The following is a 72,089-nucleotide window of genomic DNA, read 5'->3' as shown; positions in this document are numbered from 1 at the left end:
ACACATTAAAAAAAAATCCTCTATATTTTAAGGCCTCACTCAATGTTCTGTAGAAAACAAAACCTAAATTAAACTTATATGGTATTATTTCATTGAGAAGTACAATCCCGCAGAAACAGAAATGGGAGAGAGATGGAAAACAAAGTGTGGCCAGAAAGGATGGAGACCACACAGAAAAGAGTGTATTAGGAAAACTGATTGTTCTTCATATCAAGCACAGCTGATCACTTGGCCTTCAATGATGTCTTCATTGAGGCATTATTAACTGCTGCTTTGTAGAACAGTTCGTGGAGAGGAGGAGAAAAAGGAAATTCATCATCTTGATTTTTCCTGTTATGCTAGACAGTTTCTTTAGTCAAAAGCATAGATTTTCTCCAAGTTCAGAAATAATAGGAAGAACCAATAACATGGCAGTTTAGTTTATCAGTCTGGTGCTTGTCTCTAAGTCTGTGGGTCTTGAACTGTTGTGCCTACGGGTTCTCAGAAGTCACATACAAATGGTCACCTATTACTTGTTGCATTAATTTATGAAATAGTGGCTACATGGTCCAGGACTCAGGAATTATTGTAGCAATACTGAAGACAGAAGTCTTAGGAGTAAGGAGGGAAGTAAAGCAGGTAGGGAAGATGGCAGCGCTGAGAGAATCAAGAGAAATACATAAGAGATGCCTAATACATGCAACTTAATTGTAGTTTGAGTCAGAACATTATGTATCTATTGCTGAATAACTATTAGCTTAGAGGATGCCAGCAAAAGTGGTAGAGTATGCAGCTTCAATGGCCCGTCACTCCACAGAAACTTCAAAAAAATCAAGCAAAAAGGATCAGAATCAACTTTATCAGAACTCTGAAAAACAAAGGATTACTGCCAACAAGTAAATGCTTAATAAACAAAAAGGCAACATAAAAATGATAAGAAAGCTATGTGGCACTTTTATTTTCCCTTGTTCTTCTTCTTGACAGCTTGATGATGGTGTTGAAGATGGCAGCCAATGTTCCCAGTGTAAACTCTGGTATCTGGTTTCAGAGAGAGGAGAGGAGACCTCAAGGACAAATAATTGTATTTATCTGTTCTAACCGGCCTGGTGCAAGCCAAAAATTACTTACTCAGGCATTTGTCTTTATTTCACCTAAAATGAAATTCACTCAGGGTGGAAAAGCAGCAGGTGTTCCTTTAAGACTTCTTAAGGCAAACAACCCTCAGATCAAGGAGGAAAAGGTTATGGTTGAGATATATAACAGACCTCCTCAAGCCTCATAGGAAAATCTGGGGAGAGAGTTTCTTTGGAAAATTAGAACATTAAAAATACTCTTTGTATTCTGGGAAACTTAGGAAGCCACATACACACCCAAGGCAAGAGGCGAGCTTAGAAAAAACTGAGAAGATCCCAAACTTTCAACTCTGTCTGATCTGTAAGACTTACTGTAAGACAAAGTGAAAGATAAGACATAGTTGAAAATGGCCTGGCTAAGTGTTGAAAAAGTGTGCAAACACCATGCCAATCTAGAAAGACAAGGATATATTTTTCTTTTACTTATTTATATTTTTAAATCATTCTCTTCTCTCTCTATCTCTTCCTCTGGCATTTAAGAAAATCCCGTCAAAATGTTGATAGATTATAGGATAAGGAGCAGAGACTCTAGGGACCATGAAAATAATACAATTTTTTAAAAAGTTTGGAAAATTCACTAAGCAAATAGCTACAGCCCACAACAGACAAATCAAAAAACAAGGCTGAAGAGAACAATCTGAATTTCAGAACCATATTAAAATATTCGACATCCAAGTTATAAACAAAATATATGAAGCATGCAAAGGAATAACAAAATATATCCCATTCAAAGAAGAAATTTAAAACACTGCCCCTGTGGAAGCACAGACATTGTTAGTACTACAGAGTTTAAAGAGCTGAAGGAAAGCAGGGACAAAGACCTCAAAGAGATAAAAGATACCAGGAGAACAATATGTGAGCAAATAAAATATATAAAGATAAACTATTAAAAGGAACCAACAGAAAGACCAGTCTTATTTCAATGAGAAGACTACGAAGGCTTGAAAAACCATATGTAAGGATTTATTTTAGAGGTGACTACCCAGTCAACACTTTTCTGAAGGATTAGAAATTAAGTCTCAGTAAATTTGAGGTTGCTTCCTCTTTCACCTAGGTTGTGGCTAAATTTCATGGATCCAAGCTATATGGTGGATTTGGCCCCTGATACGGTTGGGCTCTGTGTCCCCACCTAAATCTCTTATGTAATCCCCATATGTCTAGGGAGGGACCTGATGGGAGGAGACTGGATCATGGGGGTGGTTTCCTCCATGCTGTTCTTAAAATAGTGAGCTCTCACAAGATCTGATGGTTTAAAAGTGTTGCAATTACCCTCCTCCTGTCGCCACGTAAGATATGCTTATTTCCTGTTCCATCATGATTGTAAGTTTCCTACGACCTCCTAGCCATGCTTCCTGTTAAGCCTGGGAAACTGTGAGTCAATTAAACCTGTTTTCTTTATAAATTACCCAATTTCAGGTATTCCTTTGTAGTAATGTGAGAACAAACTAATAGAAACAATTGGTATTGAGAAAAGGGGGCATTGCTAGAAAGATACCTGAAAATGTGCAAGTGAATTTGGAACTGGGTAATAGGCAGAGGCTGAAACAGTTTGGAGGGCTCAAAAGAAGACAGGAAGATGAGAGAAAGTTTGGAATTTCCTAGAGACTTGTTGAATGGCTGTGACCAAAATGCTGATAGTGACATGAACAATGAAGTCCAGGCTTAGGTGGTCTCAGATGGAGGTAAGGAACTTTTTGGGAAGTGAAGCAAAGGTGACTGTAACTATGCTTTAGCAAAGAGAATGACAGCATTTAGCTCCTGTCCTAGAGATCCGTGGAACTTTGAACTTGAGAGAGATGATTATCTGGTGTAAGAAATTTCTAAGCAGCAAAGCATTCAAGATTAAATCTGTTTTTTTCTAAATGTGTACTTTTACATGCATGAAGAAAGAGATGGCCTGAAATTAGAACTTATGTTTAAAAGGGAAGAAGGGCATAAAGGTTTGGAAAATTTGCAGCCTGATCATGTGATAGAAAAGAAAAACCCGTCTTCTAGTGAGAAATTCAAGCCAGCTGCAGAAATTTGCATGAGTAACAAGGAGCTGAATGTTAATAAAAAAGACAATGGGGAAAATGTCTCCAGGGCATTTCAGAGATCTTTATGTCAGCTCCCCCCATCACAGACCCAGAGGCCTAGGAGAGAAAAATGGTTTAATGGGCTGTGCCCCGGCCCTGCTACTCCCTGCACACTAACAACATGGCACCCTGTGTCCCAGCCACTCTAGCCATTGCTAATAGGAGCCAAGGTATAGCTCAGGCTGTTGCTTCAGAGGGGGCAAGCCGCAGAAATTGGCAGCTTCTATGTGGTGTTTGGCCTGTGGGTACACTGAAGACAAGAGTTGAGGTTTGGGTACCTCCACCTAGTTTTCAAAGGATGTATGGAAACACCTGGATGTCCAGGCAGAAGTCTGTTGCAGGGGCAGAGCCTTCAAGAAGAACCTCTACTAGGGCAATGCAAAGGGGAAATGTGGGGTTGGAGCCACCACACAGAGTCCCCACTGGGGCACTGCCTAGTGGAGCTGTGAAAAGATGCCCACCATCCTCCAGACCCCAGAATGGTACACTCATTGACAGCTTGCACCATGCACCTGGAAAAGCTACAGGCACTAATGCCAGCCTGTGAAAGCAACTGTGGAAGCTGTACCCTGCAGAACCACAAGGGAGGAGGTGCCCTAGGCCTTGGGAGCCCACCCCTTGCATTTGTGTGCCTTGAATGTGAGACTTGGAGTCAAAAGATATTATTTTAGAGCTTTAACATTTAAAGACTTCCCTGTTGGGTTTCAGACTTGCACAGGGCCTGTAATCCCTTTGTTTTGGCTAATTTCTCCCACTTGGAATGGGTGTATTTACCCAATGCCTGTATCCCTATGGTATCTAGAAAGTAACTAATTTGCTTTTGATTTTACAGGCTTATAAGCAGAAAGGGCTTGTCTTTTCTCAGATGAGACTTTGTACTTGGATTTTTGAGTTAATGCTAAAATGTGTTAAGACTATGAGGGACTGTTGAGAAGGCATGATTATATTTGGAAATGTGAGAAGGACACGAGATTTGGGATGGGCCAGGGGCAAAATGATATGGTTTGGCTGTGTATTCCCACTCAAACTTCACCCTGAATTGTAATACCCATGTGTTGAGGGAGGGCTCTGGTCAGAGGTGATTGGACTGGGGACACAGTTTCCTCCATGCTGTTCTCATGATAGTGAGTTCTCATGGGATCCGATGGTTTAAAAGTGTGGCACTTCCACCCTCTCACTCTTTCTCCTGCCACTTGTAAGATGTGTTTGCTTCCTTTTCCTCTTCTGCCATGATTGTAAGTTTTCTGAGGCCTCCTTAGCCATGCTTTTTGTTAAGCCTGCAGAACTGTGAGTCAGTTATACAGCTTTTTTAAAAAATAAATAAATTACCCAGTCTCAGTTAGTTCTTTATAGAAGTGTGAGAATGGACTAATACAACCCTTTCCCTTCTTTGTTGATGCCTACTGGCCACTGCAGAAATAGACTTCAGGAACTCCACTTGGCTTCCTTAGGTGCTGCTCTACTCTTCTACTACTTATAGACTACCATTGTTCATTGCAATTGTTCTATTCTTATAAGCTACACTAGATTATGCAAAACATTCTGAGATTCCTTATGCTCCATCTGGATACAACATCTAGTTATAGTCTCTCAAAAATCGTACACCTTCCTAACTGCAAGGCATAGATGTCCTCTGCATTCAAATAATATGATTACTTGTCTTCTTCTTGAGGACTTGGTCCAAAAATGAGCAAGTATTCTCTCTATGGGGATAACCAATTCTACTTCCCCATCCTTTGCCTGGCAAGTTTCATCTTCCTTAAAAATACACTATCCACCACTAAGTCGGTGAGAGGAAATCTTTTTTAACTTATTTTTTTTCCAAATATTTTGACATGAGTCATTTTATACTCCTTAATGGATAAAGTCTTTTTTAAATTCTGAAGTCAAGATGATACCCTTTTTAAATATCTACTTTGTAAACATTTCATTTTTCACTGAATTGTTTGCCCCAATTATAAGACCAAGTTATTACTTAAGAAAGAAAAAAGAGGAGATTGTTTTAGTTGTATATGGTTGTGTAATAAATTATTACACAATTTAGTGCTTTATTAGACTAACTGTGAATGAGGAATCTGGGCCCAGTTTTGGCAGGTCTCCTAATTCAGTGTCTCTCATAAGGCTACAGGCAAGTCAATCTGAACATCTGACTGGGGAAGGACATTTCCATGGTTACTTATGTGGTTGCTGGTAGCATACTCTCTCAAGAACAATTTGACTCTAGGCTTCAGTTTCTTACTAGCTGTTGGTCAGAGGCACTCTCAGTTCCTTGTTACATGGGCCTACCCATCATGATCACATTTTCTATTACAGCCAGCAAAAGAGATAATTTGCTACCAAGATAAAAATTACAATTTCTGTAGTCTAATTATAAAGTTACACTTCATCACTTTGCCATATTCTACTTGTTAAAATATATTCAATAGGCTAGGCTATACTCAAATAAGGGAAATTTCACAAGAGTATGAATACCAGGATGTGGATATCATTGGGAGCCACCTGGAAGTCTGCTGCCACAGTAGTGAATAGGCTTCATTTAAAAAAAAGAAAGAAATCCACAAATATTTTTATAGGACCAACAATTTCATATGCCTGCTGCACAATAACAGAGACGGCAGGGTTTGTAGCAGAGAAAAAGTTTAGTGATAGTAGGGGGGCTGAGAGAGGAGATGGGAAGGACACTCTAATCCATCTCCCCAAGGAGTGCTGCAATGGGGTTTAGGGGAGATTTATATGGTTTGGCTACATCCCTACCCAAATCTCATCTTAAATTGTAGTTCTCATAATCTCAACGTGTTTGTGGGAGGGACCTGTTGGGAGGTAATAGAATCATGGGGGCAATTACTTCCATGCTGCTGTCTTATGATAGTGAGTGAGTTCTCACAAAATCTTATGATTCTATAAGGGGCTTTTTCCTCTTTGTTTGGCACTTCTTCTTTCCACCATGTGAAGAAGGACATCTTTGCTTCCCATTCTGCCATGATTGTAAGTTTGCTGAGGCCTCACCAGCCATGCTGAACTGTGAGTCACTTAAACCTCTTTCCTTTATAAATTACCCAGTTTGGGATATGCCTTTATTAGCAGCATGAGAACAGACTAATACACTAAATTGGCCCTGAGAGAGTGAGTTGCTGCTATAAGGATACCTACAAATGTGGAAACAACTTTGGATCTGGATAACAGGAAGAGGTTGGAACAGTTTGCAGGGCACAGAAGACAGAAAATGTTGGAAAGTTTGGAACTTCCTAGAAACTTGTTGAATGGCTTTGCAATGCTAATAGTCGAGGCTGAGGTGTTCTCAGATGGAGATGACAAACTTGTTGAAAACTGAAGTAACAGTCACTCTTGCTATGCTTTAGCAGATCTGTGGAACTTTGGACTTAGAAGATTTAGGGTATCTGGCAGAAGAAACTTCTAAGTGGCAAAGAGTTCAAGAAGAAACAGAGCATAAAAGTTTGGAAAATTAGCACCCTGATCAGTGCAATGGAAAAGAAATACCCATTTTCTGGGGATAAATTCAAGCCTGCTGCAGAAATTCACATAAGGAATGATGAATGGAATGTTAGTCACCAGACAATGGGGAAAATGTCTCCAGGGCATGTCAGATAACTTCATGGCAGCCTCTCCTATCAGAGATCTGGAGGCCTAGATGGGAAAAATGGTTTTCTGGGCTGGGCCCGGGGCCCTCCTGCTCTGTACAGCCTCAGGAAATGGTGCCTTGCATTTCAGCTGCTTCAGCTTTAGCCGTGACTAAAAGGGGCCAAGTTATGGCTCAAGACATTGCTTTGGAGGGTGCAAGTCCCAAGCCTTGCCAGCTTCCATGAGATGTTGAGCCTGTGGGTGCACAGACATCAAGAACTGAGGTTTGGAAACCTCCACCTAGATTTCAGAGAATGTATGGAAATGCTTGGATGTCCAGGCAAAAGTTTGCTGCAGGGGTGGAGCCCTCATGGAGAACCTCTGCTAGGGCAGTACGGAAGGCAAATGCTGAGTTGGAGCCCATACAGAGTACTCACTGGGGCACTGCCTAGTGGAGCTGTGAGAAGAGGTCCAACATCCTTCAGAACCCAAAATGGTAGATCCACCAACAGCTTGTATCACACACCTGGAAAAGCTGCAGGCACTCAACACTAGCCTGTGAAAGCAGCCAGGAGGGGGCTGTACACTGCAAAGCCACAGGGGCAGAGCTGCCCAAGGCCATGAGAGCCCACCTCTTACATCAGCATGACCTTGATGTGAGACATGGAACCAAAGGAGATAATTTGGAACTTTAAGGTTTAACTGCCCTATTGGATATCAGACAAGCATGAGGCCTGTAGCTCCTTTGTTTTGGCAAATTTGTCCCATTTGGAACAGATGTATTTACCCAAAGCCTGTACCTCCATTTTATTGAGGAAGTAACTAATTTGCTTTTGATTTTACAGGCTCATAGGTGGACTTTGGAGTTAATACTGAAATGAGATAAGACTTGGGGTTTTGAAATGTGAGTGCATGAGATTTGGGAGGGGCCAGGAGTGTACTGATATGTTTTGGCTATGTCTCCACCCAAATCTAATCTTGAATTGTAGTTCCCACAGTCCCCACATGTCATGGGAGGGATCCAGTGGGAGGTAATTGAATCACGGGGATGGTTACCCCCATGCTGTTCTCATGAGAGCGAGTGAGTTGTCATGAGATCTGTTGGTTTTATAATGGGCTTTTCCCACTTTGCTTGACACTTTTCTTTCCTTCTACCATGTTTGCTTCCCCATCCGCCATGATTGTGAATTTCCTGAGGTCTCCCAGCCCTGCAGAACTGAGTCAATGAAACCTCTTTCCTTTTTAAATTATCCAGTATCCAGTATGTTTTTATTAGCAGTGTGAGAACAGACTAATACAGGGATCATGGATGGAAAGAGTCTGGAAAATTGGGGTTCCTGACTGGTTGAGTTAAGGGGGATGAAATTATTAGGATGTGGAAACTGCATTTTTTAGTGAGTCAGCTTCTTATCAGGTCCTTCAGATCAGCAGATGTCAGTAGTTTAACTAAGAGGCAGGACCTCAAAGAATATCTGAAATGGAAAACTTAATGTTTCACAATGCTTAAGTCATTATGTATAGGGCAGTTAAAGAAAACTATAATCATGCAACAAGGCTGATATGATTCTGAAGCAATTGGAAGCAAATAACTATGAGGAAGCAGGTCAGAGAGCAAGCCAGCCTAATGAGTAATACTGAATGTGCTTCAAGCTTGGTTTATTTTTCTCTGCCTCCCTTCTTCGCTAATTAATTTTACAAAGTTTATAAGGACGATTTGAACATTTAAAAATTATTTTTCACAATGGATATGTTAAAGGTGTAAGGTTGTGGTGAGAAGAATAACAGCTGGTCAAATATTTCTACATCCTAATCCCTGAAACCTGTGAATATATCGCATGATAAGGGAGAATTTAGATTGCAGAAATAATTAAGGTGGTTAGGCCGGGTGCAGTGGCTCACTCCTGTAACCCCAGCACTTTGGGAGGCCAAGGTAGGCAGATCACAAAGTCAAGAGATCGAAACCATCCTGACCAACATGGTGAAACCCCATCTCTACTAAAAATACAAAACTTATCTGAGCGTGGTGGTGCATGCCTGTAGTCCCAGCTACTCAGGAGGCTGAGGCAGGAGAATCACTTGAACCTGGGAGGCAGAGGTTGCAGTGAGCTGAGATCGTGCCACTGTACTCCAGCCTGGCGACAGAGCAAGACTCTGTCTCAAAAAAAAAAAAAAATTATAGTGACTAATAAGATGAAGTTAAGATAGATTATCCTGGATAATCCAAATGAGCCCAATGTAATCAGAAGGATATTTAAAAGATGGTAGAAGCAGAAGAGTCAATGTCAGAGTGGCATAGTGTGAGAAAGACTTGCTCATCCATAAATGGCTTTGAAAATTGAATGGGGCCACAAGAAAAGAAAAGTGGGCAGTCTTTTGGAGCTGTAAAAGGTGAGAAAACATGTTTTTCCCCAAAAGCCTTTGGAAGAAACTCAGTTCTTCCACTACTTTGATTTTATCCCAGTGAAACTCATCCTAAACTCCTGACCTCCAGAAATGTAAGATAAAAAACTTGTGTTGTTTAAGCCTTAAGATTTAAGGCACCAAATGTATGGTAATTTGTTACATTGGCAAATGGGAAAAAGATACAGAGGTGATTTGCCAGTTTTCTAATAGGGAAAAAAAAAAATAAGAAAACGCTAAATGAGGCAATATAGACATAAATTTAAATATTTTGATTTATGATTAGATAAGAATATATATGTATATATGAGTGTGTGTATGCATGTGTGAATGATGAGTGATTAAGGTTAGATTAGACAAACACAAAGTTTGTGTAGATGTTATAATTTAATTTTTTTAAGCGGCAGGTTCTCACTCTGATGCCTAGGGTAGAAGTAGGGTGCATTGGCATGATCATAGTTCACTGTAGCCTTGAACTTCTGGGTCAAATGGGTCCTCCTACCTTAGACTCCTAAGTAGCTGGGACACCACGTGTGCACCACCATGTCTGGCTTCATAAAAAAAATTAAGCCACATTAAATAGGCCCAATATAAACACAGAGCCTAATTTTAAATCATTACAACTAATTAACATTTATTTTAGCATTTCTGAAATAAGTTTGAAATGGTAGAAATTATATTTATTAAATAAATAAAAATAATTGCCTTTAAAAATGTGATCAAAATTTGTTCTCATAACCTCATCTGTTTTTAATCACAGGTTTTTAATCATTGCTTCAGCCACTCAGGGAAATTTTCACTTCAACGAGGTTACTATGCTAAGTGACTTTGGCTTAGCACCAATTAACAAATGAGCCTACTTTCTAGTAGATTTCTAATTTTCTGAATTTTCCTGTATTTTAAAAATTTCTATTAACTCATTTATAATCATCATCCCCATTCAGCTTCAAAAAGTTGGAACTGTCATGACTCGATGTTAGAGAATAATATCCTACACTTGTTTTAAGAGGAAAACCACATGTTATTAATAGCGACTGGAAGCTGACAACATATATTATGCATTGGAGATTAGACTTGATTTACAAAGCTCAGGAACTCCAAAGAAAATGTGTGAATTTATAGCATTTGGGTATTGAGCTATATTTCTAAATTGTATGATATTCCAAGGGGACTTCCTTCTTTCTAATATAAAACATCTGTGAAATTTTTAAGAAAAGTTTTAGCATAGTCTATGAGCAACACTCCCTTGGGGTATGATAAAAATTAATTATAATGTACCATAGTTAAGAATACAATAAATTTATTGCAATTAAATTTACTGAAGAAAATTTACCTGTATGCTACTGTACAGATGACAAAAGGTCTTTCTACATATTATTTTTATGTCATAGAATCTAGAATTGTTAATTCATGATGAAGACACAAAGTTTTCTAAAACAATACTTGCGTTATTAGCCATACTCATGTGTTTATACTGCTTTTGATAAAGTAAATAACATTCAAAGTAAATAATATTCAATGGTACTTGTTAAAGCATGGTAAGGAAGATTTTCCTCAGAACCACTGAGATAGGTGGAGGAACAACTATAACAGAGTCTTGAAGTGTGGGAGAGAGATTGGGCCCAACTGCAAAACAGCATGGGCAAATGGAAATTTATAGCTAACTAGCATTGTGGAAATCAATAGATGGAAAATTACTAAGACCGAACAGAAGTAAGGGGGATTTTGCCTAAACTCACCTAACAGGATTCTTGCTGAAGCTAGGCCAGGGTGATCCGTCATCACCTGAGAAATGGTGGAGGATTAGAATCCCATTCAGACATTGAGGGTAATCAGGTATCAAAGGTAAAGAGTTCTTATCAAACTACCTTAGTAGCATTCTTTACCAAAACTGAATTTTCTAAGGAAGTACATAGATAGAGTTAGAAAAAGGTTCAGAAGCTTGACTAAACTATGGCCATGCAACGAATCCTTGTCACTTTGAGATCTGTAGGATATTTATGTACACAGGGAATTATAGAATGTCAGATTTAAAGAATCTTTAATGATCATGCAGGCCAATGTACTCATTTTCCAGTTAAGGAACCAAATCCTATGAAGATTATAAAAGGTACATAAATATACATAGTGAATTTTTAGTAGGCTGAATATGCAATCCAGCTACTAATCCCCAAGCTAAGTTCCTTTTCATTCTCTATACCATTTTTTAAAACCACTCACCTATCTCAAGACTTTAATGAGGATCCTGGCACACTGACATAAAAATCTATTAGAAACAAATACTTAAAAACTTTATTATTTGCAATGCAATCCCGTTACAGAAAAAAAATCACTGACATATTACATATTTTGTAAAGGAAACAAGTATGTTGTGCCCTGGTTTGCTTGCGGCAATTCTAATTTGCTCCTATGATTCCAGCCTAAATATTAGAGACTTTTATTTTCTCAGTCAAGCAGGATGTAAAGCCATCAGCTGAGTGTCAAAATAGCATTGTGAGGATGATAAAGGAGAAATGATAAAATAGTATTTATACATAGTAAGAAAATAAATTTTCTAAAGACACAGCATAAGATCAACAGGCAATTTCAAGCACTTATTCGAGGCATATTATTATTAATTTAAAGTTAAACCAGTGAGACTATTTGTGTTTTTGTTTTTCTCTCTAGCAAAATTCACCTGCTTGGTTAAAGCATATAGAAAATAGTTTGTTTTGCTTTTGATTGTGATCCACCAGTTAAGTGTGATGGTAGGAGAGAGGGGGGTTGTTGTTTGAAGACATCTGCAATAGTTTAACTATAAAGAACAATCCACAGAATCAAATGTGGGAGAAAGAGAAAATGTATAAGGTCAGTGCAGTGGATATTTAGATGCCAGAGTGATGACCGAGGAGTGTTGCAGAGGTGAAGGGAAGGAACGGGAGGCAGTCATCTGGGAGATTCATAAACAGTGAACTTACCTGTGATCACAGAAGCATGGCTATAGGAATTAATAAATATGAACCAGGAGCTTAAGTGAGGAGCATGTGTGACACTGAAGAAGTAGGAGGGGCTAAGAAGTCTACACCTGATAGCAGAGCAGAGAGGGTTTGAAAGCACTGTTGAGATAGAACACCAGGTCCACACCACACAGCCCCTTCCTTCTGGCTCTGAGGCTAAGTAACAGTAAAAACAGATTCCTCTGAGAATGCTATAGGCAGGAGATATCATGAGGAGCAGCTGTTAACAAAGGCTGGAAAGTGCAGAGAATATTCAGAGAAGAGGTTAACACAGTGTAGAGATCACTGCTAGCAGTTATGGGGTTCCCAATGGCAGAAAGGAAAGTAGGGGTTGGTTGGATTTCGAGGATTATAAAAATCATGATAATGATATGTAATAATTCTGCAACTATACAAATCTCAGTGAAATGGGATATTCCCACACAGAACACTGTATTTAGTTAGGCGAGAATGATAAAATTATGTCAAACACTAAACATCATATAGTTTATTTGTAGAATAGCACACCCCCTGCTGGCTCTCAAGAGTATCCAATTTACATTGATTTTTAGCTAAAATACAGATTAAAATCAGTAAATTGACAGAGGCAAAAGGCAGGAGTTTTTTGTTGTTGTTGTTTTTGTTTGTTTAAGGCAAAGACTGTAATAAAATAGCTGGCAAACAGAGAGTTCAGAAAAAAAGAAAGAACGAAGTCAGGAGGAAGGGAGGGAGAGAAGAACAAAAGGGAGGGAAAGAGAAGGGAAGGAGAAGACAAAGAACAGGAATAACAAACAAACAAAATATATTGCAAACTGCTATGCTAGTTAAAACTTCCTTCCTACACCTGTCCACAGTCCTTAAGGGTAGTGTGGCAGTATTCATATGGCTTTATATTACAACACTTTGGCTCTTCATAACACTCTAATAAACTTCAAGGTGCTATATTGATACAAAATTACTAGTAGACATCCAAATCACCGGGATCAGTCCTGTACAGAGCAGGTAAAACTCCCGAGCATGATAAAAATGCTCTATATTTTAACTGCGTTTCTAGTTGCACACATTAAACTATGTACTCTAAATTCACGAATACTTTGGTTTGTGATTTATCAATCAATTTAGTTGATGAAAAATATTAACACCTGGATACCAACCTGAAGTTTCTAATTTAAATTCTCCTGGGTGCTAGCTGGGCATCAGCTGTGTTGGAAGTCCCCAGGTGATTATTACAATTGAGAACCACTCCACTGAGAGATCTCTCCCCCAACAACCTGCCACAGGAATGCAAGTCTCAGGCTGTTTCTACTTGAAAGTACTGATCAGATGTAGCATTACCAGGCATGGACAACTTGATATTATGGGCTATATTACTCATCTAGGAATGCCATAACAAAACACCACAGACTGGGAGCCATAAACAACAGAAACTTATTTTCTCACAGTTCTGAAGGGGTGGAAGTCCAAGATCATGGTGTCAACAGGCTTGGTTTCTCCTGAGGCCTCACTCCTTGGCTTGCAGACAGCAGCCTTTTTATAGCATCCTCCTAGGGCCTTTCCTCTGTGCATGAGCACTCCTAGTGTCTGTCTCTCTCTCCTGTTGTAAGAACACCAATCTTATTGGATGCTATAGGCCTCCACCCTTATGACGTCATTAAACTTTAAATACCAGTTTAAAGGGCTTATATCTAAATACAGTTACATTGAGTTGTAATATAAGCTGCTGAAGGCTTTCTCCCTACTTTGAGTTCTTCCATAACCAATTGCAATCTAACAGTATGAAAAAAAAAGCTAATTTATAAGTGTAGTTTTGTAACAAATAACCGGGGTTTCAGCCAATCACAAACAGTTAAGCTTAACTAATCTAATCACAGCTAGCCAAGTGAACACACTATGTCCAAATAAGGCAGATGCCTGGCTGTAGTCAATCAGACGATTTCTCCATTTTGCATCCCTATTTGACCTCTACAAGCTCACTCTTCACATGGCTGGGTGGACGGCTCTGAACTTCTTCTGGTTCTGAGTGCTTCTAAACCAATCTTTGCTCAAATAAACTCTGCTAAATTTGTTTTGTCTTAAAGTTTCTTTTAATAGTGGGTTAGGGCTTTGACATATCTATTTTGGGAACATATAATTTAATCCACGATATGTAGCTCCTATATTAATAAGGCAGAATCACCTCTTAAGTATTCTTGCTAATAAATTGAACTTAGAGCTAATCAAAATTTTATGTCTAACTACCAGTTTACAGGAAACACAGAGACTAAACCTCTGTGACAAGGAACTACAAAGATGACTTTGGAAGAATGGGCAGGCTTCAAGATGTTAATAGAAAATTGAACTGGACAAGTTAAACAGGTAAAGAAGACCTTATACAAGACTACTGCAATAGGAAAGGGATGTTGAATTCAACTGTCCTGAAACAAAAGGCTGGAGAGCTTTAAGCACCTGGACATGCTAGTGGAACAGTACTGAAGAACTTTACAGGATAGGTTGGTAAATAGGATTAGACCATCTATGTTTCCTAATTGATACCTAATTGGCACCTCCCCTCTCACAGAGACTGAAAGACACAGGTGCTATCATTCTTGATGATTGCATTTCAATGGGATGACTCCCAGATCCTTGAGAAAGAGATTCCTAAGTTGTAAATTTGGCAAGAGGCTTCATGATTTGCATCTCAAAGAAGCAGATAAATGATTTAAAATTGCATACTTTATAAAGCAAATGCTATAAGAAAAGGTAGCTCAGAAACCTATGGGTAAAATGAAACTTGTCTAATGTTTACTCCAGCTGAAGGGGAAATTAACACCTTTTTGATCAAGGACAACTGATTCTGTTTCTTCAAGAGTTAATGAAATAAAAATGTTAGAGGAAACACCTAATTTAAAAAATACTTAAATACAACACAATGCAAGATATGGACATTTATTAGAGACTGAACTGAACAGACCAACTTTAAGACTTTTTTGGGGGGCATATCATAAATATTTTAAGTCATTTTTTTAATTGACAAGTATCTATGAAGGACAATGTAATGTAATAGATGTATAGATTGTGAAATAATAAAATCAAGATAATTTATATACCCATTACCTCACATATTAATTTTTTGTTGTAAGAACATCTGAAATATACTCCCTTAGCAATTTTGAAATATGTTATTATTAACTATACTCTGCTGTGCAATAAACCTCAAAAACATATTCCTCCTAACTGAAACTTGTACCCTTTAACCCACATGTCTACACTTAATGCCCCACCCCCAAACCAGCCTTTGGTAACCACCATTCTCCTCTCAACTTTTATGAGATCAACATTTTTAGATTCCACATACAAGCAAGCTCATGCAGTAACAGTCTTTTTGTGCCTACTTAATGTCACTTGGCATAATGCCCTCCAAGTTTATCCATGTTGTTGCACAAAACAGAATTCCATTCTATTTTTGTAAGACTGAATGGTATTCCATTGTACATATAATCACACTTTATTTATTCATTCATCCTTTGATGTACACTTAGGTCGATTCCACATCTTGGCTATTGTGAATAATGCTGCAATGAACATGGCAGTGCAGATATCTCTTCAAACTACTGATTTCAATTTCTTAGGATATATGCCCAGTGGTGGGATTGCTGAACCATACGGTAGTTCCATTTTTGGTTTTTAAAGGAACTTCCAGACTTTTCCATAATGTCTGTACTAAATTGCATTCTTGCCAACAGTGTACAAGGGTTTCTTTTTCTCTACATACTCACCACTTATGATCTTTCACCTTTCTGAATATAGTCATTCTAACATGTATGAGAAGATATTTTATTGTGGTTTTAACATGCATTTCTCTGATGACTGGTGATGTTAAGCATTTTTTTTCATATGCTGGTTGGCTATTACAAATAGCCAATTGATAAATGTCAATTCATGTACTTGCCTATTAACATTTATTTTAGGTTTGGGGTACATTTGCACGTTTGTTATCTAGGTAAAATGCATGACACAGGGATTTGGTGTACAGATTATTTTGTTGTCCAGGTAATGAGCATAGTACGCAATAGGTAGTTGCCTAATGTTCTGTCTCCTCCCAACCTCCATCATCAAGTAGGTCCCGAAGTCTGTTGTTTCTTCCTATCCATGTGCATAAAATGTTTTCCCATTTGTTGGTGTTATCTCTGATTTCTTTGAGCAGTGTTTTGTAATTATCATTGTAGAGCTCTTTCACCTCCCTGATTAGCCATATTTCTAGATATTTTATTCTTTTAATGTCTATTGTGAATGAGTTAGTGTTGTTGATTAGGTTCTCAGCCTGGATGTTGTCGGAGTATTAAAATACTATAGGTTTGTGTACATTGATTTTGGATCCTGAAACTTTGCCAAAGTTGTTTATCAGATCTGGGAGTTTTTGGACAAAAACTATGGGGTTATCAAGGTTTAGAATCATAAATCTGCAAACAGATATAGTTTGACCTCCTCTCTTCCTATTTGTATGCCTTTTATTTCTCTCTCTCGTCTGATTGCTCTGGCTACCACATCTATTACTATGTTGAATAGGAGTGGTGAGAGTGGGCATCCTCGTCTTGTTCCAGGACTCAAGAGGAATGCTTCCAGCTTTTGCCCATTCAGTATAATGTAGACTAGGGGTTTGTCATAGTTAACTCATTATTTCGAGGTATGTTCCTTCAATGTCTAGTTTGTTGAAGGTTTTTTACATGAAGCGATGTTGAATTTTATTGAAAGATTTTTCAGCATGTATTGAGATGATCATGTGGTTTTTGTTTTTAGTTCTGTTTATGTGGTGAATTACATTTATTGATTTGCATATGTTGAAACAGCTTTGCATCCTAGGGATAAAGCCTACTTGATTATGGTGGATTCGATTTTGGATGTGCTGCTAGATTAGGCTTGCTTGTATTTTGTTGAGGATTTTTGCATCAATTTTCATCAAAAATATTGGCCTGAAGTTTTCTTTTTTTGTTGTGTCTCTACCAGGTTTTAATATCCGGATGATGCTAGCTTCATCCAGTTAGTTAGGGAGGAATCCTTCCACCTCAATTTTTTGAAATAGTTTCAGTAGCAATAATATCAGCTCTTCTTTATACATTTTATAGAATTCATCTGTGGATCTGTCTGGTCCTGGGCTTTTTTCTAGCTGGTAGGCTTTTTGTGACTGATTCAATTGCAGAACTTGTTATTGATCTGTTCAGGGATTCAGATTCTTTCTAGTTCAATCTTGGGAGGTTGTATGTTTCCAGGAATTCATCTATTTCTTTTCAGTTTTGTAGTTGGTGTGCATAGAGGTGTTCATAGTAGTCTCAGAAGATTTTGTATTTCTGTGGCATCAGTGGTAAAGTCCCCTTTGTCATTTTTGATTGTGTTTATTTGGATCTTCATTTTTTCTTTATTTTTCTTGCTAGCAGTCTATCAATCTTATTTTTTCTTTCATTTTGACCTTGTAGAATCTGACAACTGTGTCTTAGGGATGGTCATCTTGTATAGTATCTCACAGAGGTTCTCTGCATTTCCTAGATTTGAATGTTGGCCTCTCTAGCGAGGTGGGAAAAATTTTTGTGGATGATATCCTCAAATATGTTTTCCAAGTTGCTTGCTTTCTCTCCTTCTCAGGAATCCCAATGAGTCATAGATTTGGTCTCTTTACACAGTTCCATATTACTTGAAGGCTTTATTCATTCTTTATTGTTTTTCTTTATTTTTGTCTGACTGAGTTATTTCAGAAAACTGGTATTTGAGCTCTGATATTCTTTCCTCAGTTTGGTCAGTTTTGCCGTTAATACTTGAGACTGTATTCTGAAATGCTTGAAGTGAGTTTTTCAGCTGTATTAATTCAGTTTGGTACTTTCTTAAAATGGCTATTTTCTCTTTAATCTCCTGTATCATTTTATTGTATTCTGTAAATTCCTTGGATTGGGTTTTGACTTTCTCCTGAATGTTGATGATCTTCATTCCTATCCATATTCCAAATTCTATTTCTGATATTTCTCACATTTCAGCCTGGTTAAAAACCAGCGCTTAGGAACTAGTGCAGTTCTTTGGAAGTAAGAAGATATTCTGGGTTTTTTAATTGCCAGAGTTCTTGTGCTGGTTCTTTCTCATCTGCGTGGGCTGATGTTCCTTAAATCTTTGAAGTTGCTGTCCTTTGCATTTTTGTATGCCCTTGGGAGTTTGATTGTGGTAAAAGGTAAGTTCAGTCAACTGGTTTTGACTGAACTAGTCTGTTCCTTGGTCTTGGAGAAGCCTGCTCTCATTATTGTCTCCATAAATGTGTTTCTCTTGTTGGGTGTTCTGGAAAGATCTTGGAAGTCTGGAGTCTTACAAATTAATTAAATCTGTTTCTTCAAAACCTTGGAGTAAAACTGATGCTACAGAAATACATACCACAGATATTCTCCTCTTGTGCATCATCCCTGCAGAGACTTAAGGTTGCGGCTACTCCAGTTACAGAAGCATGTAGTAGTGGAGTACTTAGAGTTAACAGGAAAAACAGAGAGCTTCCTGCCTGGACTCCCTAGAAGCCTGGGAACTGCCAGGACCCAGGGCAGTTAGGACCTAGGCCCACCCCTACCTACTTTGCCCATTTTTATTGTAAATTGAGTTATTTGTTTTCTTGTTATTGAGTTGTTTGATTCCTTATACATTTTGGATATTAATCCCTTATCAGTTTTACGATTTGCAAGTATTTTCTGTTACTCCATAAATTATCTCTTTACTCTGTTAATTGTTCCCTTTTCTGTGCAGAAACTTTTTAGTTTGATGCAATACTATTCATCTATTTTTGCTTTCATTCCCTGTGTTTTGGGGGTCATATCCAAAAACTCATTGCCCAGTCCAATGTTGTGGAGGTTTCCCCTTATGTTTTTGTTTAGTGGTTTTACAATTTCAGGTCTTACATTTAAGCCTTCAATCCATTTTGAGTTGATTTTTGTAGATGGTGTAAGATGAGGATCCAATCTCATTCTTCTGCACATGGATGTCCAATGTCATTTATATATATTTTTAAAAAACTGTCCTTTTCTCATTTTGTGTTTTTAGAACCTTTGTCAGAAAACTGACTGTAAATGCATAGGTTCATTTCTGGGTTCTCTATTCTTTTCTGTTGGTTGGTGTGTCTATTTTTTATGCCACTGCCATGCTCTTTTAAGGACTATAGCTTTGTAAAACATATTTCAAAATCAGATAGTTTGATGCCCCTAGCTTTGTTGAAATATACATTTTTCAGTCAATCAGTGGTACAGTAGTCACCCCTTATCTGTGTATTCACTTTCCACGGCTTCAGTTACCATCAGTCATCTGCATTTCAAAAATATTAAGTGAAAAATTCCAGAAATGAACAATTTATAAGTTTTAAAGTGTATGCTGTTCTGAATACATAATAAAATCTTGCACTTTCCCAACTCTATCCCACCTAGGGTATGAATAATCTGTTTTATGACAGTTATATTATTATAATTGTTCTAGTTCTTATCAGACATTGTTGCTAATATCTTGCTACCCCAAATTTGTACTTTAAACTTTATAATACAAATGTTTGTATAGGGAAAAACATAAAATATGTAAATTGGTACTATCCTTGATTTCCTGCATCCACTGGGGATCGTGGAATATATCCTCAGAGGATTAGAGGGAATTATTTTATTTTGTTATGAACTGGGTGCTATACAAAATCAATATATTATTTTAAATTTTGGTTAAAAATGCCATTATTTTTATTATGAAATTAGTCATATGTTCTTACCATTTGGAGATATATGCTGAAGTATATAGAGGGATGAAATCACCTGATATCTTCAATATGCTTTAGTATACATCCATAAATTGGAAACCCTCTTTTTCACTCTTGTTTTCCTACCTTCTTCCCTTCCTTCCAGACTTCTGTCCTCTGATTATACCTGGGGGCAATAATAAGGACACTTAGAACTCAGACCCTGATTTTTAAATACCTTAGAAAAATGTTCAATTCCAGGACAAAGGAAAAGAAAGAGTAATCTGACCCTGAAATAATTTTTATGTGTGAGAAAAGTAAACAATTTCTTGTAAAATTATACGGATATATTAAAAGAACACAGAAGCCAGCTTCAAGGAGCTTTTTCAATGAAATCTAAGGCAATTTGAGCATTAAAATCCTACTAATATTAGATTGTTCTAATTAAAGCAGAAATGTATGGATCAACGCAGATACTAATACAGAATAAATAGAAGTCAAATACCTTCCTTACCATAGAATACCAACTAGAAATGTAGAATAAAATATTAAATTAGAAAATCACATTCGACAACCATCATATTAATAATTCATTAATTTACCTGAGAAATGTCAATGGATGCTAAAACTAATGTGGAAAGAGGGATGAAAATTTGAGATTTACATGGTTTCGAAATATCTTGTCATAAACGACTCATTAATTGTAGTGGGAATGGGATGGGGAAACATCGCTTTATGATGGCAAAATCTGTCTGATACCATCTTGAGTAGCCCAATTTAACACTACAAGTAATGAATCCAGTAGACATTGGGTGTCACTTGATAGAATGCAATGAGATAGCAGTATTATTTCTGTGATAATTTAGCTAAACAATGCATCACCTGAATCTACTCATGCAGAAATATCCTATAAACACACGTGAAAAAATATTCTACAAAATTATTGCTTTGTAATAAAAATTTCATAGTCATATAAGCCAATAAAGACTGATAAATTATTTTGGATTGAAGGAAACTAGAAAGACATAAGAGAAAGTCAAACTATGTTAGTGCAATATATGATCCTAGTTTGGATTTTTTTGCTGTTAAAAAAAAATACACTATGAGATCAATTAGAGATTCTCTATATGATGGATGTATAGAGCTTTGTATTATTTTTGCAAGTTTTCATTGAGTATGTTGTTTGAGAATATGAATGCATTTAAACAATATAATGGGTATATAAATACAAGGAATTTCAATGATTTTGGAAAATAATCATTCTGAATTGCTATATTTTCTATATTCTTCATTTGAAATTTTGATCATTTAGGTAATGTAGAAAAAAATTAGAAAACATAAAATATGTTCCTATGTTAAAAATGTATATAATAAAAATCTCAAACACTTATAAAAGTAGGGAGAATTTAAATTAACTCACATTTTTCTACTCCTATCTTTTTAAAATTACAAAAAAATTAACAGGGCAACTTTGTTTAATTTTTTTTCAGAGCTACTGGCTCACTTATTTTAAATTTTGAAGCACTTTGAAACTTAGAGAAAATTACTACAGTGGGAAAAAGAGGGAGAATACTTGTTTTATGCTGAGTAAAATAAACAGGACACTCTCTTTAAGGACTAAGTTCCTCTGTGATAGTGTGCTAGAGATGATGATAACTCCCTTATATTACTAAGTTACTGTGTATGCTGTACTGCGCTAAATGAAATTTTACCAACCTGTGATAGTCTCTGTGTCTCTTTGCATAACTATACTGAGAATAACTTTGCCACATGGCGCCTTAACTTACATGAGCTCCTTCAAAAGCAAAATCTGAGACAGGCTTTTACAAGTCACTCCTAGACTTAACCTATTCTAAGTTCATTCCATGTGCCCCTGAAATTGAAATGGTAATTTTGTATTACTTTCTATGATGGTGTTCAATCTGACTATTACCTCAAAAAAGTCATACTTAAACTGTTTTGAAAATTAAGAGTCAAAAGCACATTCTCTTTTATTACAGCAATAATTATCACATAGTACTTATTAAGGGTCTAGTGTATACTGCATAATGTTGACACTGGTGTTCTTGTTTTTTCCCTATGGTAAAGTATTTGGAGTACAGGGCTGCTTTGTTGTAAATAAACATTTTCATATATATGGCTAACCAGATAATCTTTCAAAACCAAATGTTTTTCCTGAGCAATGATATAAAAGTAGTTAGAACCTGTAACACATCCAGATTACATAGTCCAATAATTAATACCCTGTTTATTGCATTTTTTTAAAAAATGCAGACCTATTGTTTGTTTTTACTAAACTATTTTTCATGGTTAGCATAACTTAATACTACTTATTCCAAACCAGAAATCTGCAAGCCTCTGAAAACTAATCTTCCTCCATTGCCCACCTGATTCAATTAATTGTTTCTCAATACTGCTGCTTCAATATCTCTGTAATAGGATTACATCATTATGCTTCATGAGACATTCAATGGTTTTCCATAATTCAGTAGATAAACATTAAATGTTTTTAAATGATGATGCAAGGCCTTTTATGATCTGCACTCACGACTTCTCTCGTTTGCACCCCTATCATGAACACTTGCTAATTCTTGTAGTTTTTACAATGGAGTCTTTCCTGTTGCCTCTCTTGGCATAATTTTTTTCATATGCCTGGACCTCAGGACTTTAAATAATTCCTTTCTCTTGGTATCTGCCCTTCATCCAATGAAGTGTCTCCACATCAATCAAAACAGAAGATTCTTAAGCATCTAGCCTTACTAACTGCTAGCCTTACCTATTGGACTCTTGAAATATGACCCTCTTTCCTTTGTATATGATTCTATTTATTGATTGTCCACAGTATTGAAATTTTATATGTGTTCATATGTTTTTCTCCTCCTACTACACCTCTAAGCTCCTTGAGGACAAAAATTATTTCCAATTTATCCTTTGTCTCTCCAGAAAAAAAAGAAATTACTTTACCCAGAATGTATATTCAGAAAATATTTGACTACATTAATTTAGAAAATGTTCATCAGAAAAATGACAAAGGGAAAGAAAAGGAATATTTGAAGCCCTGTTAAAACAGAATCTAGAAGAAAGGTAAACTCAGTTGGTTCTTTAGGTTTCTCTTAGTGTAATTTTAATGCTGATGCCAGGTTTTTTCATTTTATTCTCTTTTAAAGAAATTCAGAAAATTAAATTCACACCAGTGATAATTCAATACTGGAAAAAATTGATCATCAGGATAAGATCCTGCAGCTGACCATCAGTTCTATATGAGTATTATATAATAAAACATTTTTTCTTGAAGAGCATTGTAATATGATGAAAAAGACAAATTTTGAGCAATTAAAACTCCACTTAAACTTACTTACTTTTAAAACACTCACTGTAGTTTTTTCTTGTTCAAGAAAATGACAATATGAATAATTAAAATTTATTACACAATTGTAATAGCCCAACAGGTTCATCTTGCCCACTGACAAGATAGAACGAATATATCAAGATGGGGACTGTGATAGAGTTTAATAGATGAAGAGGCAATGACCTAGGAGACCAGAGTGCTATTATTTACTCAAATCAGCCTCCCTGAAAATTCAGAGACTAGAGTTTTTTTAAGGTGGTTTGGTGGGCAGGGGTCTAGGGAATGGAGAATGCTGATTGCTTAGGTCAGGGATGAAATCAGACAGTCAAAATTGTTCTCTTATGCTGAGTCAGTTCCTGGGAGGGGGCAACAAGACCAGATGAGCCACTTTACTGATTTGGGTGGTGCCAGCCGAATTTTCAGGATACGAAGTCTGAAAAATATCTTGAACACCCATGCTAGGTTTTATAATAGTAATGGTATCCATAGGAGCAATTGGGGAGATTAGGAATCTTGTGGCCTCTGGCTGGCTGCATGAACCCCAAATTTCTAATAATTTCTAATCTTCTGACTAATTTGTTAGTTTTACAAATGTAGTCTGGTCCCCAGGAAAGAAACAAGTTTGGTAAAGTTTGGAAAGAAAATAGTAATGGTATCCATAGGAGCAATTGGGGAGATTAGGAATCTTGTGGCCTCTGGCTGGCTGCATGAACCCCAAATTTCTAATAATTTCTAATCTTCTGACTAATTTGTTAGTTTTACAAATGTAGTCTGGTCACCAGGAAAGAAACAAGTTTGTTCCTGGGAGGGTGTGTTACCATCTTTGTTTCAAAATTAAACTGTAAAACATCCCTCCCAAAATTCAGCCTACACCCAGAAATGAACAAAGCCAGCTTAGATGATAAAGGCAAGATGGAGATGGGTACTTCAGATCTCTTTCACTGTCATTATTTTGTCACTGTTATGATATTTTGGCAAAAGAAATTTCACAATTGCTCTGTGCTAGGGTTATACCTTGTCTCAGTTAATTTAATCCTAAAAGTAGCCATATGGAATCAGTACTGTAATTATTCCCATTCAACATACAAGGAAACCGAGGAGTAGGGATGTGAAATATACTTCTCCAGGTCCCACAGCTGACAAGCAGTACTGTAGCATTTTAACCAGGCTAACTAACTCCAGAACACTTTTCTGCAAACATAAAAACTAGAATTTTGTCTAAGCATGCTTGTGGCTTAAGGAAAATATGTCTAAATCAAATATTAACTTCATTACATATTAGTTATTTAGCTCATGTATAGTAATTTCATTTTTTTAATATTGAAACTAAGTGGCCTAATAAGTTTGCCACATATTGCTAACTTTCCTTAAAATTTTTGGAATAGATTTACACACATCTTCATTTTAAGTCTGTGTGTGTGTGTGTATGTGCGTGTAATTTTTACTTGATGGATGAGGTAATATAACTTTGCAAAACTATATTTTTAAACGTTTACTGATCTATATAAAATAAAGGAAATTTCAGTCAACATATAGCATTTTATCTCATTTTTCTTTTCCTTTACTTTCTCTGGTTTTTAGCCTCTTTTATGCTTATACCTTTCCCTGTAACAAAACCTCAAGGAATTTGAGTGCATGAAAAATGAATAACTACAGTTTCTGATTTTACCTTGTTGATGAAAAGGCTTCCCAAATATTTGACTCAATCTAAGACTCGTGCACTGTAAACAAGATTTATGATTCACCTTGCTAGTTAATAGAGAGTGTCTAAAATGTGTCATTCTATTTTATGATTTTCCACATTTTAATAAGTTTCTCTCATGTAATAAATGGGTAAGCAAATGAAAGTGAAATGGTGATATTTGGTGTCAGTTATAAAGTGCTTTGGTCAACTCTGGCTTCTTTGTGGAAATGATTGAGATTGTTTATTACATATAGCTTTTACATCAGATTATCACTTCAAAAATAAGAGACTCTATGGAAGTTCTATACAATTTCCTCTCTCTCAAGTTTATTATTTGATTGATTTAATGTCATCGCCTTTATATTTTATACATCGATACTAGGTTCAAAAAATAGGTAAAGCAGTAAACAATATATATTCTTCCCTTACCAAAGTGCTGAAAAGTAGACTTCAGGGTACTATATCAGATTGTAATAACTCCAAAACATCAATATTGTCAAAACATTACATTCTACTCTTTTCTCACTCTATGCACATATCTATCATTGGAATCATTGGAACTGCTTCTTAAATGTGTCTACCTGAAAGTGCTACGTATCACTGCTACTCAGATTTCATTGGGCAGAGCACATCACTTGGCCATACATTATCAAGGCACCTGTTATGTTCCAATATGCCCGGAAATAGAGGAGAACAAGACATTGGCAAACAGTGGTGATATCTACCATAGGTACCAAGATGATAAGGAAAGACATCTGTCCTATGCTCAGGTGGTTGTTCCTATCAGGTTTTTTCTGCTATTTTTGGTATTTTCATGTTTTGTTCTAACATATTTTTGTTTTTTTCTTTCTGAAACAGGTATTATTGTTAATAACATGTTATTGCAATGTACTATTGCAGATCCCTTTCTTCTCTTTAATTTTTGAGCTGCTTAGTACTTATTGAAGACCTAGGAGAAACACAGAAGTGTTTTATATAGATAGATAGATAGATAGATAGATAGATAGATAGACAGATGGATCGAGGTTTGTAAAAGATAGATAATTTTATTTAATAATATTTTTAAAGGTTCTCTTGCTGTTCAATATGGATTAAAATGCATTTAATTAAAACAGTATTTTAATAAAAATTACTGGCTGGTAATGAGTCTTCGGAAGGAAGAGATGTTAAAGACCAGAAAATCAGCTTAAGAGTTCTAGCAATACAAAAATACTCATATTATAAGAACAATATAAGGGTTTCAACCTTGGGAAGAAGAAAATATGAGATTAAAGGATGATCAGAACAAGAGAATAAATTTCCTGCTATAGTCAAATTTTGAGATTAAAAAAGAAGAAAGAAAAATCCAAGAAGTGCCAAACAGTATCCAAAACATCTGAGTAAATGTGAGGAGGTACATTTGAGCATCATCTGCCTCTTACGCTATTCTCTCTGGAACTTGAGGCCCTGAGGCTTTTTTGCTTAGTACTACTCTCACATAAGCAAACATATGTAGAAATTATTAAATAATAAATTTTTATGTTAATATGCTTTACTGTTATTCAGATACAAGGACTGGAAACTAAATCCAATTATATAAAAGAATTTACACATTATTTCAATTAAATCAAGCCACTTCATTCCTACTTATAGTGAGGCCTGTGATAAGGCACTCTTTGCAAAATGTATAATTGACTTACCTGTGCAAACAATAACAAGGTTACTTGCCCAGCTGGAGCAGAGTCTTTGCAGAATGCTGAGTTGCTACAAACTAGAGGCTGAAACAAAAATAAAATAAAATAAACTTTCATTTCTGAGAAGATAGATATCAATGTCCCCATGAGGCTCTTAAACACACTCACCATTTCAAATGTGTTTTGCCTTATTCCCCATATAACATGAACATTATATTAATAGCTACAGGGTTGTAAATGTATCATGCAGGGCCAAGAATACAAATTTAAAAGAATAAAAATGCAGACATTAAAGAAAACAATACATTTAAATCCTTTTTAGTGCAATATTGCTTTGCTTAAGTTTATTAAGACTCAAGCCATGCTCCTTGAAGGCCAAATACAATATTATTTATTTAAATATGATAGTGTGTCATTTAAATAAAATTTTATTGAAAAACAATATAATTGTTTTACAAAAGTAAAGCATACATTTACCTGTTTAGAAGAAAGAAATTGCTTTTGAGCTATAGTGGTAGCACTATTAGATACAAAAGAAAGTGCTTAGCAAATTAAAATGCATTATAAGTTGCAGCATATTATTACTCAGGAGGTTGATTGTATGTGTACCCAGAATTAAGCCCATCAAATTTTGCTTTACAGTCCATGTATAGATCCCAAATATTAATGATAATTAGCAATATCGTCTATAACAAAAACATTGGATATTTCAGGAGTTTATCCCCCATGAAGATCCAAACACATCTTTTTTATTGAAATGTCTTAAGTGTCAAAGTAAGAATTTAATGTATTTAGGTAATAAGTTATTACTATTTATAAACAGCCACCAAATATTAAATACATGCAACAACTTAAATAAATATATTAGTTTTTCAATATTTGTATTTCCTGTGTAACTCTCTTCCCATTTCTGCTTCTTTCAAAGTGTATGAATACATATACTGACACTTTATTACAGAAAACATTCTTGAAGAGTTTAAATAACCAACTTGAAGTTTAGGAGTTCTTATAAATTGTCAAAAGTCACAATATCACATGGACATCCTAAGTAAATTATATTTACATATATGTAGGTTTTATTAATAAACAAAGGCATGAGTTTTAAAAACATAGTAACTATGATATTAATTTGGGGTTAAAATAAAACAAAGCAAAACCAAATCAATTCCCAACATAGCCCTTCTACCAAAATCTACCTAATTTTGTATGTTGAAAAAATAAAATCTCTTTTTTTGTAGTCTTTTTACCTGGATCTTGAGACGTTATTCAGTAAGAAATGGAACAGCCATCAGAATCTTTTGGGGGAACCCGCCCCCAATATTTCAATGTAGGTTCTTTCTATTTTCCCTAAGTGTCAGCTGGTCTGAGAAATAATAAGAAAGAGTACAAAAAGAGGAATTTTACAGCTGGTCTGCTGGGGGTGACATCACATATCTGTAGGTCCGTGATGCCCACCTGTGCTACAAAACCAGCAGGTTTTTATTAAGGACTTCAAAAGGGAAGGGGGTGTAAGAACAAGGAGTAGGTCACAAAGATCATATGATTCAAAGGGCAAAAAGGAGAACAAAGATCACATGCTTCTGAGGCCAATAAAAATCACAAGGCAAAGGGCAAAGCAAGATCACAAGGCAAAGGGCAAAATCAAAAACTTCTGATAAGAGTCTATGTTCAGCTTCACACATATTGTCTTGATAAACATGTTAAACAACAGAAAATGTGGTTCAAGAGCAGAGAACCGGTCTGACTTCAAATTTACCAGGGTGGAATTCCCAATCCTAGTAAGCCTGAGGGTACTGCAAGAGACCAGGGCATATTTCAGTCCTTATCTCAACCACATAAGACAGACACTCCCAGAGCAGCCGTTTATTGACCTCCCCCTAGGAATGCAATTCTTTTCCTAGGGTCTTAATATTCCTTGCTAGGAAAAGAATTTAGCAATATTTCTCCTACTTGCATGTCCGTCTATAGGCTCTCTGCAAGAAGAAAAATATGGCTTTTTTTGCCCAACCCCGCAGGCAGTCAGACCTTATGGTTGTCTTCCCTTGTTCCCTAAAATCGCTGTTATTCTGTTCATTTTCAAGGTGCACTTATTTCATATTGTTCAAACACACATGTTTTACAATCAATTTGTACAGTTAACGCAATCATCACAAGGTCCTGATGTGACTTAGTACATCCTCAGCTTATGAAGATAAAAGGATTAAGAAATTAAAGTAAGACAGGTGTAAGAAATTATAAGAGTATTATTAGGGAAGTGATAAATGTCCATGAAATCTTCATGATTTATGTTTCCTCTGCTGTGGCTCCAACTGATCCCTCCGTTCGGGGTCCCTGACTTCCCACAACAAAAATCTGAGATTAAAAAAAAATCTAAAGTATTAGTATGAAAGAAAATTGTGTTATGAGAGAAATACCACATTTGTGGAAACTAGAATAGAAATTAGACTGATTTTATTCAAAGGAGAGACATGATCTGGAAATTAACTTTAAAACATATACATTATTTTTTCTATTACAATATTAATACCATTTATTTACAATTCATTATAACTATGAATTGTAACTGTTTCCATATAACTATTTCCTTTTGTGCTCTCCAATTTGTTGCTACAAATTAGGCTCCAAACTCAGGGCTACTAAGGCCCAGGGTCATATCTTAAACACTACTGTATTGCTACTGCCAAGAACAATGGATGGCACAGTCAGGGCCTCCAATAGCATATATTGAATGGAGTAACCCCAAGTCCATTCACTTTTGTTCCTATCTATTCACTTTGGGACTTTTCCATTCTCTTACATTCTAGGTTATTTTTAGAGTCCTCAGGATATCACAGATGCTGAAGATTTCCTCCAGGCTCAAATGGAGCAACCCATTTGTACTTTGCTGGATGTTGTCTCTTCAATTCTAAACCATCATTTCGTCACCCACCCTGAAAGACATCACTTCCACCACTTTCCAAAGACCAGAATCTTCCACTAGTTACCTGATCACCAATAGATATTGCCACCAGTGATAGAACACTCTTACCTAGGAATACCAAAGCATGCAGAGGCTTAGATAAATTACAGCTTTCATTTCATTAACCAGATGTCCTTATTCTTCAGCTCTTTTCCTCCTCATAAAACCCATAACCCTTAATAAATACAGTTGACCCTTGAACAATGCAGGCATTGGAGTGCTGACCTCCTGCACAGTTGAAAATCCATGTACAATTTTTGACTCCCCAAATACTTAACTACTGATAGCCTACTGTTGACAAGAAGCCTTACTGACAGTGTGCACCATCAATTAACACATATTTTGTATATGTAGTATATACTGTATTCTTACAATAAAGTAAGCTAGAGAAAAATAAAATGGTATAAAGAAAATCATAAGGAAGAGAAACTATATTGACTATTCATTAAATAGAAGTGGATCCTCATAACAGTCTGCATCCTCATCATCTTCACGTTGAGTAGGCACAGAAAGAGGAGGAATAGGAGGGGTTGATCTTTCTACCTCGGGTGGTAGCAGAGGTGGAAGAAAATCCACATATAAGTGGGAGAGCATAGTTCAAATTTATGTTGTTCAAGGGTCAGTCATAAGATCACCAAGAATGGCAAGAGGAATAATCTTCTAACCACTTCCAAAACATGAAGGTGATTGATATTTGGCATTATTTTCTATTAATTTTATCTTTTTGTGGAAGTATAGCTTTATATGACATATAGTATTCATTAACTGAATTAGCTTAGAAAATATCTTCTGACAGTTTAGAAACAAGGTTGAAAATTAGATCAACATTTTCAAAACTGGTATTGATTTGATACATGATAATAACAGCCAGACTGAGGAGGACAGATCACCTGAGGTCTGGAGTTCAAGACCAGCCTGGCCAACATGGTAAAACCCTGTCTCTACTAAAAATATAAAACATAGCTGTGCATGGTGGTGCATGCCTGTAATCCCAGCTACTCTGGAGGCTGAGGCACGAGAATTGCTTTGAACCCAGAGGTGGAGACTGCAGTGAGTTGAGATCATGCCACTGCACTCCAGGCTGTGTAACAGAGCAAGACTCTGTCAAAAAAAATAAAAAAAATAGTTTTCAGGCATTCATTTCATATAAGGTAATATTTGCCATTAAAAAATACCTTGGTCAGGGACCTCCTCTTTCAGTTTTGGAACCCCCGTCCCTCTGTCTCTGTATGGGGAGCTTCTACCTTCTGTCTTCTCCCTTCTTTCTTGCCTATTAAACTCTCTACTCCTTAAAACCACTCCACGTGTGTCCATGTCATTTTATCTAAACCGGCATGAGGACCAAGAACCCTGGTGTTCCTCCACTCATTGGAGCCCTGTCATTCTGGTGCATCGGCTGGGAAAGGAAATTGAATCATCCTCTGGTGAGTATGGAGTGGATTTCAACTTTAAATCTGTCCTTTAACCTCAAGGTTCTCTTCCAGCTACCGTGTTGCCAAACTTTCTCTCCCTTTTTATCCGCAGTCTCTTACCCTCTCTGTGTGTGTCTAACGTACAGGAATCTTTACAGTTCAGGGAAACAGGTCTGTTAGAAAAGATCACGAATCGTGGCAGGCAGTAACTCAATAAATCTCTCTTTCTCTCTGTTTTCTCTGTCGAGCACATTGTATTTCTAAGCCACCTAGTAGAAATTAGGCTCTAGGCCTCTTCTGGGAATGCAAAGTTTCTGCCTATAGTAGTTAGGAGTAAGAGGTCTTCCATAGCTCAATTTTAGTCTCAATATTGTCTCACTGGCAGGTAAATGGCCATTCGATTCCTATGTTCTTTTAAGGCATCTATTCTGTCTCCTATTAAGATAGTACTTAATTAGTAAGGGGAGTTTAAGTCAGGAAGTGAACCGGAACCATTCTTCTATGGGTAAATGCTTTAGCATGGGCTATAATAGCAGGATATAGAGTTGAATCTAGCACACCCCCTCCCTTAAAGAGGCCTTGCCCAATTACGTAGTGTTTTTTTGAAATATATTTTTTGGAAGGCACACAGGCCACACAAGTCTAGGAGGTCAAAGGGAAAGAAAAGGCAGAGGACTGATTGCTTAGGGACAGTGTGACTAAGGCCTAAAAGTCAGTTCCTCTGGAGCAATGGCTTGGAGGGTCACACCTGCAGTCATGGGTGGCACATTTAAGCGGGTGCCGGGAATCCAGGAGCGATGGAGGGAAAATAGTTGGGGGGAAGCCCTCTATGTTTTCATCTCCATCCTGGATCACATACCAAAAGGAAGGACTAAAAGGATGCTTTCATTCTCACTTCTCTTTCTATATGGGTAACATAATCTTCAACATGCACTCCCGTGGAGTGTATTTTGAAGCGCTGGGACTCCTTCAACCTTGAAACTTTGAAGAAAAAGTGGCTTATCTTCTTTTGCAGCCATATCAGGCAGGCCCAGGGAAAATAGTTCCCCAAAATTAAAAAAGTGACTTTCAAGGAAGTCATCTCAGGGTCCTCCTTTTTTGGGGCCCCTTCAAGTTCCCTTCTCATTCTAGGACCTTAGGCAAGTAAAAGGAAACTGAGGCTGATTTTCTGACGGCCCTGATAGGTATATAGAAGCTTTCCAAAATTTAATTCAGATATTTGACTCACATGGAGGGATGTTATGTTGCTGCTAAGTCCAACCCTCACTGCAGCTAAAACAGGCAGCTCTGCAAGCAGAAGAAAATTTTGGAGATGAGCAATATGTCTCCTATAGTAGGCCAGAAGGGAAAAGAGAAAATAGGAAGGCAAAGAAATAGAGGAAACACCACTCTCAATAGGAAGAGAGGTATTATCTCTTAACAACCCTAATTGGAACTCCTTTCTATGGTGTTTTTTCTTCTTTTGTGGTTTAAAATGGCTTCTATCTCTTTTATAATGTTCTTCTAACCTGGGAAAAGTTAATTTTCCAAACCTTAAATTGCTTGGCGTAGAGTTGAGCTAGGGGAAAGGGAACCCAGAAGCCTGATATGCTGGCAAAGGGGTAAAAATTTCTTACCAGTTGTTTCATGTCCTTGGGAATATAATCTGTAACCACGTGGCAATACTTTGTTTTAGTCTCTGCCATTTTACAATGGTGGCTGTCTTCCTGTGTAAATCAGATAAGCCAGTCTGTCAATCTAGGTGGTGCCAGCTGATCCATCAAGGGCAGGGTTTACAAAATATCTTAAGCACTGATCATGAGAGCGGTTTAGGGAGGGTCAAAATCTTGTAGCCTCCAGCTGCATGGCTCCTGGGCCATGGTTTCTAATCGTGCAGCTAGTCTCTTGGTCTGGTCCCCAGACAAAAGGGAAGTATGTCTTGGGAAGCAGCTGGTATCATCTTTGTTTTAAACTATAAACTGTAAACCAGGCTCCTCCCAACGTTGGTTCAGTCTATGCCCAGGGATGGGCAAGGACAGCTTGGGGGCTGGAAACAAAATGACATTGTTTGGGTCCAGTCTCTTTCACTGTCTCAGTCACAATTTTGCAATGACAGTTTCAAAAGCTGCCTATCACTCCATTGAAAATTCCTTGTACACTCACCATTAAGTCATATCCTAATTAAGGCTTGTTGGTTTCACCTATGAGGCCACTTTTTGTAAAGTTTAAAAGCTGAAAATCTTAAGTGGTTGGCATGGCTAAAGTCAAATAACAAGGAATTTAAAACGATTTTCTTAAAGAGTGCTCAGCTTAATTAAGAGTGAATATTCAAGTTATAGATATATTTAAAAAGTCTTTATGTTTTTCTCTTCTTGGATCTTGTTTTCTGGAAAAAGGTTCTTTTCTTTTCAGTTGACTTAATTATTTCTCTCCAATTTTTTTTGTCCGAGTTTTGCTCTTGTTGCCCAGGCTGCAGTGCAATGGCGCAATCTCAGCTCACTGCAACGTCCGGCTCCTGGGTTCAAGCGTTTCTCCTGCCTCAGCCCCCAAGTAGCTGGAATTACAGGCATGTGCCACCACACCTGGCTAATTTTGTATTTTTAGTAGAGATGGAGTTTCTCCATGTTGGTCAGACTGGTCTTAAACTCCGGACCTCAGGTGATCCACCTGCTTTGGCCTCCCAAAGTGTTGGGATTACAGGCATCAGCCACCACGGCTGGCCAAGGGATGGGCTTATTCCAAAATAAGCCAATTGGCTTTGGGTTGGCTTGCAATGAAATGCATGGTAGAAGCACTACACTGTCTTCTCCCATAATATCTATATGGTCTTTTCATAAATTAAGCATTAAAATAAAAGCATAGCAAGGAGGTCTTAAGACACTAATCTGCCCTTTAGTAAAAGGGTTATAAAAGGTTTGTAGAAATTTCACCTCATGGTCAAGTTGGTTAGGATTAGACGGAATGATCTATAAGGTTCCATTTAAACAAATTAGGGTTAACATTAACAAACTAATACAAGGGTAAACTTTGGCTTTAAACAGGATTTTCATGTCATAATAAAGGCTAACAAATGGTTTTTGCCTTTTGAGTCGTCATTTTGGCAAAATAATTTATGGCAATCTGGGAATTATTCTTCCTAATGCCTGGCTTTTTGGATGCTTCAGAAGGCTCCTGAAACATTCAGAAAAGAGGCAAACAGGATCATTTGACATGTTTAGTCACATGAAATTGCCAAAATGATTTCCAATCTTCTTTAAGTTATATTTTGGTGAATAATACTAATATATGTTCCAAAATCGTATGGGATTTCTAAAATTCTAATGTCTAAGTATATGCTATCAATTATAATTAAGGGTAAAGTTATTGTAAACCATGGAGATAAACGAACTTCTTTGTCAGTCATATTTTTAACTGTAACTATCCTGGAAATGTTGCCATTCACAGACAATTGTTGTCTTGCTTTGTTCCTTCTCAAAAGATGGTTTATAGTCAAGCTATATTAAAGACTCTAACAGGTGTTCTCAAATTCAGATTTTTAATAGCTTTGAAGACTATAATATTGGAATAGAGAAAGAATGTACGGGACTCCTAAAGAACTGACATGTTCATAAATATCAAGCAAAACAAAAGTTAACTAGTGAACTGCACTCAGAAAGTTAAAGCAAACTTTTTAACTTGTGCTTGGAATATTGCTGATCCTTGTTTTGTTTTTCAGAGTCAGGGAAACTTATTTTAAACTATTTATGGCCTTTAATAATTAAGTAAGGTATACTACTGTGAACAAAATTTGGAGCATATTCATTTTTCTCTGCCTGGTTCATCTAAAATTTGGAGACTATCTGTGAGTACTCTTAACTTATGGCAATACAGTTGTTAGCATCAGTGCAATAAGAATCCATTTTTCTTTGTCAACAGAACACAATTGGAAAAACTGGTTATTTTATCAAGGCTTTGACTGAAAGAGTGTGTTTTTCTTTTAGGAATCAAGCTTGACATGTGGAGCCAAGAAAAGTCCCTTGAGGAGAACTGGCTTCATATCTTGTCTACATTTTCCCCCCACATGGTTCCTAACTGTGGTCAGTAAAGAATGTCACTTTCTAACAGGTCTGGAAGCTCTGAGTTTATCTTGGGACCTTAAGAGGAGAGGATCACCCAACTCACAGGTATTGAAGGATACAAACCCATGGCTGGGCTCAGCTTTAAAAGTCTTATCTGAAATTCCTTGTGGAAGAGAGATTTATCAAAGCCAATCCAAAAGGCCTATGTAAAAATAAACATTCTTGCTGCACTTTGTGCAAATAATCAATCTAAGTATAAGACTAAAGTTTATTCATAATTAGTTTTTGCCAAAAATGAGGACTGGAGAGAAAAATTTTGCTCCAAAGCTTATCATACATTTGTCATTAAATCCTAGTCTCATTAACTGTTTTTAAGCTTTTTGACTACATTTTAGACTAACCCTGCTTTTTCCTGTGAGTCAAGTGGTGATTTTCTACAGCTTGGAGAAAAAAAAAAAAAAAGGGATGGGTAATGTACAGATGTGAATCAATATGCTAGTTCTGGGCAATTATCTTGCAAATTCTGCCAGGTAATGAAAGTGAGTAAGGTGCCCATAACCCAGAGGTTTCTTTGTTTGGGAAAATAAAACCAAGGAACTTTATATACCTTCAGAGGAGACTTCTACATCTTGATAAGTAAAATTTTAGATGGAAATCACCTACCACCCCACATATGTGGAAACTGCTCTCCTCACTCTACTATTTGCAATAGGATTATACACAGTAGCACCTTCTAACTGAAATATTGAACAGAAAGTTTCTATCGCTGTCATATTTTGCTTAATTATTATCCTTATAGCAGGGCTAATAGTTATTAACAAAAAGGAAGCATGAAAGTTTTACTATCACTGAGTCCGCTAGGACTTTTTATTGGGTCTAGTGATGCACTTTTAAATGAAACATGCTGCTTTTGGATTAACACCTCTAGTATAGTAAAGGAAAATCTACAGGTACTTAAAGATCAAATCAAAATTATTGGCAGGCTCAGGGAAAATGCCAGCTTTAGCCCCAGGTGGCTACAATCCCTCTTTAATGAATTCCAGTTTTCTTTATAAAATTGGTTAGCCCCTTTATTAGCCTCTCTCTTGCTTATATGTCTTGTATTAACATTTGGACTCTGTATACTCAATGCTATAATTCAAACTGTCTCTTCTCGCCTAGAAGCAATCAAACTCCAAATGGTGCTGTAAATTGTACCACACATAGACACGCCATTCTTCTGAGGACCCTTAGATCAACCCCAGGAGGAACCCTAGCTGCTGTTCCCCATTCCACACCCCTTTTCAGCAGGAAGTAGCCAGAAAGAGTCATCACCCAAAACCCCCTAACAGCAGTTAGCATGGCATCTCCACAGCGGGGAATGTTATAGGAGTTACTAAGAAATTATTTTAGGCAGATGGAAAGGAAAAGGGGTTTTGGGAAGTCTTCATTTTTTAAAGCATCTCCAGAAAAGTTTCTTCTAAAGCCCTGGCTCTTAGACCCAGGCCGGCAACCTTTGATATGCAAATGCTAGCCATTAGAACCTGGATCCACCCAACATGGTGATTCCTGTGGCCTTCTTGGCATTTCCCCACATGTTCCTGGCAACATGGCCACCCCCACAAATCCTCACGTGTGTAGAACATCCATGGGCCCTGTATTTGCATATTAAAGGGCTAGGGTGGGCCGGGTGCAGTGGCTCATGCCTGTAATCCCAGCACTTTGGGAGGCCTAGGCGGGTGGATCACCTGAGGTCACGAGTTCAAGACCAGCCTGGCCAACATGGCAAAACCCTGCCTCTACTAAAAAATACAAAAATCAGCTGGGCGTGGTGGCAGGCACCTGTAATCCCAGCTACTCTGGAGGCTGAGACTAGAGAATCACTTAAACCTGGGAGGTGGATGTTGCAGTGAGCTGAGATGGCACCATTGCACTCCAGCCTGGGCAACGGAGAGAAACTCCATCTCAAAAAAAAAAAAAAAAAAAAAGGCTGGTGGGGAAGGCCAGCTTTTTTGCAGGCTACATGAATGACATAGCTAGTCAAACCAATCCCCTGAGCCCTATGCAAATCAAACACCGCCTCCTCCAGCCTCTGCATATATGCCTGGCTGTTTTCCTTGGCAGGCGGGTACGTTCTCTCTCAGCTTTGGAGCCCTCCTCCCTCTTTCTCTGTATGGGGAAGCTTCTTCCTTCTGTCTTCTCCCTTGCTTCTTGCCTATTAAACTCTCTGCTCCTTAAAACAAAACAAAACAAAAATACTTTGGTCAAATAAGTTTGTGAAACATTGTATTATTGTATATCTTGCTCTGGAAAATTTATAATGCATGGCAGCATATAATGGCTCAAAGATTCCCTACAGTAAAAACATCTATCAACTTTTACCTCAGCATTTCCCAAGCATATTTGAATATGGAAAATGCTTGTGAGTTGTTGCATGAAACAGGTATTTGGAAATTTTTAACTTAGAATGATATAGGTACTCACCAATGGATAATGGCAATGCATGATATAAAATGCTAATTACACAATTTTGACACATAACACAGGGAAAGATGAATATCCTCATGATAATACTTTTCAGCATTTACAAATATAACATGAAGACTCTTCACAAAATAGATAATTATAAAAGTCGAAGTATATATTGTAGAAAAAAATAATATAAATATAAATAAAACTCAAAGCAACTTTAATACAGATCTTTGCCCTTTAATTTGGGTGATTAAAACACACATATTTCATCTGAAAAATCTTTCCTAGAGATGAATACAAGATACAGAAACAAAGGAGGTAATTAACAGCCTTATCATTTATGGGAGGATAAGAAAAATAAATATATATACTTTTATTAGCTTTTTATAAGAATTTTTGGTTTTTTGGAGCAACACTGAAGATGAATTGAAAACTATGAACAAAAACTAAAGGCCAGGATTACACAAATTATATGGCCTTCGTCAAAAGGATACAACATAAAATGGAATTAGCAGTAGATAACTGGAGAGTTAGTGAAGCTTAGATCATGTAAGGTCTTATCTACCATCCAAGGGTATCTGTTCTTCATCCACAAGGCCACAGGGAAAAACTCAGAGGATTAGTAGAAGGCCATGAATGGATTGACTTGTAAAAGGAGCACACTAAAAGCATCAGGTACTGTAGAGCAACAAGGTAACTGTTGAGACAGGAATTGGAGTTTGTGTGTCTATTGAAATAGTGAATCCGAGTTTGGGGGCCTGAGGGAAAGGGAAAAGTTCTAGATCTCTGAGTTAGGTGACTGGATGGAACTCAGTACAATTGTTGAAGTTAGGATGTGGAACAGATTTAAAGTGAGGGGAATAAAGTGAGGGGATATCTAGTTAGATTAAGTTCAACCTTTAGTATGTTATGAGAAATGCAGATTTACTTACCATCAGAGAGAAGTATCTTGAGAGCAAGATGAGAAACTGGGATGAATACGTTAACGGTGGAAGAGATCAGAGTTATCCTGAGTTACCGATGGCCTATCCTTACAGGTTCGTAGCAACTTCAGTCCATGCCTCCTCAGAAGAAAGAATTCAACTGAGGGGCCTAAAGGAGAAAAAGTGACCCATAGGTTGCATACAAATTTCAGAGCAGGAGTAGAAGTTTATTTTAAAAGGCCTTAGAACAGGAAAGAAAGGAAGGTGCACTTGGAAAAGACCTAATCAGGTACATGAGAGTTAAAGAGAGAAGGTCAAATGCCTGGTTTAACCCTAATTCTAGGATTTGTATAAGCTTGACTCTTTCCCGTGATTCATCCCTTAGGGTGGTCTGCCCGCATGCGCCGAGCCCTCCTGATCCTTTGAAAGTAGGTACACCGGTGTGTTCAGGGAGCTATAGGCATGCCCAGCTGAGGCTTTCTTCTTGTTTCCGGTGGAGTGTACCCTGAAGATTATACTCCACCAATTTTGTATTTTAATATGCATTCCCAGAAAGTTGCTTCTCCCTGGGGCCTGCATTCAATTAACAATTTGATGGTAACAGATGTGGACCATCGGGAAATTCTTCTCCCTGGCACTGCCGAATTATCACTTTTAGAGAGGCAATGCGATAATTGCCGAACCATCACCAGATATTTCTAGTGGGTTGAGGGAGAGCCCTCTTCTGCCCCACTCATGCCTAACTACCTGTAATAGATAACATAAGAATTACCAATACATAAATTATAACTGCATAGGTAAAATGTTAGCAGAACTGGATGGTGATATTGAAAATGGCACATCACAAAGACAGGAGGATGAGAGTGAAAAACTATCAACAATGGAGAAGTATTATGTGTTGTGAAGCCATCGCAAAAAAGGGGGTCAAGTATACTAGGTTTCAGAAAGAGTTAGCTGAATTTGGCAATTAGATACATTGCTATATTCCATAAAGAGCTTTGATTTTAAAGTAAAGATGTGTCTAAATAAATTTAAATGTTAACCTTTCAGATTAATGTACTTTTCACAGAAAATTTTCTTTGATAAACTTTCTATAGCATTAAATATTTATTTATAGGATTGCAAAATCTTCTGACAAGAGAAAAGATCTGAAGATAATTTTTTTTATCCCCTGGCTGTTATTTTCACGAACAAAACTGAAAGCTATTTTGAAAATTAGTAAAAGGAATACGGATTTAGAAGAAAATTACCATAGAAAACTCCATTTTCAAGCTTTTGTTTTATAGATGAGAAAACCCATGGCTGGTAATATGGAGAAAATGGAAAAAACAAACAACTGTTCTTAAGTTGCCTTATTAGCTCTTATTAACTAATACATTTAACATATTGTGAAACAGACTAAAATTTAATATCAAAACATAAGAAATCTATGTTTTAATTATACTCACTGACACATATAGATTTGCCTCAATTCTGTAATAAAAGTTGGGTTTAATCATGACAATTTGTTTATATTTACTAAGATGCCTGCTTTCAAATAGGTAAATGAAATTACTATTTTTATGCTTTAATGTTATGATGACATAGCCTCAGTTGCACAATAAGTAATACAAATTAGAGGTTGCAGTTATTTTTCTGAATCTTTGTTTTTCCCAACTAAATTATATAAAAAACTAAAATAAAAAAGAAAAAAAATCACTATTCCTGACTTGTAATAAATCTGGGTTCTACTTTTTTATCACTTTCTACATGGAGTGATTTTTCCTTAGTGGAAACAAGAAGTGAAAAAAAAAAAAAAAAAAAAAAAGAATAGATAGTCTTTCCCTGGAGTAGCCAAAAAGTGCAATTCACTAGTGGCCACTGTAAATTGCTTTAGTACAATAAAGGATGTTGATTCATTGGCACTGCACAAAGACTGAGGACTCACAGCAGTAAAATGCCAGGAAATGTAGGGTGATATGATGTAAAGGGAATAAGTTCAGTAGCAAAATGGAAAGAGAGAAAGTACTAATATAATATTCTGTGGTGTAAAACTTCAGACCTGATGCAATATTTAAAAAGTAGCATGATACAAAAACATGCACTGTAGATGCATAGGGCAGAATAGTAAGCCACATACAAAGAGATACAAAGCATCCAAAATCAGCAGACCAAACCTACAAGAGGATTACAGTTATGGGAATTAAGAATGGAGAAAGAAGCTGAACAAGACTGACAGGCAAAGGATGAGAGGTGAAAAAGTCAAGGTGCAGTGAAGAGGGAAAGTAACAGCTAACAGGACAGAAGGGAGAAAACTCATTGTAGATTAATCAAAGAGTAGCAGCTGTATGATGACAGGGAAAACTGACAGTAACTCATATAAAAGACCAAGAGGGAGGAACCATCGATAGAAGACACTGGTTGGTCTAGGAGGAGAGGAAATGTTGGATTTATTTAGAACAGACTTACTTTTCCTCTAGCAGTAGAGCAGAAAACATTACCGCATATTCCTTAAGCGTTTGCTGCATTTATATAATAAACATGATATCAACTAAAATGCACACTCAGGAAATCTACTTATGAGCATATTTTGCTTTTTGGTGCATGTACAAGATTTTAATGTGGGTATTACTAACCTCTACTTAGGAAGTCATGAGTTTCAAAATGGTGTAATAGGGGATTTGAAATTTGTAAGCATGTAGAAATGATTAAGTTCAGTAAAGAAGGCACACTTAATCAGGTACATTTTCCTCAAATAAAATAGTTTCTACAGAGGTACCAAATTATATCTGAACCCAGAAGGTCAATTCAATTTGATTTGTCTGCTTCTGGTTCAGACTGGGGGTGAGAGGAAGCTGCCATTCATATTTTCAGACCTTAAATAATTCCAATTCATTTGATGGAGTTGACTACTTTCTCCTCGTGAAAATTCTTTTTTCACTGCTTGTATGAAACTGTTTTGTTTTGTTGTTGTTGTTCTTATTTTTCTTTTAGTACAATTTTACTTTCATCTTCTCTCTGTCTCTAAATACACATATAATAGGTATACTGTGTATATATATATGTGTGTGTTTGTGTGTGTGTGTATGTGCATTTTTAAAGCAATAACCTATTATCTTTCTGTTTTTTTCCTTCAAGCCCATCCACTTTCAGAAATGCAACACTTAAGGCAAATACCTCCAAAATCTTTATCACTAGCTCTGAACTTATTCTAGATTTTCCCAGACTGGTGGAAAATTTTACTTTTCTAATTTGCAGTCTTGTTGACTACAATATACGTAATTCTGAATTTTTTTTTTAATTATTCCACTTTCTATGTTTATTCTCTCTGTTTTTTTGTTTTGTTTTGTTGTTGTTGTTGTTATTGTTAATGACACCAGTGTCATCTCAGCTGTTCAGACTTGAAACCTTGGAAAACTTTACTCTTTACCACATACCTCACAAGTCATTGGTTACAAACCCTTTCAATAATCGCCAGTAATGTTCCATATGATTCAGTAATGCATTCAATCAACAAAATTCTAAATTTGATACTAACAAAATATCTAAATTAGATATCTATATACTATTTATTTACTATTTTCCAGGCACTATTGCAACAGCTGAGATATGGCAACAAATCTACCAACCACATCTTTTCCCTCATGGATTTTCTAGTTATGGGAGATAAAGAATAACATGTAGTGGTTGAAGTAGTATATACTTCTCTTTAACACAATCTGAACATAAAACACATTTCCTTCATCTCAAAAAAAGAGGCACTCATTTCAAAACTTTGTTTATAGAAGTCCCACTTAAAAACAAGTTTTACCTAGACTTGCAGTCCATTAAAGTTTCTGAATGTACTAATTGACATCGTTTTAATATTATTCAATCAATCATCAAGTATCTCTGAGCACTTAGAGTGCATCCTTTACGAAAAGCTTTGTATGGCAGGGCTGAGGGGTTGGTGCAAATTTGGAGGTGGATTTTACACTACAGCAATGTCTAAAATGAGATTTTTACAGCACCCTTTAAAAATGATTTTGTGTGACACAGTACTTATAGTCAATTGTGCTTTCTTAAATGTCACTTACTGTATTTTATTTTACTTTCTCTTCAGTAAAAATAAAAAAAAATAATAAAAGAAAAATAAAGCAGTCTTGCAATCTCAATACTCAGGGAGACACTTTGAGTCCTAAATGAGTCATGTTTTTTAGATTAAACAATCTATAACTCCTCTACTGTGTGAGCAGCATTTTTAAAACTCTACATTTGTCTTCCTAACTCCCAACTTTCAACTTGCAAGTCTTTCCACTCATAAGTTTTGTGTATGTTGTAAAGGGATACAGAATTCTAATAGAGTTCTGCCCTTCTTTTCTCTGTGTAAATAAACCTGGAATTTATGCATTAACAGGGTCATAGCTAGCTGGAAATTATAACCTAAGTTATTAATGAATTGGGTATAAGAGGAAAATGATCCATAATTGAAATGGCTTTCTCTGTGGGAGTAATGTTTCCTCCTGCACTGACCAGGCATCCTGCACTCAGAGCCAAAACTTGTCCTGGAGTGAAAGACAAACAACACATCTTTTTTTTTTTTTTTTTTTTTTCATAGTCACAAGTTACCTCTGTAGATCTTAGACTTCTTCAGTGAAACCATGCACTTTTGAATTATTAGTAAGTTAGGGTAGTTGGCGTTATTCATCACTGCAAACATTTATTATTTCTTTGTAGTCAGAACATTTAAATTCTGTATTGTAGCTATTTTGAAATACACAATATATTATTATCTATAGTCACGCTACTGTGCAATAGAACACTATAAGTTATTCTTCCTATCTAATTGTATCTTTGTACCTATTGACCGGTATCTCCCCATTCTTCTCTCCCCCAACCCTCCTAGGATCTGGTAACCACTATACAATTACTACTGAGTTGAGTTCTTTATATATTATTGACATTAACTCCTTGTGAGATATATAGCTTGCAAATATTTTCTGTCATTTATTTACAATAGCGGTGTCAGAGCATAAACAACTGCTGGTAGTATTTTGTGTAATAGTAGAAAATACCACAGAAATTATGCAAATTAAGTACCTTTGACCAACAGAGCAGTATTTAAAAGATTTGAATCAAAAAGCCCTGAGGAGGTTCTGTCTCACTTCCTCTTTCCACAGTTCTAAACATCCCATATTGTCTTAAGCATGGCTGTTTCCCACTTACACGTTAACATTTGGACTCTGAAGCCATATCCTTTTGAAATACTTTTGAAAAAATGTCTGTAAAAAAATGTAATCCACTTCAAGTTGATTTTTGTATATGTGAAAGATAGGGGTCCAGTTTCATTCTTCTACATGTAGATATCCAATTTTGGAGTATCCACTTCAAAAGCACCAGTTTTGAAGAGACTGTTCTTTTTTCCCAATGTGTGTTCTTGGTATATTTGTTAAAAATCTGTAGCCTATAGATGCATGAATTTATTTCTGAGTTTGTCATTGAGAATTAAATATAAGATGCAAAACTATGAAAGTACCTGAAGAAAACCTAAGGGAAATACTTCATGACATTGTACTGAGCAAGAATATTTTGCATATGACTGTAACAGCACAGGCAATAAAATAAAAAATAGGCAAATGTAATCACATCAAAGTACAAAGCTTCTGCATAGCAAAAGAAACAACAGAGTGAAGACATTGTGCAGAATGACAGAAAATATTTGCAAGCTACATATCTGACAAGGAGTTAATATCAATAATACATAAGGAACTCAACTCAGTAGCAATTGTACAGTGGTTACCAGAGCCTAGGAGGGTTGGGGGAGACAAGAATGGGGAGATATTGGTCAATAGGTACAAAGATACAATTAGATAGGAAGAATAACTTACGGTGTTCTATTGCACAGTAGCGTGACTATAGATAATAATATATTGTATATTTCAAAATAGCTACAAGATAATTTAAATGTTCTGACTACAAAGAAATAATAAGTGTTTGCAATGGTGAATAATGCCAGTTACCCTAATTTGATCGTTGCACAATGTATACATACATAGAAATATCACAATGTAAATATGTACAATTGTTATGTGTCAATTTAAAAAAATAACAATAAAATAATTTAAAACTCTCTTGCAAAGTTTTTTCTTCCACTTGTATTTAGAATATTAATCTATCTCTTTTTTGTGTTAAAAAGAACATCTTCTCATTTCACTCTTCCTCTAGGCCTAAAAGCTTACTCAAGCTCACTTATTATAAAATAGCCATTCCTTAAAGTTGAAGGTAAAATAAACAGCTAAGAGCAAAGGGATAGACAGTAAAGACAACTAATTAATGTTTATGATTAGGATCTAAGTCTTTCTGAAATGTTTAATGGATATCCAATATACACTACTTAAGAAAGCAGACTGCTTCTATTTAAAATAGTAAAACAAAATGAATTCTTAGCAATTTAAGACACAATTAAGAAAATATATTTATATTTTTATACACATAAAAGTTTATATAAACATAAAATTTTAGTATTTGGAAAGAACATTAATGGTTATTTAGGCCAATTTTTTTTTCAGTAGCAAAGAAATCAGGGCCCGTAATGGGAAAACAAATTGTCCAATGTTACAAGCTAAGCGGTAGCAGAGCTAATAGTATAAGTTATGTCTTCTTCTCAAAGATTAATAAGTTTTTAGTGAATACTTATTATGTTGCAGGCAATAGGCAACATAATCAAATGCACACAAAAAGGCCAGCCTAATGTTTCCTTTCCTTCTGTTGAAATAGTTGTTCAGTACTAAATACTGAAACAAACTTTGTTTCGTTACTCTCTTTGTATTTCCTACTGTTCCTAGTCTCATTTTTTAGGTTGATACTGTTTTATTATTGGCCTCCCTTCCTAATATTTTATATAATAATGCCCACTTCCAAAAAGAAATTGATCCATGGATACACATAGATTAATATAACAATAGAATGACAGCATTTGCCTCATAAAAGTCAGAATTTTAAAAAAGTTTGCTTTTACAAAAAAAAAGATTAAGCATATTGTGCCTCCTTAGTTTGTAAAAACTATATTTTGGTATGAATGCACAATAGGTAAGATCCCTAATTGTTAATAGCTTAAGTCTGTAAAGAGCGTATTGAATAGAATTACAACTCATTTAAACATCTTACTGTAAATCTGCATAGATTCGTATTTTTAAAATATATAGAAAGAACATCCTTCTGTCCAGGGTGTTTTCTCACTTTTTACATGTTTAAAATTAAATGCAGAAAAAAATTGTAGCTCTCTTTTTAATTGAAATTACTAAAACTTATAACCAATTAACTTTTATTAATGTTACATTTTTCAATAAATCTATATATATTACCAATAAGATGAACTGATATTGTGACAGCATTCTCAAAAGGATCAAAAAGAAGAGTTTTTCACTAGACCATCTACAGGATAAAATCTTGGAATCCTTCCCTATAGCATCGGCCTCCTCTGGTTAATTTAGTTGGCTTGTAGTAAAAGACTTGAAGGCTGACCTAATCTCTAATATTGCTCTGTGAAATGTTCTGTATTTTGTGTCTTCTATTTACTTTTGTGGAGTCAATATTTTTCTACTCAACTGCAAACCTAGTTTTGTATTCCCTTGTTACTTTCCTTAGCAGAGCAAACACTATATTATATTTTTAAAACTGTAATAGTTGACTGCTGCCCTACAGCTCCTAACCACCTCAATTCCCCTTGGTTTTCAAAGGAAAAGATTGGAAACGCACATAACTGCAACTTTCACAAATTCATTGAACCTGAAAAGCTAAGAAAACCTCATTAAATGTTAGAGCGTGCACAAGACAATCTCTAAAGCAGTTCAGGAATAAAACACAAAATTAATGACCTCTCTGAATGAAGAAGAGGATTCAAAGTTGAAAAACCGAAAAGGTACCCAAAATAAAGTGAGAGGAGGATAATACATGTATTTTATGAATTAAAATATAGTTGTAATCTTTCTAGTTTCAAAATACATACTTACACACACATAAGTGAGAATGCTTAGTTTTCTGTTTTGTAAATTACTCTTAGCTATGGAGGGTGATAGACTAGGCTTTACTTTTTCATAATGTTTCTATCATGATTTCAGAAATAATATTTTTCCAAATAGTTTATTACTTTGTCATGCTTTAAAAAAAAATTCATAGGTAGATGGGATTTCAGAAACTGCTTGAATAAGAAAGTAAAACAGCTTAGTGATTTTTTTCAAAGAAGAAATATTTCAAACTTAGAAGACTGAGAAATGAAGTGTGAGGTGACTCCTGAGTGAAGAATAAACATTTGAAGTTGGTTTATGGGCAAAAATATACTTTATTTAAAATTCTAATTATGATATACACAGTTACTAGGTTTCACATTTTATTTGATATTCAGCATCTTAACTCTTAACCCTAATCTCACTGAAGAAAGGATTAATCCTTGGTTTCTCTTTCTGTCTTCTGTACCATTTAGCATGGTGCTATATTAAGTGTTACTATGGGGCATGGAATGAGGAAAGAAAGAAAGATAAGAAAGGAGGCAGGGAGGAAGAAAATCATGTTGATCAGAGAATCATATGAAATTACAGTGAAAGAGAAGGTTAGAACCGATAAATGAATCAGGAAAGGAACTATAGAAATGTTTGTGAGGGTCAGGAGAACAATTTCAGGCAAATATCTTATTTCTAAAGTGGCATATTTCTAGTATGTTTTATTGAGACATAGGAAACACAGATTCTGTTGCTTCACAAACCTATTTAGCAAACAAGAACAATTGATGATATATCAAACCCTTTAAAAGTCTTGCTAAACTATGAGCCAGACTCAATTCTAGGTGGCAGTTTACATGTTAAACACTGCATATGATGGCCAGGATATTCAAATTCCAAGTGACAAATGAAAATTGTTAGGTTTTCCTTCAATTTTATTGGGAATTACAATTAGTAACAAAAAATAAGTTATCCTGCAATTTTATAATATACATTTAATGAGTGTGGAAATAACAAGGATAACACACTGTGTTTATAATTAAAAATAAGCCAGAATCATTTTTGAATTCTTAAAAGTATTAACTACTCAAGGAAAAGCAGCTTAAATTGTTGTTTTCACTTTGAAAATTATGTGTGTGTGCATGTGTACGTGTGTGTGTGCTGTCCTTTCCAAAGAGGATATATATGTTGTTTCCAACATTTTATAGAATTACAGTCAGATATTTGTAATGTAGAGGAGAAAATAAATTTTAAAATTGGACAATCATATATTAACACAACAGCAATATAGCTATATTTCCTTTATAAAAGTGAAGACTTTATAAAGAGTCATGCTATGTACATAATATTTATGATTTTAATGATTTAAGTATGTATTGTGCTGTGTTGAACATTATTATACATGTATTAAGCCGATGTTCAGCTAAGTTAAACTTATTTGAGCCTTCCACTTCATAGATGTGTATTTTGAAACATTTATAATTAAAAGTTACTTGTGTCTGTTTTGTCTAAAGTTTTCTGTCTATTATTTTTAACATTATATAAGAATAGAGACTCTACGTTATTATTTTATTTATAATTACTAAGGGTTTAAAACTAATAATCTTTTATTCATACTAGCTTTTTCAGTAAACCTATATATGTGAATATTATGACATAATGCTAGGAAGCTATTCTCAAAAGATACAGAAGAGTGGTTTATTACTACATCATCCACCTACAGCATAACATCTTGAGTCCTTCACTGCAAAAAAATTATTAATACAAACCAAGCAATTCTCAAATGCCAAAGGTTAAGGATTATAGAGTCATTAATTCAAAAGATCATCCGTTCTTCATGAAATTACCTGTGCTCCCTTGTCAAAGATCCATTGACAATATTTCCATGGGTCTATTTCTGAGCTCGTTATTCTGTTCCATGAAGAATGTTGTCTATTCCTTCGTCAATGCCATACTGTCATTACTACTGGCACGTCATAGTCAGTCTTGCAAAATTAGGCAGCTTAAAAGGAATTTTAACCAGTAAAGATAAATTCAAAACATGACCTCATATGTATTTTTTTACTAAATGGAAAAGTATGAAAGAAAAAAGCCCATGCTTTGAAATTTAGGTTACCCATTAGTTAAATTTAGTGGCTGAAACATTGTTATTGTACCTTAATAACCCATGAACATTTTTCTTTTGAGAAATTCACTTGCCTATTAATTCTCCTAATCTCTTTTTCTTCTGATTGTTTTAGGAGCTTTTATTTGGCTTGATTTTTAAATGTCTTATTGGTATATCTTTTTCATGAGAAGGAAAAGCAGTGGCTATATATAACAAAGCAATCTGATGTGTGTGTGTGTGTGTGCGCGTGCAGGTGTGTATGTGTGTGCGTGTGTGTGTGTGCAGTTTTGCATTTACTCCTAAGAGAAACTAGTCTTTGAGTTTGCATGTGTAAGGCAGTGGAGATGCACACACACACACATATATGTATTTCCCCAGATCAAAGTGGAGATATGAAAGAGGAAATACGTAATGAAAGGAATCAGTTGTCACTGTTTCAAGGAGATCTCAGTGATTCAATAGAAATGTGATGAAGAAAAGTGTCTCATAAATCTTGAACTACCTATCTTCTTGAACAAAATTACAGGCTGCACAACAAGGCAAAGAAAAGCATTAATAGGTGATTTGGGTGCTTATAATTATGAGGGCTTTATGTTTTAAGTAGAGAGATGGTTTATTATAAAAGATTGTATGCAAAAGAAGAGATAAGTGAAGAAAGTATATATTTAAAAAACAAAACAATCAAAATAATCGCCCATGGATGTGTTAACAACAGTGAAAAGTCAGAGTTAAAGGCTTTTGCCCAATGGCTAGATCACTAATCAGACTCTCCCCTGCTCAATCTCACACAGTCATGCTTTATACATGTCATGGCATGATGAAAAAAAAGTTCAAAAGTCTCAAAACAGATACGAAAGTCTCAAAACATATTTGCTATTCTCATTATTAGAACATGCATGATTAAATTGGAAAATACAATATGTCAAATGACTAGTTTGCTGAAAACCTGTGACCAGTTTTTTTGTTTGTTTGCTTTTTTTTTTTTGAGATGAAGTCTTGCTCTGTCACCCAGGCTGGAGTGCAGTGGTGCGATCTTGCCTCACTGCAACCTCCACCTCCCTGGTTCAAGCAATTCTTCTGCCTCAGCCTCCCAAATAGATTTGACTACAAGCATGTGCCACCACACTGGGCTAATTTTGTTTTTTTTTTTTTTTTGTATTTTCAGTAGAGACGGGGTTTCAGCATGTTGGCCAGGCTGGTCTCGATCTCCTGACCTCGTGATCCGCCCCCCTCGGCCTCCCAAAGTTCTGGGATTACAGGCGTGAGCCACTGTGCCTGGCCCAGTGACCAGTTTTTTATAAAACTGCATAATGTCAGATCAAATATTAGAGATAAAATATATATAACGTTACTCAGCCCTTTTCATTGTCTAAAAGTTATGCGTGAAAAATTTCCTTATTTTGAAAAAGTTAGTAGCTAATTATTACTGACAGTATTCTGCTAGTGGTCCACAGTCTTCATTTTCATTACAGTAATACCAACATAACTTCATAATCAATGGGAACTATATAATAATTTTATATATTTTATATCTTCCTGAAGAATAAAATATATATATTCACACAAAATAATTTGCTGAAGAAAAGCCATTATATTTGATTCATGAGGAAAGTTTTTCAATCATGTTTAAGTACTTTTAATTTTAATATTTTAATAGACATATGTCATTTTTTAATAAACTAGGTAAACCTAACTTTTTGTGACTAGCTATGTTACTTCACTTTTTGGGATAACAGAATTGAATGAATCAAATAACACAGAAGTGCCTGTCTCTGATATGAATAGAAAGCACAAAGAGTTTTACAAACTTTCATAACTCCTTCAACACATGAGAAGAGAAAGATATGAATAAAACAGACTGCAGACATTAAGTCCTAGGATATCATGTAGGATAGTACACTGTTATGGTAGGAAAAGGGTGTCTACCTCCTGACACCTCTAGGAAATATTACATGATCTTGGGAAAGGCATTTCACTCTTAAATCCTCAATTCCTTTCTCTGTGAAATTAATCTCGATAAAAACTACATAAAACTACCCTAGATAATTATGCCTATTAGAGTCTCCTAAAAATCTTCCAACCGGCTGGGAGTGGTGGCTCACGCCTCTAATCCCAGCGCTTTGGAAGGCCAAGGTGGGTGGATTGCCTCAGGTCAGGAGTTCAAGACCATCCTGGACAACCCAGTGAAACCCTGTCTCTACTAAAATACAAGAAGTTAGCTGGGCATAGTGACGGGCACCTGTAATCTCAGCTACTAGGGAGGCTGAGGCAGGAGAATCGCTTGAACCCGGGAGGTGGAGGTTGCAGTGAGTTGAGCTCTCACCATTGCACTCCAGCCTGGGCAACAAGAGCAAAACTCTGTCTCAGAAAAAAAAAAAAAAAAAAAAAAACTTCCAACCATCAGGATTGCAAACTTATGGCAAAAACATGTATTTATGTGTTTCATTCTGAGATAAAATAAGCTAGCATTAAAAATATATATTTCTTTTTCAAGGAGCACATTGAGGAGCAGACATTTTATAGATGAAGTCAGTTAATGTTAATTTTATACTCTGAAAATAAGTCAAATATCAGTGTCCCATTACTGAATGGTGACCTCCAACGTCCTGTATTTATAATGGTAAGGACATCCTGGGTGTCCTTCAGGTGCAGTGACTTTTACTGATAGAAACAAAGTAACAATTATGTTTACAAAGTTATGAACAAAGCCAAGTTTATTCCTCTTTTTCTTTTACTTCATTGGATTTTATGGAACTTTAATTCACAAAAGATAATCAAACCCCCAGGGAATTAGAAGCATTCAGTTGCCTATTAATTCTCCTAATACCTTTGTGCTCTGATTGTTTAGTAGCTTTTATTTGGTCTCATTTTTAAAGGTCTTACTTGTATAGCCTTATTTTACCAAGGAGAAGGAAAAGCAACAGCTAGATGTAACAAAACCATCTGTAATTAGTTTGATCTGTGATAGTTAAAACTATTTACTAAATAATTGGATAAAATTTAAATATTATTATGAATTAATTTACCATGAGCATCACTAGTTCAGAATATATATTATTTTTCTTTGGTAATTTTTAAAATAAAGTTTTGAAGATTTTAAGAATGCAGCAATAATGATACAATTCATTATATTTGTACTCACCTGGTTTTGGCCCCAGAAAAATATGTAAATAAATAAATTTTATTTTTTAATTAATTTATTTTTGAAGACAAGGTCTCACTCCCTGATTTGATCCTTATACATTGTATGTATGTATTAGTATATCACATATAACTCATAAGTTATTACACATAAAAATGAAATAAATGCAATGTAGTACCTTGGACTGGCAACTAGGGCACAAAGAACATGAATGGAAATACTGGTGAAAGTTGAGTAGTCTTGTATTTTTTCAATGGTAATATACCAACATCAGTTTCTTGGTTTTGACAAATGTACTACTGTAACATAATGTAATAATTTTAGGGTTAACTGAAACTGGAAGAAGCTGGAGTAGTGCTCTTATGTCATTGTAACCTCAATGTTCTGGGCTCCAGTGATCCACTCACCTTAACCTCTTTTATAGCTGAGACTATAGGCACACGCCACCACACTCCACTGATCTTTTTATTTGATTTTTTTTTTTTTTTTCTACAGAGACTGAGTCTCGCTGTATTGCCCAGACCGGTCTCAAACTGCTGGCCTCAAGTGAGTCTCCAACCTCAGCCTCCCAAAGCATTGGGATTACAGATGTGAGTCGTCTCCCCTTATCAATACATAATTTAATCTGTTAGCAATATTACATTAAGTAGCTCTTAAAATTATATTTTTTCTATTTTAGCAAGATTTTGCAGTCTGTTATACAATTCAAGCAAACACAGCAAACACCCGCTCTGTTTTTCATGCTTGCCCATCCAAAATCCATGGGATATTTTTGTCCTCTGTGAATATTAGCTTGTTCTATAAAAGACAGATTGTAACCTAACAGATAAACAACAGGGTTATACATAATCTTATAAGGTTGCACTAAATAACAAATCCTTCTGAATAGCTAAAATGCCTCAGGTTTTAAATAAGGCAACATTGGGAATTGTATTTGAGTTGTCAGGATTTATGGGTAGTCGCATACCCATGGATTTCAAAAGGGCTTAAATTGCATCTTGTGAGTAGTCAGGCTGCACAGAAAATTTTATTAACCATTTTCAAGAGACACATATGGCTTTATTAATGTTTCCAAACTGTGTATCTTTTAAGGAGATTTTATTTAAAAACATAAACATCTTTGTTTTAATTCTGAAGAAATGATAATACAGAAGCTAAAGTCATGTGAGTATATATGAAATATATTTTAGAATAGACAATCTTATATTTTAGCATTTTATATTGCCAAAAATGATAACAACTTTCTCTTTATTTGTTATAAGAATCAAAAATAAAAGAAGATATTAAAATAGAATTTAATAATTAACTGGACATACAGAAGTTTATTGTACCTAAGTCTGTGTTCTTTATTTAAAAATATAATGATTCAGGCTGGGCGTGGTGGCTCACGCCTGTAATCCCAGCACTTTGGGAGGCTGAGGCGGGCAGATCACCTGATGTCAGGAGTTCGAGACCAGCCTGGCCAACACAGTGAAACCCTGTCTCTACTAAAAATACAAATATTAGCCAGGCGTGGTGGCAGGCGCCTGTAAACCCAGCTACTCAGGAGGCTGAGGCAGGACAATTGCTTGAACCCGAGAGGCGGAGGTTGCAGTGAGCCGAGACGACACCATTGCACTCCAGCCTGGGGGACAAGAGCGAGACTTCCTCTAAAAAAAAAAAAATAAATAAAAAATATAATGATTCAATTTCTGTGGTAAGCCAAAAATAAAAGAATAAGTGATATGTGTTTACAAAAACAGGGAAACCATTTTTCAGTTTTTGCTGTTTCCAATGACACTTTATGTATTTTTCATGACAATTGTAGATTATTTGGAAGCTTAACTCAGAATTTTTGCACATGTTTTTCTTGCTACAGCCTTCGCAACCCTAGAGAGCTGAGTAATTATATATCCCTGACTTCATTCATTCAGTCTCTGGTCAAATGAAACCACATATATTTCTTGATATCATTTATACTACAATATTTCTCACCATATTATAATCTATTGCTTTGCTCTGCTTTATATTTTTAATAAACTTCTTATTTTGAATTAATTACATAATGATTGCAAAAGTAGTACTGCAAGTTGCAAGACCCCTCTTCCAGTTTCAGTTCTCGTTAATGTCATTACAATGTACTATACAGTGGTATATTTGTCAAAACTAAGAAACCAGCATTGATGTATTACAGTTGACAAAATCCAAGACTACTCAAATTTCATCAGTTTTTCCATGGTTTTTGTGCTTTAGTTACCAATCCAGGGTACTACATTGCATTTGTTATATTTTTATTTCTAGTTATACTAAAATATGGGGTACATGTGATATTTTGATGCATGTATACAATGTTTAATGACCAAATCACAATAATTGGGATATCCATCACTTGGAGTATTTATCATTTCTTTGTGTTAGGAACATTACAGTTCTGCTCTTTAAGTTGTTTTGAAATATACAATAAATTATTGTTAACTATAGTTGTCCCACTGTGCTGCTGAACAGTAGGTCTTATTCCTTCTATCTAGCTGTATATTTGTACCCACCAACCATTTCTCCTTTATCCCTCCCTCCCCATTATTCTTCCCAGATTCTGTTAACCATCACTCTGTTCTCTATTTCCATGAGATCAAGACTTTTTTAGCTCCCACATATGAGTGAAAATATGCAATATTTTTCTTTGTCTACCTGGCTTATTTCACTTAAAATAATGTTCCTCAGTTCCATCCATGTTGTTGCCCATAACAGAATTTCATTCTTTTTGAGGGCTGAATGATATTCCATTTTGTATATATACCACATTTTCTTTATTTATTCATCTGTTGATGAACATTTACATAGATTCCATACCTTGGCTAGTGTGAATAGTGCTGCAGTGAACATGGGAGTGCAGATTTAAAGTACTGATTTCATTAGCAGTGGAATCACTGGATCATATGGTAATTCTATTTTTAATTTTTTGAGGGACCTCCATATCGTTCTCTATAGTAGCAATACTGTTAGATTTCTATCAATAGTGTACAAATGCCTCTCTTTCTTTATATCTTGTCAGCATCTGTTATTGACTCTTTGGGATACAAGCCATTTTAACTGGGGTAAAAAGATAGCTCATTACAATTGGATAGACATTTCTCAAAAGAAGATATACAAATGGCCAATAGGTATGGAAGAAATACTCAACATCATTAATCATCAAAGAAATGTAAATCAAACCTACTAAAAACTACATTGTATTAAGTTGTCATGTTTCCTTAGACTCTTCTTGTCTGCGAAAAGGATTTCAGTGTTTCCTTATTTTTCATAATCTTGGCAGTTTCAGGGATAACTGGTTAGGTATTTTGTTTCTTGGATTTATTTAAGATGTTCCTCATAATTAGAGTGTAGATATTATTGTTATTATCATTTTGAAAAAAATTATATATGTAAAATGACCATCTTGTCATATCATATAAAGGTTATGTGATATCCACATTACAACACTGATGATAAACCTGGTCACTTGGTTAAGACGGTATTTGATAGGTTTCTCTACTGCGTACGTACTGTTTTTTCTTTTCCATACTCTATTATTTGGAAGCGAGTTCCACACACAAGGATGAGCTGGGGATTAAATATGCTCCTCCTCCTAAAGATATGCATATATTCATAGATTATGTGAAATTATTCTCTAGCAGATTTTCATCTTCTCCATTTATTTAAGCAATCACTGACTTTTATCAGTATGGATTTTGTATAATTTTTCAACTTCTTGTTAAAATATAATACTGTACTTTTTATTTTATTTCTCAAATCTTTCAGCTTTGGCATTGGAAGCTCTTTCATTCCCCTTGTGTACCTGTGACATGCCTCAAGCCCCATTTTTTTCTTTTTTTTTTTTTAATATTATGCTTCTGTAATTTGGGGTTCTACAAGATGCTGTATGATCATCTTGAAATGTCCTTATCTCAACTTCATAATCAGCCACTTCTCCAAGGAATATTGGAGTTTCTTTTATTGGACAATGATATTAGAAACAAAAATCTTGGCACTGTGTGAATTTATAGGACATCTCAGCTGAGAGAGCTGGGTAATATATTCTGTATATGAACACATGTATCCACAGATATCAGTCAATGGTTCTGTATTTACACATCTGTGTTCAACTAAGAATGATTTCATACTGATGTCTCTGGCTATAATCTACTTCTATGTGATTCTATCTAGCTTTGCCTTTTGGGTTACTGTTTTTGGTTATCCCTTTCCAAATGCGGGAAACATGGCTTCCACCATCCAGCATCCATTTACTGATTCATTCCCAGTATACATATAAAGCAGTTTTAGAATGTTTAGTATGCACCCCTTGAGAAGCAAATTTACCAACTAAAATGCAGTGCTTGTGTACAGTTCCTTTTTTCTTAGCTTTAATTTCTTTTTTAGTCAAAACACTATTTTCCAACTTAGATCAACTCCTATTTTTCTCCCACTTCTAACCTTTTTAATAGAGCAAGATTCATTTCTCACAGTCTATTTTTGGGTCTCCTAGGCTTTATATTTTAAATTTCTGAAAGTCATTATAATACACACATTATTATACACACACACAGACGCACACACACATACATACGCACGCACTATATACCTTTACCTTTGAGGAAGAAAATTATCTTGATTTCTCTGTCTCTCTTTCTCTACCCCTTTCTCCTCATCTCCATCTCTGTCTCTTTTCATCTGCTTTTCTTTTTATTTATTTATGTTTTTCGTATCTATGCATTATCTGGTTTTTTTCCATTCATGTAATCAATCCAACATGTTTTTAAGGATTCTGTTTTTCAGGTTTGCTGCATCCTTCTAGGAATACAACAGTGAACAAAATAATATCATAATGATATGACCTTCTGAGAGTTGAATTCAAGAAGAGGACATATTCTTTTAGTAAATAAGCAGGCAAATGGAATATATTCAAAAGGTGGTAAGGATTACTGAGAAAAAGTAAAAGCAACGTAAGAGAAGAGAGAGTTTTAGGGTGGTTGAAATGATAATTTAAATACAATAGTCAGTGAAGAATTTCTAAAATATTTTTATTTTCAGTGGAAAACAATGAATTTGGGGAGTGGTATAAGATATGAGGAAATCTAGGCAAAAGCAGGAGTATTTTTAGTTGATCTTAAATGAAGAAATGTTTTTGTTTGAAGACCATCAAAAAAGATAGTGTGGTTGAACCAGAGTGATAGGATGCGTGGTCAGAGTTCAGATCAGAAACTGAACTCTAGTGGGATCAGGTTAGTTCCCATAGGCTATTTTATGCACTTCTATTATGAATGAGATGGGTTGCTGTTGGAAGGTTTAGATTTACTATTTTACTTATATTTAAAAAGAACACTTTAACTACAATATGGAAAATAGGATTGGGTGGGTAGATAGATGGCAAGAGAGAAAAGAAACAAAAATTAGAGCAGTCCTACAGTAATCCAGCTGAGAGACAGCAGTGGGTTGTACAAGTGAATTAGTGGTAGAAAAAAGAAGGGATCAGATTCCTGATAAAATTTGACATTAGATCCAACCAGATATATTAATGGAATAATGATAGAGAGGAATCAAAGATGCTTTGTAAGCTTTGGGTCTGAACAAAGGTAAAAATTACCTTGCTTTTATTGAGAAGGGGGAAGATTTCAGAAGAGAGAGAGAGAAGAGTAAAAATGTATGTTAGAACTTTTTATTTAGAACATTTTCAGATTGTGATATTTAATAAATATCAACTGAAGTTGTCATTTAGGTAGTTGGTGATGATGAGTTAGAGTTCACCCAAGTGGTTCTTTCTGAAGACCTAACATCAAGATCCATTAAAACACAGATAAAATTTAAAGCATACATTCTCAATAGGGGTGTTACAGCCCTCAAAGATGTAAAAATTGGTTCTTAACTAGTGGAAAAATGTTTGATATTACAATGATCCGTGGTTCTCCATAGTGCAAACCTATCTGACAAACCCTTATTTCTTAGTGTTTAATTTCTCTCACTAGTGAGAATGTAAGCTTCAGTTTTCTCTTGAGGGAAATAATCTTTAATAAGACTTTAGGAACACTAATTTAAATTTACAACACTGGATGTGATTATCTAAAACATAAGTTTAAAGAATAGAAAACTCTGATATCTTGGGACTCATAAATTATAAAAGTTGGAAAAATAAGGAAGAACAAATAAATGAAATAGAGCAAGATTTGCTAGGGAGGTAGGGAGATAATAGAATACTGTCTTATATTTCAGGTCAAGTGTTTTTCAAGAAAGAAGAAATAATGTTATTTGTCAAGTGCTGTAGAATTTAAGTTAAAAAAATTATAGACAAACTTTTTGCCTATTTTATAAGAAAAGAAAGGAGGGAAGGCACGCTAAATGAAGGATATTGTTTTTAACAAATAATGAGCTATTACTGTATGTTTGTATGCTAATGGCAATGATCTAGTAGAGAAGGCAGTCTCCTATGGACAGCACGAAAACACTATCTGGATCAATATCTTGGAGTAAATAAGTAACTGTGGGTTCTAGTGAGTTAGAAGATTTAGCAATAAATCTTCTAAATGCAGTCACAATCTCGTTAATTGCAGGAGACAGAACAATACAACCACAGAGGAAGATATATTGATATGTGGCAGTGAAAGCACTCAGAACACTTTTTCTTTATTATTATTATTATTATTATTATTATTATACTTTAGGTTTTATGGTTTCATTGCTTATATGTTCTTCACAAAATAGAAACAAATTTATTCAGTGACAGTGAAGAGCACAGAGTGTGTTGGAGTTTTAAAGAGAAAGGAGAGGCATGAAATAACCTTTGAGGAGAATAGGAAAATCAACTAGAAAAACATGGTCTGATACCAGGGAGTTTGGGGAGCCATTCTGAGATCAAAAATGATGAATCTACAGGGAGCTTAATTGCTATGGTTTTATGTTTTCTTCTAGCTACATTCAGTCACTTAAGTGGAGGTTTGGAGTATATAGAATGTTGTATTTTTGTAATTATAGTATTTTCATAGAAAGAGGAAAGTGAGTTTAGGGTGTTTGCAGGAAATTGATTATAGTGAGGACAATGGAATCTAAGATGTATAAAGAGGAATTTTTAAAAACATAAGGGAACAGAGTTGAGCAAAGCTGGGAAGATCAATGGATGGCATATCCTGGAGGAATTGAAGGCAATTGTGACGTTGACATAGAAAAATAGAAGGCAACGCTTAGAGATTAGGATATTTGTAATTCAGTTATAAAAAGGTGTCAACTATTGATCATTTCAAAGTCTAGGATGTTACCATGTATATCAGGAGCTGAAGTAAGACGAAAAACAGATTTATAGTAGGAAGTATGTTCCAGGTACTAAGTAGCATAGGTATTGAAAAATTATGGACAGTATATGGTTATTAAAACACCAAGAACTATGAAAACAGTAGTGATATTTATAGTAAAATCTTAAAAAAAGAGGCCGTGCACAGCGACTCACACCTGTAATCTCAGCACTTTGGGAGGCCGAGGTGGGTGGATCGCTTGAGGTCAGGAGTTGAGACCAACCTGGCCAACATGGTGAAACCCCGTCTCTACTAAAAACACAAAAATCAGCCGGGTGTAGTGGTGGGCGCCTGTAATCCTAGCTACTGGGGACGCTGAGGGAGGAGAATCACCTGAACCCGGGAGGCGGAGTTTGCAGTGAGTTGAGATCACACCACTGCACTCCAGCCTGGGCAACGGAGCGGGACCCTGTCTCAAAAAAATAAAAATAAAAATGAAATGAAATGAAATAAAAGAATAAGGAGAATTTGAATAAAAGTCTGTAGATTACTGGAGAAAAGAGTACTCTTGAATGACATCAAATGAAATAATAGCATGAAACTTAACACTAGGGACCTTTAGGGAGAAGAGCCTAAAAATGATAAAGTGGTCTTTTTTATTCTCAGCTAAGTTTCTTGCAACTAGCATAGTTCCTAAATTTTAGTAAGAGCTCTTCAACCATTTGCTAAATGAAAGAAACTGAATGCATAAATAAATATGTAAAATGAAAAGACCTGGTAGTACTTTTAAGATTTCCATTTCTAAAATTTCAACATATATAAATATGAATATTATTCAATATGCCCTACAGTTTGGGTTGGTTATAAGGAAAATGATGCTTAACGATTTGTATCATAGCTAGCTTCACCTCACCCTAGTCCAATTATTACTTTAATTAAGTTCTATGCCATTGTCTCTACTATAATAGGTCTTGGTCTCAGCAGAAAGTCATTTGCATTGCTGTATTTGTTTTTAGACTGCTCTAAAGCTATGATGGGTAGATTTTAAAGTGATTGAACATCAGTCTTTGAGGAAGAGTTCCTAATATCTCTTACTGGCCTTAGATGCCTGATTATTCTATATTTTACTAAATTAGAATCTTACTGATGGCTTACCACATCTCTCCCCAGTGCACATTCATAATTTCATAGTTTACCTCAAAACGATCTAAACGTAAGTCCCTATAGTCTGCACACTTTTACTTTTAACTAATATTGATCTATGTATATTAATTTTTTAAAAAATTTTGTAACCATATCTTGGCTTCTCGATCTCCAGATTCAAAGCTTAGCTTGCATTTCTATCACTATATAAAACTCAGACTTCATTCCTATTTCAGTCTACCTTACCTGTTTGTATGTGCCTTATGACTGCTTCGATGCTGATCATGATAAGTGCAATGATCTCTTTAGGGGATATTTGTGTGGGACACAGAAAGAAAATGTAGAATGTGTTTCAATTCACAAATAAATTTACAATCCGTTAACATGCAACATATCAACAGTAGGTGGTGGTATATATAAGCAGCACAAAAAAACAATCTAGGTTTCAAAATTCATCAGGATACGTCAGGATGAGAAACGTATACTCACTCTTTTCCCCACCATATAAGGTAGTAGAGGAAGATCACCAAGACACAGAAATTTCAAACTGTAAAAGAAGGAAGTATTTAGTTTAGTAAACTGGTTTACTAGTCAAAGAATTGAAGGCTAGAGTAGCAAAATAGCATTTTTACAGGAAAAAGACTCTTTCCCCACTCATGATGATTCCTTCATTGTGGAGGGAGGCATATCAGCATTTCAATCATCTCTCTCCTGAGGGTTTAGAAAAATTCAACTGGGCATGATGATTTCAGACCCTTTGTCTCTCTCCTCATTCTGAACCTGTTTCTCAACTGGGAGCATATTTTCTGTTCTGTGTGAAATTTTTACAATGTCTTTTAATTGTTAAATTGAAAAATCCCATTTAGAATATTTAAAAAATATTTTTGTCGGAGTTGTAACTTTTTGCTAGGCACTTTCTTAAATTTTCTTTTCTTAAAGCTTTCTCCTTTTCTTCTTTTCTTTTTTTTGGTATAAATTATGCAGATTATATGGGGTTTATATTCTCCTTGTTTTCCCTCAAATATCCATGTTTCCTAAAAAGTCACTATATTGTAGTGGTTAAGAATAGTTTCAACATCCATGAGCTGTGGGAAATTGAGCCTATTACTAATTTTTGTTTCATTTTTACATCTGTAAAGTGAGCCTAACACATGCAAAAGTAACATAGTACAATTTATTGGTCATCACTCTGTTTTAAATAGGTAATGGCTCCCACTGTAGCCTCTGGAACACTAGCAAATGAAACTTCTGAGGATCTTTCTAATATTTTTCCTGCCCTAAGGATACAGATATATTTTTTACACTATCCTGGGGAATTAAACCATATGAAAAACCTCACTGGCATATTAAAAACTACCATTCAGAAACATTTTTAGAGTTAATAATGTGTAAGAGGTATTTTTTAAAATTGCTTTATCCATTAATAAGGGTAGTATTCATACTAATACTGCAGCAATGTTTCTTTATTTTCCCCCAATCTGTTCACTCACTTGCCACATACATAACAGCTGGGAAGCATTAATCTAAGACAATATGCTAAATTGCATTTACTGGCATACCGTACTCCAGAAAATGATGTAACCCCATGATACATATGTAGCTTTTAGAATGAGTAAACAAGAGCTTTGGCCTGACCACAGTGTGTCCTCACCATTCTTTAACCATTCCATACAGAAACACTAATGCTCAGGCATTGTGTTTCCCTCTCAGGAACCAAAAGGAAATAAAAAGATGACTTTTCTTTGTTAATAATGTTGCTATGGAGAGAACTACATGGCTGTGTAGAAAACAAAAATTTTGTATCAAAATTGATAAATCATACTTTTTTTTTTTTACTATATTCTTTTGGTCCTTTTTGATCATTAACCAGAGTTATGAATCTTATTTTGAACACAGTTAAATCAGTTTTACTATTCTTCATAACAATGAAGAATAAAATACATTTAACAGATACCTTATGTTCTTTCTTTAAGGATAATTTGCAGGATACATTTTAGAAATGTATGTATATAAAAATGACTTTCCAGCTATTACTTTAAGTACTGAGAAATGACATCAGTATAGATATAATTATATTTAGTGCTCAAAATACAATTTAGAGATTACATTCTTTCTAGCATTTGCTTTCTGAAAATAAAATTCTTAATATCTACCCAAAATAATTAGAGCCATCTAATAACGATGCCAAGCTATGTGCTGTAATCGATCAGCAGCTTGGCATTAGTGGTGTTTGAAGGAAATATATCAAACTAATGAACAGCTAAGAGACAAGAGAATAACTTAGTGCTTCAGTTCTATACTTTCAATAGCCGTCTGAAATACTTCAAAGACTAAGAGGATTAGTGTTTATAATAAGTCCTTGAAATAAATTTCTTGACTATTTTTCACATATAAATATATAAATAAAATTGAGCATAGCAATTATAATATATACTTTTCAAATCTGTTATAATCTTTAAAGTATCTGCAAATCTATTATAATCTTTAAAGTATCTGCGTAGGAGCACACGCGTGATATGCACATTGTTCCCTAAATCTATTTGGTAAAATTTACTCTTGTTGTTTTTCTTTTTTTCCTTAGTAATAATGCTATATTCAGGGTTTAGGTAGACAGTTTGTACTAGAAAAGCCCTTGGCTTGGTCAATGGGAAGTATTGTCATTATTCTCGTTTAACATATATGGTAGCTATAGAATAATGAAAATAATTATAGTGAACAGTTTTTTGGAATGATTGCTACATTGCAAGTAGTATTATACATTTTTTAAGCTTAAATAGTCATATAAGCCAATGAAATACAATAGAATGCCCAGAAATAAGCCTATGCTTATGTGGCCTGCTGATCCATGAGAAGGGTGCCACCAACACAACGGGGAAAACATAGTCTCTTGAATATTTGGAGAAAACAGTGTTGGGGAAACAGAATATTCACAACCAAAATAATGATATTGGACCTTTATGATACACTATACACAAAAAACAACTCAAAATGAATCAAAGACTTAAATACAAGACCTGAAACTAAAATAAATTCTACAAAAAACACAGAATGTTTCTTGATGTTTTCTTTGACAATGATTTATTGGATATAACACCAAAAGCACAGATAACAAAAGCAAAAGTAAACAAGTGGGATGATATCAAACTGAAAATTCTGCCCAGCAAAGAAAACAGTCAACAAAATGAAAAGGCAACCTACAAATGGGAGAAAATATTTGCTTACAATTATTTAATAAAGGGTTTATAGTCAAAATATTTAAGGCACTCCTGCCATTCAAAGCAAAACCAAAAACAACAACTAACTCAATAAATAACCTGATTAGAAACAAGCAAAGGGCCAGGCGCAGCGGCTCACGCTTATAATCCAGCACGTTGGGAAGCCGAGGAAGGCGGATCGCGAGGTCAGGAGATCGAGACCATCCTGGCTAACACGGTGAAACCCAGTCTCTACTAAATAAATAAATAAACACATAAAAAAAAAAATTAGCTGGGTGTGGTGGTGGGCGCCTGTAGTCCGAGCTACTCGGAAGGCCGAGGCAGGAGAATGGCGTGAACCCGGGAGGCGGAGCTTGCAGTGAGGCGAGATCGCGCCACTACACTCCAGCCTGGGGGACGGAGCGAGACTCCGTTTCAAAAGAAAAAAAAAAAAAAGAGCAAATGACATGAATAAACATTTTTTTCTAGAGAAAACATACAAATGGCCAACATAGGTATATGAAAATGTTCTCAACATGACTAATATTCGGAAAAATGCAAATTAAATGAGTTAGATAGATACACCTCAAATTTGTTAGGATAGCTATTGTTTAAAAAAAGAAAGCTAGGTATTGGTGAGAATGTGGAGGAAAGAGAAACTTACACATTATTAGGGAAAATATAAACTAGTACAGCCACTATGGAGAACAGTATAGAGGTTCTGTAAAAAAATTAAAATTAGAACTGCCACCTGATCCAACAGTCTCACTACTGGGTATATATTCAAAGGAAATGAAATAACTATGTTGAAGAGATATCTCCCCTCCCATGTTCACTGCAGTACTATTCACAATAGCCAAGACATGGAAGCAACCTAAATGTTCCTCAGCAGATAAATAGATAAAGAAAATGTGGTATGTATATATAATGGGTTATTATTCAGCCTTTAAAAACAGAAATCTTGTTATTTGTGACAACATGGGTGAACCTGGATGACATTATGCTAAGTAAATAAGCCAGATACAGAAAAACAAATACTACACTGTACCACTTATGTGAAAATCTAAAATAGATCCATAGATGTTGAGAACAGAATGGTTACAAGGGACTGCAGTGAGGGGAAAATAGCAAGTTATCAGTCAAAGGATACTAAGTCTCAGCTATGCCAGATGAGCAAGTCGTAGAGGAGATATACTATAAAGCACAGTACCTGAAGTTCATAATACTGTACTCTCTACTTAAAATATTGCTAAGAGATATATCATATGTTAAGTGTTTTTATCACACATGTATGACATAAATAAATAAGTGCATAAATACCCAGGGCAGGAGAAAACTTGGAAGTGATGGATAGGGTTATGGCATAGACGGTGGCAATAGTTTCACAAGTATATACTTATCTCCAAACTCATCCTATTGTATATATTAAATATTAAATATGTGTAGCTATTTACATGTCAATCATAGCTCAATCCAGTATTTTTTAAGAGAATTTAAACAGCCCTATACTGTAGCTGTTATTAGTATTTCAATCTTTTCAGTGAGAAAACTGAGATACAGCAAAATAAGTTAACTTTGCCAAAACACCATCTGTCAGTAAGCAGTGAAAGTCAAGACTGTTCCTATGTAGTCTAGCCCCATGCTGGAGCTTTACATAATTATGATGTACTCTTTCATTAGGAGTACCTTAGAAGAAGAACCCCATTCTGAATTATCATTTGAAAACCTGATAGGTTACATGCTGTACCATTCCTATAACCCACTTTGTTATTTCTATTTTTAAATCATGGGGCTGAAGTTGCACTGTCCAGTAAAACTTTATACAATGATGGAAATGTTCTACAATCTGCACTCTTCAATATGGTGGTTACCAACCCCAGTCAAAATGGAACTAGGGCAACTGAGAAACTCAATTTATAATTTTATTAAATTTTATTTAATGTAAGCATAGATTTAAATAGCCTCACATTGCCAGAAGCTACCAAATTGGAGAATGGTGGGCTAGGATTTCTGGTCAGGATAGATACACCCAAGAGGCTCTTTGACGCGTAAATGAATGTCTGAGCCAATTTACCTTGAAATTCATGCTCCTAATCCTAGTGATAAATTTGATTCTTTTTCCAGAAATTCCACCTTGATTGCAGCTCTGACCTTTTCATAATTCCCTTACCTGCCATCCTGAAAATATTAGGAATAGTATTGAAGAAGCTGAATATCCCGAACAGCTGTTAGGAACTAAAGACACGGGTGGGTCAAATGAAGTGAAAGTTTAGATAAGCTCACCTAACATTTGGGGTCTCAGGAATGTAAGTGCCAGGTTCTACCAGTGTAAATTTACAGATGGTCCCCAAGCAACCTTTTCTTTCCTTCTATCTCCTCATTGGTATTTTCATCTACTTTCCTTTTCAGTGCCCATGGATACTGCTACAAACCAGGTTCTCTACAGAGCTCAATTTAGTCTCATTAACTGTATCTTCTTTTCCTTTTACAGGAGTTAATGTATGTCTTTTTTGAAATGTCCTAATACAGCTATTATTAAAGCAAGAGAAACTAAAAGAAGAAAAATAATACTTTCTTTTATATCACATTTTTCTGTTTTTATTTTCACTTGGATAAAGACAAATTTACTTATATTTTAATCATTACTTTTTGGATACATACAATCTGAAGAAACCTATATTTTATGGGAAAACCAGCCTCAAGGTATAGAAGAGCTTAATGCAGAGAGGCATTTAAGAATAATTGGAAATATATATATATACACACACACACAAAGCAACTGAAAATGATACCAGCAATAATAGCAGTGGATGGCAAGGAAGGAATAAGGTAAAACAAGCATTATCATCTTTACTACCTCAGTAATCCCACCCTTCCACCCCCAGTTTAAGGTCAGAAGCCAACCTACTCCCTGTTTAAAACATCTGCTTAGCAGTAAAGGGGCTGGATTTTTTGGCGACAAATTATCTATTAGGAGAGAGGCAAACAAGAGAATATGATACAATGAAGTAGAGAGAGGCATTGCAACAGTTATTTTCTTGATGGTTCTAACTCAGATTTCAACACAATCTCTCCTTATCCCAGAAAATGTATGCCATCTGGAATCTCTGCCTCTTAAATGAAGAAGTCCAGCAGAGTACTGATTTCCAAATGCATGTATGTTTCCCCATCTGCATAACACTGCATGTTTACTACAAGTAAATATGTAAAGAGATAGAACATTAAAGCTATGAAAGAACAACAGACAAAAAGATCAAATCTGTCCACAGCTCAGAATTACAAATAAAGAAGTATGCTCAATTTAAAAATAAAAAAGACAAGGCTTGGGCTAGAAATCTGAGTCTGTGGTATTTCTTTTTCTCTACTTGTTTTCAACTGCTTAAGCTCAGAAATGTACTCTGTCATCATTCCTGTACTAAACACAACACTTTTTGGGAGAAAATGTACCCTATAATTTTTTTTTAAGAAAGAATTTCCCTATCAGTAAGACTTGTGCCTTGTGGTGACATTTTGTGTCACCACCAATGTGGTGACAGCATTGGATTTGAATTTGTACATTCTGTCCAAATACAATGATGTTTTCAGCTGACAAAATTGCACTACATTATACAATCAAAATACCTTTGAGGGGGGAAGGTTTCTGCTTACTGTCATAGTGCTATGTGAGCAAACAAACACTCTGAGATATTTTGTTTTCTAAAAAATAACATCTATATATTATACATAAATAATATACATTATATAAAAATAATATATAAGTATATGGAATTTATATCAATAGATATTACTTCACAGAAAATAATGTAACTGAGAATCTTATTTGATTCTCTTTTATAAACCTTTTGTTTACTCACATAGGTAGATAGATGTGTGTGTATATATATGTGTGTATATATACATATATACATATATATATACATATATATATATATATATATATATATATATATATATATATATATGCCCCCAGTTTCTTGGTACACAGCTCCTAAAGTCTTTGGAATTTCCTATGATATGGGTGCTAGGAACAGCTTTTGTTCTAATGTTTGATCTTTGATTCAAATAGCTAATACAGGGCTTCTAAATCCCTTAGAATTTCCTGGGCGATAAAGAGTGTCTTTGTTTTAATGAAACAATTTTTGGTGGGGTCCTGGATAGGGACTGGTCACCAGAAAGACCAAGACATGATTAAAACCTTGGAACTTTCAATTCTATCCCCCATTCTCCATGAAGGGGAGAAGGGCTGAAAATTGAGGTGATAATTGATCATACCTATGTGATAAAGCCTCCATAACTTTCCATCTGGCTGTTCCTGGGTTGTACCCTGCTATAGTAAACTGGCAACTAAGTAAGTAAACTGTTTTTCTGAGGTCTCTGAGCCAGTCTTGAAAGAAACTGGATCCGGAGAGGGGATGATAGAAATTATGATTTATAGCTGGTTGGTCATAAGCACAGGAGGCAGCCTGGACTTGCATTTGGCATCTAAAGTAGCGCCATCTTGTGGAACTGAAGCCTTAACCTGGGGGATCTGACACTATTTTTAGGTATATAGTGTCAGGATTGAGTTTAACTGTGGGATATCCTGTGGGTGGGTGTCTGTTGAGAACTGGAGAATTGAATTTCTTGGTGGAAAAACCCCTCACATATTTGGTGTCAGAAGACAATGGAAGTAGTAGTGAGTGTTAAGAGTAAAATGTAGAGAAAGAAGAACAGTTGGTTTTTCCTTTTACTTTCTTAGTTTCAAAACTTTCCAAAAATTAAAAAAATACAAAATGTAAAACAATGAAAATTAAAACCAGGAATAGAATTTACAACAAGAACAAAAAGAAACATCAGGGACAAAGAGAAAACCTCAGCATTTTAGAAGGCTAAAATGTCCTGTTTCTGTACCTTAATATTCTCATTTTTTTCTTTATTTTTCAGTCTTTTTTCTCACAATAATTTTTTTTAATTTTTAGAAATAGAAATTACATCCACAACAGAAAATTTCTGTGCTATTAGAATTATCAACCTAAGAACAATACAGATTTTTTCACATAAAATAATTAGAACTGTTTAATATTCAAATCAACACAAGTGCAGATTACGTATTTACTGTGTTTTAAAATTCTATTCTAAAACTGGAATAGAAAAAAAATTTGGAAACATGAAGATGTGTGTAAAGTTTCCTAGCATCACTGCAAATTATTTCTATTTAAAGTGACAGTGGGATCACATGTGAAAACAAAACTACTTTGTTTAAAAATTAAATAGGATGAGCATCTAATTGTAATTCTTTCCTCTAAAATGTTATGCTCTGCAAGTTCTAGCTGCCCCGGCCACCCTACACTCTGAAATCTATCTTCTCTACTCAGTGAGATGCTGCACTGAAGCATGGATATTTGTTGCAGGCAGAAAACTGATACAATAATAAAATTTACTTGGTTATTCTTTTCTCAGCAGTCCTTAACTCGCATGCCTATTTCTTTTATTCTGAAAACATGCACACATATACATGTATATATATTTCTAGTTTTATAGTTATATTTGGCAAAAAGTAACTACAGTACCTGTTCCTCCATCATATCCTCCATCATTTCACATATTTTTTTCTAGATGTGAAAAAATAGTAATCAATATAAGCAAGCTAATTCCGGCAGATATTAATCAGACATTTAATTATTGTGACAAAATGGAAACTTTTCTATGGTGCAGGATTAAAAAAGATATAATACCTCTGATAATGTATTAAATAAGGCCTGATATGTTTGTGTATTCCTCACACATATCCATTTATAGAATTTTTCACTCTATGTTTAAATTTATCACTTTAATGCCTGTCTCTTCTACTATAATATTTGTCTTAGTCCATTTAGAATGCTCTAGCAAAATATCATAAACTGAGTAGCTTATAAACAACATAAATTTATTTCTTACAGTTCTGGGAAGTCCAGGATTAAAGTGTGGGCATATTTAGTGTCTGGTAAAGTCCTGGTTCATAGATGGCAGCTTCTAGATGTGGCTTCACATGATAGAAGGGGCAAGGCAGCTCTCTGAGTCCCTTTTATGAGGGCACCAGTCCCATTCATGAGAATTCCGCAGTCATTACCTAATCACCTTTGAAAAGGCCCCACTTCATAATACCATCACCTTGGGGGTTGGAATTTTAACATATGAATTTGGGGAGATAAAGTCTTTTGGACAATAATAATAGTCATGTTTATTCTCATCTTCTGGTATAAGGCTTTACAATGGTATGCTGTAAGAGAATAAATAACAGATAACTAATAGGGTAATTATAGTTATACTCTTTTATAAAGAATAATTCATGGCAAGAACAAGGCAAAACACAACCATAAGCAAAGTCAAAAGACAATTCATAGTAAAAATATATTCCCAGCGTAAAACAAAGGCTTTCAGATATTTAAAGGATAAAGACCAAAAACATAGAAAATGGGAAAAAAGATTGACAAAATAGTCATAGACAGATAAACACAAATGACTCTTTACAAATAAAAAGACATTCAACTCTACATATTAGGAGAAAAAGTCAAAATAAAAATATAATTTCTCTGAGTGGCAGAAATCTCAAGTGTGGCAACACGTCTCATACATCATTGATGAAAATGCAAAATGGCACAGCCCCTCTGGAGGGCAACATAGTGACATCTGGGAAAATCACATATGCATCTGTTTTTTAGTACAGCAATCCCACTTCTATAAATCTATCTTCATGACACACTTCCAAAATGGCATATGAACAAGTTGTTTGCTCTGGCACTATTTGTAATAACAATGTTACGAACAGTCAAAATGGTCATCCATAAAGGACTGAATGAAAAATAAATAAATAAATAAGTCCAACAATCTATAGTCACAAAAAAGAGTGCTAGGCTATTGTAAAACTATATGAGCAAAGGCTTTATCTAATGATATGAAGTGATCCACAAAATGTATTTTTAAGTGAAGAAAGCAACACGTAAAGCAGAATATATGCTGCTTGTTGATTTAAAAAGTGAAGAAAGCAAACACACTCATAACCCATAATTATATCTGCAAAAAGCTAATGAAAAACCAGCAAAAACTACTAAAAATATTTAATACTTAAAGGACAGAGAGGCACAAAATGGAAAGAACAGGGGTGAAAGGAATTCATATTAATATACATGTAATATAATTTTTATATTTGAGTTATGTAAATTTTTATATAATCAGAATGCAAAACAGAAAGTAAAACAAGCTTAAAATAAAACAAATATAGCTAATTACATGTCATTTTGGTGACATAACATCACAGAAGAAAAAAATAATCTAATTGTTTATATATAGTCAAGCCACATATCTAATCTAAGGACTCAACATTAAGCCCATAAAGACATAGTCCTTTACAGATGACAATGGCTTGTATGTGTATATATGTGTTTGTGTTTGTATGTACATATATTCTCATATATGTGTTTTTCTCTCTCGTTACATCCCAGTTCCAAGTATCATCATTTATATGCTACCAATTATTAAAATTCTGAAATCATATCTCACTCCTTCCTCACCCTAGCTCCCAACTCCAATTATTAGATTGATTTTGTTTGCAAGTCTGTATTACCTGTTTCCCATTGTGAATTTACCATGATAGGGCACTGGAATTAAACCCATACACATCAACAGAATGCTGTATTTCTTCCTCTTGTTCTCCTCACCTACAGTCTGCTCCACCAGTACATCCTTCCAATGAGTGCAAGGTGTGTATTCTTAAAGGTCTCTGGCTCTGTTTTAAAACATCCCCAAATGAGTCTATGTTTCTCACTTTCTGTAGACTTAATGAGTACTGTTACTCTTATTATCATTAACACTTCTTTATCAAGAGTGCTGCTGTCTCTCCATTCAGGCACATTATATTTGAAAAGTCAAATTGGAAATTTAATATTTTAAACTATTCTTCTGGACACCTCTTTTTTTTTTTTACACTATCTCCTCTTCCTTGGAATACATGAGTTGTATGAGATGGCCACTACGCCTGCTCACCAGAGTTTTATTTATTTTTTAAGCCCAGTTTGTAACTTTATATAATTTTTAAGTCTCAACAAAACCACCTCTGTGAACACAAACCCTGGTTAAAATATTCTGTCTTCCAAGCTACCATATTTTTCTAACAACTTTTTATGACACTTATGCTCTATAATGCATCAGTGTGTGTATATGAGCTCAACATACACATAAATACATCCTATGCTCAACTGTGAGAATACTGACCCTCTGAATTCAAAAGGAGAATTTCACATAGAGATGTCACTCAACTTATGATGGGGCTATGTTCTGATAAACCCACAGTAAGGTAAAAATATCATTAAGTAAAAAATGCGTTTAATTAATCAACCGAACTTTATGGCTTAGTCTAGCCTACTTTAAATATGCTCAGAATACTTACATTAGCCTACAGCCAGGCAGAATCATCTAACATAAAGCCTATTTTAAAACAAAATGCTGTGAATATTTTATGTAACTTTATTGAATACTTACATCAGTGTTGCAATGATTTTGAACAATTATAGAGTCGAAAAATTATCAGTCAAATCGTTGAAACTCAACGGCCATCTGTATTACTTCTCCTATCTCCATTTGCACGTATTGAATAAAGCTCACTCAAAAAATAACAGTGCTATTGTTTAGTCTTTGTAGATAGCTAGAGTCTGAATGTGTAATTAGATAAGCATGAATAAGCATGAATCTATGCATTATAGATCCAGCTGGTAATTCAACAAGTCAGTTATAAAAGTTTGCTTTAATTATGAAAGTAGAGGTGTACATCTGAATGTTGTATTATCTTTGGTATCAAATTTCTATATCTTTAGTGTCAACTATATTGAAAGAAAAATGAAGGTTAAAAACTTCTACTATATTCATACATAAAGCACATTAAGAAAGTAACTTTATGGACACAGAGAATGCCAAAACCTCGCACTTTATTCCCAGAGCTTAGACATCAGCACTGCCAAA

General features: G+C 35.3%; 1 long non-coding RNA gene across 1 annotated transcript; it reads right to left on the bottom strand.

The window, feature by feature from the left end:
• Positions 1-17,522: 17,522 nt before the first annotated feature.
• Positions 17,523-69,146, bottom strand: LOC129049572 (uncharacterized). The gene is made up of 6 exons (XR_008512781.2): positions 69,033-69,146; positions 60,412-60,469; positions 48,143-48,297; positions 26,565-26,642; positions 21,640-21,725; positions 17,523-20,039 (listed from the first exon to the last, which is right to left on the bottom strand). It is a non-coding gene; the product is annotated as an uncharacterized LOC129049572 (long non-coding RNA).
• Between the last annotated feature and the right edge of the window lie 2,943 nt (positions 69,147-72,089).

This window comes from Pongo abelii, chromosome 14, assembly GCF_028885655.2.
Source record: "Pongo abelii isolate AG06213 chromosome 14, NHGRI_mPonAbe1-v2.0_pri, whole genome shotgun sequence".
In the NCBI taxonomy this organism is placed as follows: domain Eukaryota; kingdom Metazoa; phylum Chordata; class Mammalia; order Primates; family Hominidae; genus Pongo; species Pongo abelii.
Note: the sequence above shows the minus strand (reverse complement) of the source record. Positions and strands in the feature narration are given on the sequence as shown.